Source organism: Xenopus laevis, chromosome 8L, assembly GCF_017654675.1.
Source record: "Xenopus laevis strain J_2021 chromosome 8L, Xenopus_laevis_v10.1, whole genome shotgun sequence".
NCBI classification, from domain to species: domain Eukaryota; kingdom Metazoa; phylum Chordata; class Amphibia; order Anura; family Pipidae; genus Xenopus; species Xenopus laevis.
Window position 1 is genome coordinate 18,181,549 of NC_054385.1, and position 72,089 is coordinate 18,253,637.

The window sequence follows — 72,089 nt, forward strand, 5'->3', positions numbered from 1 at the left end:
TATATGATACATCTGTAGTTTTACAAAAATGGCTAGATCAGAGTTTGAAAAAAAAAAAAAAACACTGCAGCAGGTGGTACTTAAAGGGCTAATAAGAGTAAAGAGTATATGTAGTCCAGTGTGAAACAAAAACTGTTACTATTTACTTTGTCGCTTATCCATACATACCATATGGAAAACTGGGCAAGCTTTAAAGTGAAGTGTGAAACATGATGCCAATGTGCAGATGATGAATCATGGGACTAAGAGGGCGTTTTCCCAATGGGGGTTTCCAGGGAGAATGTAAGCATCTTAACAAGAGGAAATTGGATAGTTTATTTCTTTAATAGATATCTGCTCATGAGGCTAAAGCATCAATAAGCCTTAGATCCTAGTTCAAGTGGAAATACTGAATTTAGGGAAAGTCCTTCTTATATTTTTAGTATCCAGTGGTCTTCAACTTGAGACTTTCTTGCTGTTACTGAGCAATAAACAAAGCACCACGCAACGATCAGGAAAACTTTAGCTCATGGGCAGAGGGATTAGTTGGTCTTAGCACCACAAAACATGATCACTTGTTTAACCACTACTCCTTCTCTGTTTCCGAAATCCTATATTGTTTCACTTCCACATGCTCTTCCATCTTTACACATAATCCTAAAGTCTATTATATCTCATCTCTGTTGTAGCCTTGCTAATAGCAACCCAATCCTTAAATGAGAGGCATGCACATTAGAAGGTGAAAATACATGATTGGGAATTATACTCACAGATATGTGGATTATATCATGTTGTTTCAAGTTATTTTAATATCATTTTATATTCTTTATTTAATACTAGTTTTTAATAAATATGCAAAACAAAAAATAAACTGCATGGTGAAAAACAAACAGATAGATAATAAAGACAAGATAGAGGATCTAGAATACTTGCAATATGATAAAACGCATGCGACGTGTCGGATGTTCTAAAGAAAACGGAAGAGAAGGATAAATCGCAGGTAAGAACTACATTGATCCGACTGTCGGAAGAAAATGCAGTGCTGCGTTTTCATCCAACAGCCGGATCAATGTAGTTCTTACCTGCAATTTCTCCTTCACTTCCGTTTTCTTTAGAACATCCGACACGTCGCATGCGTTTTATCGCATTGCAACGTGTAGGCTCCTCGCACACCATGAAGTGCTACCCTAAGTCTGCTAAAGATAATTGAAATAATTTCTGGGAGGAGGCTAGTGAAGGGAACATTGATTGTTGCAGACACAGTACAGAATTTTTATTGATTGTATTAAAAAAAGTAGTATAATATATAATATAGTTTTTTTTCTTTGAATTATAGTTCCACTTTAATGGGATTAATAGTGACTATAATTGTTTTGTTTGTACATGTTCAGGCCGACACGGTTCTCCTTATCTGCAGGGTTTTTTCCTCTCTATTCCAGCTTACATTATATTAGGCATGAATAATGTGCAAGCCACTTCAGTCCATGTTAATATACAGTGTGTCTTTTCTAGTTTAGAGTTCTCCTTTGCTGGATTTAACAAGTTTTCAAGAATTAAAAACTTCAATATGACCGTTGGCCAGCTTTATATGGGACTCTTCCATAACAGGGACTGGCCCTAAACTAAATATGTCCACATTGAGGTGGACGATATCAGGCTGATCCGATTGTGGGCCCGTTTGGACCAGTATGGAGGCAATATGGGCGGGGATTCTGGGACCGCATCAATGAACAGATTCAGCCGCAATCCGACAGGATTTGTTACCCTTGCCAGATCGACATCTGGCCAACTTTCGGCCAGATATCGATTGGGGACGTCCGTCGGATGGCCCCACACATGGGCCAATAAGCTGCCGACTCTGTCTGTCGGCAGCTTTTATCGGCCCATGTATGGGGGCCTTTACGCTAATTCACACACAAGTGGTACCTTGAATTTGGCTCTCATGACCCATTGTTTCTGCAATATTATTTGTTTCTGGTTTCTACCTTAATTAAAATTATGTTAAAGCTTGTCTTTTTTAAATAATAGATCTACTAAGAAGGTAAATATTTGCCAGGCATTTCTCCAAATTAGATTAACAAGACTAATATTAACAGTCAAGCCCATGCAAGTAATTTTTCTTCATGTAATATATTTGCCTTGCAGGGCTTTGAAAGAGGTAACAGGGTTAATGGAAAAAACATTTCTCTTAAAAGGAAAGGGTTGTCACATAATTTTCTTATATGTTCAGTATCTGTATAGGTTATGAGCAGATACAGGGGTTCCTTCAGTCTTGACCACTGACCATCGCTAATTGTCTATGCCTCAATTTGTGTATTGAGTTAGGAATTTCATATATTATCTTGGGATTATTGGGTTAATTCAGCCAAGATTTAGCTACTAGCTTGTTTGGTAACCTCACAAAATCTGTGATCTTCCTGTCCTCTTCAGAAAACGTTGCATATGAGATAGAGTGAGTAGGCTGTCAGTAGGCAATGCAGAATCTTTGAGTCGGAAAAGCCCTTTCAAATAGAGATGGAGATTTAGGAAGCATGATAAAACTATTTCTACTACGATTTCTTCCTGCAATTGTCACCTAAACATCAATGTTATGAGGTGGGCGAAGAGGGGATTTATAGTTTTATAGATATCATTCCTTGCAGTTGACTTGATTACGCAGACAAGAAAACTTGTTTCAAAGTGGCTTGTGGCCTCATGGTTGAATTGGCTTGTAGACCTGAGCCATTCAACAAACAATGCAGTTGGCCAGGTACCTTTGGTAGCCTTGAGCAATCAGTGCAATGATGATTATTGGCTTTATTGTTATCATACACTGTCTACCCAAGACAGACACTCCAGTAGCCAGGACAGTATCCAGGTTTAGACTTGGTCAGGAGTGATATGACTGCAAAGAAACTGGTGTTTGTGTAGGTATGTGCAATTTTTAGCATGTTTTTCTACATATTTTTGCCTAAAATACATTGTGTTCCCCCTCCCCCAAGAACAAACAAGGATTTGACGCAATTAGGTCCAATGTGTCTTGATGTGCATCTTGATGAATCAGACGCATTTCACCCCAGAGTGGGGTTGTATAATTTCTGGCTCTTGGTATTATAATGGTATTTGTGCATGATTTACTGGACATAAGTGTGATGAGCTTAGCGATACAGCCTGCAGAGGATACCCTGAAATCACAGCTATCCTGAGGGCATTAGCTTCAGGGATATCCATCTCCAAAATACTTGCTCACTAGTCACAAGAGTAGATAGGACAAAAGCACTGGTGTAAAGTGCAAAGAGCAACTTTAGATACACGTACCTTTAATGAAGGCCATCAACGTGTGCAACAATTCCATTTTCTATGTGAGCAACATGTTTCTCACCAACCCCTCTGATGTTGCTCCCAGTTGCCTCAAAGCAGGTGCTCAATTTTGTTTTCCTGGTTTGGATGCAAGCTTTAATTGCATAAAAACCATGTGCACTGCCAAATAGAGCCTCCAGTAGTCTGGCAGTCCTCGTAGGGGCTGCTAATCAGGAACACAGCTTATATTTGGCACCCCAGGAACTTTTTGCATGCTTACGTTGCTCTTTTAGATTTTATTGTGGCTCACAGGTACAAAAAGGTTTGTAACCCCGGTCTTATATGAACCCTACAATTTATTTAGAGTTAGATAAGGTTAGATAAATAATTGTTGGGGAAAAATACAGGTCTGGGTCTTATACACGTGCCATATATATCTACATTAATGCAGAATATCAAAAATAATCCTCTGTCAGCATCTCATTTTAAGTATTTCACCACTTCAGTGAAAGTCATTATCACATCTATCCCGTCCTGTCATAGAGACAACATTTTATATTTACTTTTGCCAAAAATATGTTGGGAAGCAATATGTTTCCTCTGCACAATCGATGACATCTGTGTCCTCTCTCAAGTTGTCACCAAATGGAGTAGCTGAACAAGGTTCTAATGCTTGGCGGATATGAATGCTGTGCTTATGGAAATCAGAATAAAAGTGTCAAATTTGGATTGACCTTAACTTAAAAAAATGGAACTGTGATAAAACAGGGATGAGTTAGGTTGTTCTCAGTTTTAAACAATATAAGATTCTCAGTTATAGTTTGTAATTCCAAATGCAACTCAAACTATTTGATGGAAGACAATATCAGTTTAATGTGTCCCACATATTGCAAAATTCTAAACCCATCCAATCAAATCATATCAATATTGAAACCAGCTTGATTAGTTCATTCCAATTCAAAGGCTGCTCATGCAATAGTAATTATTTCAAGCTAAGCGACACAAGGCAGCCAGAAGAATTCATTTACAAAAGTAAAGACTGGAATAACAATCTTCATTAGATTCTAGCATGTGAAGTTAGCACAATGTACTTGACTATGTCTGTTTCCAGTTACCGGGAGGTGACAAGGAGAGTCATTCGATAGGAATTAAGAACAGCAGGTTTATGTTAATTAGAGCCACATTCGCATATGGGAGAGGCTATTGAAACACGACTATTTAAAAGTCCACACCCTCTCAGTTTACAGATAAATAGGATACAGCTTCTGAAATTTAATGTTTTTGCTGATCACTTGCATGTGTTGGATAACTTGTGAGTTGAGGCAAGAACAAGCTTCAATGCATTGACATAGGCCTATGCTTTCTCTAACCAGTGATGCAATAGTCAAAGCTCAAAATAGAAAAATAAGATTAATAAATTGCCCCTTAAGCTCTAAATGCAAATATTGTATTAAGAGGGACACACCGCATACTTTGGTGACTGCATACTTCCAACGTATCTCCTGCTTGCAGAGTAAGACCGACCCACCAGGTTACCAATAGAAATCCTGGTGGGCACTATCACCCCAGGCTTGTTGGCAACAGCTAGTGGAGTTCATGGATGAGGAAGGGAGTGTGTGGTTTGCAGCAATGGGGTGGAGGGGGTATGTGTTGTGCCTTGACCAGGGTGTTAGAAGGCAGCAGTGCTGGCCAGGTAAGGGAGCCCTTGGGGTCAGGTACTTCAGTACCACAGTATGTCTGTTAATAAATAATAAAATAAGAGACTTACCAAATCTGGATAAAGTTCTGTCAAAACTTAAACCAATGAATTCCACTACCTGGAGTCTGTTAAAGGGGACATGGGGAGGCATATTTTTTTGGGGGGTGGAGAGGGGTGTCCCAATTTGCTTTTGGTGAATGGTGGTTAGAACATACTCGCCATTTTTAAACACAAATACAAATCAAAAATAATCCATAGGGGGATTTTTCAATATATTGCTCAGTTTAGCACAAATTTATATTTATTTATATTACTTTATAAATGACTTACTAATTGATGAGAGTAATGCTATAAAATGATACATGTCCCTTGTGTTTAAAAGTAAAGTCATGACTGTAAGGGGCAGATTTATCAAGGGTCGAAGTGAGTTCGAGGGAATTTTCGAAGTAAAAAAATTCAAAATTCAAAGTAATTTTTTGGATACTTTGACCATCGAATAGGATACTATGACTTCGAATTTACTTTCGACTTCGATTCAAAGTAACAATAGTTCGAATATTCGACCATTCCATAATCGAAGTTCTGTCTCTTTAAAAAAACTTCGACTTCAATACTTCGCCAAATTAAACCCGCAGAAGTGCTTTGTTAGCCTATGGGGACCTTCTACAGCATTTTTCTACGTTTTTGAAGTCAAAGTAAAAATCGTTTGATCGTACAATACAATCGTTCGATTCAAAGGATTTAATCATTCGATTGTTCAATTTTACTTCGACCGCAGAATAGCCAAATTCGATGAAAAAAAGTTCGAATTCAATATTCTAATTCAAAGTATTTTAATTCAATGGTCGAATTTAGAAGTATTTGTAATTTCGAAATTCGACCCTTGTTAAATCTGCCACTAGAATATGGAACACTGTCATTAATTGAAAAAAAATTAAAGCCAGATGTACTACCAGGATTTTACTTATTCCACTGGAAACATTATGTTCAGTATCGGTGTGTGTGCAGCCGTATCTAACTGTACCAAGACCAATGGCAAGAACATGTTCAGATCATCCTGGCAGGGCCCCAGGAATTTTGAGAAACATGTATGTACTGTAATTCGTGGATGTTGACTTCTTATCTCACTATTGAACGCTTTAGACAAACTTTCCAATAAATTAATTTAACCTACCCCGTGCAATTTATTTTTGCTACACCATTGGGGGCTCATTCTGGAGACCCTGCTTTTTTTTTCTAATTTAAATCATGGGACCACATAAAAACCATTTTGACATCTGCCGTAAAGATGCAAGTTGGATTCACACTAGAACTGAATACCTCTTTTGCATCTAAAAAAAATGAATCAAATACTGCTGAACACAAATTGATGCATAGTACCAGACATTGTTTGTTATTAATGAATTTATTGTGCAATTATTTTAAAATCTAAAGTCATTAAAGTCTTGCTAGCCATTAATGAGCCACCCGTTATGAAAATCCATGCATATTATATTTAAACAAAGCAATGCATTACATCTGGACAACAGTCGCCTCAATAAATTCTATTAATGGGAGGAGCCCACCAGCAATATAAAACAAAAAAGACTTTGTAGTAGGTTGTGCAATGAAAATAAAAACATCAGAGATTATGTGTCTGCTTGAGATGGTACAGGCTCCTTAAGGGGCATCATATAGTAGGACAGGGATAAAAACCATATTATATATGCATTTGCTGAAAAAAACATTTTGAAGATATTCACCTACATTTTGACCTTGAGGGATGAATTTGCAACTGGCATTAGCAGTTTACTCTCACTAATATTAAATACATTTTATGTTCTTACAATGTCAAGTGTCTCCCTCAGATTTGGTGAAATCTATTAATACTTATAATAAATTAATTTTGGCAGAGAGTTGGAGGATACAACAATTTAAGCTCATCCATTTAGGATATGAAAAAAATGTTTTCTAAAAGTACCTCTAATAGTCCTATATCGTTCTGTCCTAAATGTGACGAGACTAATGTGTCACTTTTCCATTATTTATGGTCCTGTACAAAAATTAGCATGTTTTGGAGGGAAGTTACTACATTTTTGAATTCTAGACTGAAGATAAAAATTAAACTACAGTATATCTGTTTTGCTTTACTGCATTTAGATATCAATATGCTTCAGTCTAATATCTCCCATGAGAGTAAATTAGTGACTTATTTTTTTCTAGCTGCTTCTAGGAAAGCTTTATAAGCTTATTATATATTAAGCTATATTAACTTCTGGCTACAAAAGGAACCCCCCTCATTATCAGACATCATATCTTATATGAATCAGCTTAGTTGGCAAGAAGCCTTAAAGGACAAGGAAAGTCTAAAATAGAATAAGGCTAGAAATGCTCTATTTTGTTTACTAAACATAAGCATGAACTTACTGCACCACAAAGCCTAACCAAACAAATGATTTATGCTTTCAAAGTTGGCCACAGGGGGCTGTCATCTTGTAACTTTGTTAAACATCTTGGCCTGACCCTGACCCTGCACATGCTCAGTGTGGTCTGGGCATGGTTAGGGATCGTCATAAACAAAGCTGCTTGAGTTCTGCATGGCTCGGAAGTAAGGCGGGAGCTCTCCCTGCTGTTCATAAGTATGATGGTTTCCCTGCTCAGCAGTTAGGGACCATCTGACAATTCCTATCCACAGCAGTAAATGAAGGGAGAATTTCACTGCATACAGTCAGGTTTCTTATAAAAACGGTACACATTTTTTAATTAAAAGTATATTGGAGAAAGGTTTCTTTTTCATTAAAGAAAGTAAAAATGGGATTTTATTTTTTTGCCTTTCCTTGTCCTTTAATAAAGGAAATATTTCCAAAGATTCTTTTAGGCTGGTTTGGTCTCCTTATTTTGAAATCTGTAACTCCAATACTAGCGTTAAAATAATGCACTTTCTTCAATAGTAAGATGACCTATCTGACATTCCAGATGTTTAATGGGCTTTTTCTTTCTTTTATTACATGTACATCCACTGGCTTAGTTAATTTTAGTTAATTTTAGTTAGTTTTTGTTATTTTTCATGAATGATATAGTTTTGATAATATCATGCCATTGTCTTGTATGCAACACATTTTCTTCATCTGCATAACATTTGTTGTCATTCTGATTTAATTTGTTTAATATGAAAATCTAATATTTTAAACACGAAATAAATTTTTGTAAGGCTTTTGCCCCATGTACATGTGCTATTCCCAAATGTTCCAGGGCTAAAATATATTAAAAAATATAATGTAATACGCAAGTCTATAAAGCTGCTGGGCAGGTGGCCATACACATCTTGGAGGGTAAAACAGTGCCCTCTAGGGACTACATTGCTATTGAAATTAGTGGAAAGCTTCCCAAAATGATATATTTTAAAATACACAATCATACAACAATAACATAATATATTTGCATTATTTATTTGCTTTTTTTTTATTCATAAATAGGTTATCTTCACGTGTATGCAAATGTAAACTGATGTGGAAGTTTCAAGGATTATCATGAGGATGAATAGTACTGCTGTTTGGTGCAGCATGGGTATACAAGGACAACATAATAATGTCTATCTACAGTCAAGAAATCCAATTTTAACTGTTTAGTACAAGGACTAATAAAAGGGAACCTAAACCCGCCGCTTTTCTCCTTATTTTCTTATAGGAATGGATTATATGACAATCTATCACACAATCAACAGAAGTATCGTCCTTTTGTTTCTTGGGTTACATCCAAGAATCCTATTGTTCTCTTACATCTGCCCAAGGCAATAAGGGTATCTGTATTCCAGGCTTTTATCCCACTCACAAAAAGTTACTTACTTGCAGTTTGTACATAATGAAGCCTTATGTCCGACTTGAGGGTAACATATGCAGAACCTATCTGTGTGGTCTTGTTGCAAGTGTTTGCAATCTTTGCACAGTATAAGTGATGTATGGACACGCTGACTCACACCATTTAACTACAATGAGACACACAACAATGTTTTTTTCCAGGAGGGCTTATTTTCTAATAAAATTAATAAAATTGATTCTACCTAGATTTTTTTCCCAGCATACCAGATGATTTGCAGGCAAGGGTGTACATATTGCATAGTGTACTGTTAGCACATTGGATGTTCTAAAAGCACTTCTCGAGTGTAAAGCCTTGAACATTTGTCTGTTAAGCTGGCCATACATTAAAAGATCTTCCCGTTTGGCGAGGTTACCATATGAGTGGGACATTCACCAATATGCCCACCTTGAGGTGGTCATTTCGGGCTGATCTGATCACATCAAAATGATGGAGATAAAGGCCACTGGAGTGAGGACCTAATCAATGGATCGATGTGGCCCTTTCTCTGAAGGGATTTTTAAGCCTGTCCTAAAGATATCTGCTCAATTATTGGCCAGATAACAGTCAGGAAGGCCCTTCAGAAAGCCCCATACAGGGGCCAAGAAGCTGCCAATTCAGTCTGTTGGCAGCATTTATCAGCTCATATAAGGCCACCTACTACCCCACCCACCAGTGTAGCCTGGAATCAGTTACTCCCATTGTGTAGGTGCTAATTGCAGAGTACAGCAGAACAACTGTCATAGTTTTGATTGCTTTCACAAAGGATGTGACTGTCGGTGCAAGACATTTGCAAACTAAATCAGACCAAAATTTCCCCAAGATGGAAATACGTCTCAGGAATGGCTGTGGTAGGTAAATTAGTTGGTTTGGCTCTTTGCAATGTACTCTCAGCCTTATTTCACAAAGTGTTCTGAAAAAATCATCAGCCCTATAACCTCATTGCCTGAGAACTTAAGTGTATTTTTATTAAAAATCATATTAATTTATTTAGTGGTTGTATTAATTAAACACTAGCGTTGTGGAACTTATATAAGTCTTTCCGTGGCGGTGGGTTTTGATGTTGCCGCATTTTGACAGTAAATACAAAGCACAGATTAAAAGGCAACTTGAAAATATAGAATATATGGAGCTGGCATGATACTTTTATATCAGTGACATAGATTGTATGTCCTGCTTAAAATATAGTCTGATCAGAACTATTGTTGATTCTTTCCAGTGAGTAACAACACCTGTAATAGTGAATAAGCAATATACAGTATATATATATATATATATATATATATATATATATATATATATATATATATATATATATATATATATATATATATATATATATATGCACTCACAACACTCTCTGCGGCATCTGCCTGGGTGCTGGTCTAATAATAGTATTACTTACAAATATCATACATTATATATATATATATATATATATATATATATATATATATATATATATAAAACAAAAAACACCGCACTCAACAGTTAAAGCATCTGATTTTAATAGACAAGCAACAGTTCCAAAAATTCCAATGTTTGGAACACATCATAGTGATCTTCCTTAGGGAAAAAAACAAGAATGTAAGCAGTGCAAACCCTTAAGAGAGATATACACACACACATATATATATATATATATATATATACACATACACAAACACACCCTTGAGCCCATGCCCTGGAATCCTCTATAAACATGGAACGCCAGGTTTTTTTCTTATATCCTTACATTCTACTACAGGAGGTACATTATTCTCAATATATGTTAAACAATTTTATGGAGATTAACATATTTTGATTCATCAATATGTTTTTATTTTTATGTCTACTTTAATACAAAAGTATCAGTCACAAAGATTAGATAAAGATTTGTACTTCATTTAACCTAATAAATCTGTCTATGCAGTATTCTTGTGTGGTGCAAGAATTGGGACAAGCATGCATCAGGTTTTTGCTCATATTAGAAATACACTTTTCATGTAAATTGTGTTTCTATCGTGTAATTTTCTTCCTCAACAACACAAACAGCACAAAGAGATTTTGTGCTATATTGTCCTGTGTCCTAAATTGTGTTCTATATGGCTCCATGAACTGACACAGCCATGGAAATTGCCCCAGGAGACGATCTGTCAGCTCTTCTTCAGATGCGGCTTTGGATCGGTTTACTGTTCAGGGATGGGTTATTGGGGGATAAGGATTAAATGTGTCGGAACCACAGCATCATATATATTTGTGACTAAAATAATTATAAAATTACTTTTGGGACACAAGTGGTATAACCACACTAAAAACTTTTGCAAGGGCTTGCCCTGCAGATACAAGTCTCGTGTGCTAGTGTGTTTTTTGCTCCATAACTTGTATGGAGGCAGTGGCTGTCAAGATCTCAGAAAGCTTGGCGACAAAGGGAATCTTGTGTGTGACAAACATTAGTATAAAGCACCAACATTACATATTTCTAAGGTCAACAACACATGAACATGATTTAGGGAGTTTTGCCTACCACGTCTCTTAGTGGCACACCCACAAGGCTCCACACAAAATCATCCGTTGAGATATGAGATTTCCAGTTCAACGTGCACTACCAGGGCGAGGGCCTGGTAAAAAAAAAACACACACAAGTTGAGTGTTTTTTATGGGTCCTTACTGCAGCTGCGTGGTATGCGCCCACCTTTGGCCACTACTATTGCTAACTTACACTGCTCTGACCATTTGGCAGGTTTAAAAAAATGTGACCTAACCATAATAAAGGTATAGAAAACATAATCAATTACCATCCTGAATAGTTACGTCTAGGTCACACTCTTTTTCCTCCTTTTTCTCTTTGCTCTGTAGATAAGTCGTCAGCAAACTGATGGTGGTGCTTGGGCACTGTGCTTTCACAACAAAGTTTTTGTGGAAATGACTTTTGCGCAACAGTACAACTGTTTTGCATTTACTTTTGCTTAACAAACTCAATAAAAATGTAATTAAGACAAAAATGTACTGGTTACTGTGGGCGTCCTCTCGTAATCTTAAATGGCATCCATTCAGTAGCAAGAGAGCCTTCCACGCCTGAGGAAACTATAGCCACAAAAATGGTAGTAAATTCAGTCTAAAAGAATCTAGATTACAGAATAAAGTCCTAACTAGAAGTTTTTGCCCCCCCCAGCAAACTATTATTAGAACCCAGGACCGCCATCAGAAATTGCAGGGCCCCATACGACATCATTTCCTGGGTCCCCTGGGCTGCACCCACCGCAAGCCCCACCTACAGGTCCACCCCCCACCCCACAGATCCGCCCCCCACCACACAGTAAAATAACAAAAAAAATATTGGTGGCTAGGGTTCCCACATGTTAATAAAAAAATATTGGTGGTCAGGGCCCCCCATAAAAAAACATTTGTGTCCAGGGCCCCCCCCATTAAAAAATATTGGTGCCTAGGACCCCAAATGAGAAAAAAAAAATTGGTGGCCAGGGCCCCCTCCCCCACATTATGAGAAAATTGGTGGCCAGGGCCCCTTAAACGTCCATGCCTTCCCAAAGTAAACAGCTCTCAGAAAGATGGGGGGCCGGCTAATCAAGTAAGTGTGGCGTGGCCAGGCCCCCTACAACTCTCCCCCCTGTCCCCCCCTGATGGCTGCCCTGTTAGGACCTCAAGTCTCATAAATTTTGAAAGAATATATACATATATATTTATATATATATAATTGGATATCAATCAGGAGCCTCATTGCAGTCTGCATCTGAGTTTTGGCCACCATTATGGTTGCTGTTTAGTTGGCCAAAAATTGTACTTGATGCAAATGTTGAGGCATACACTAAGGGGCAGATTTACACAGGGTCAAATATCGATATTCGACTGCCGAATATAAATCCTTCGACTTCGAATATCGAAGTCGAAGGATTTAGCACTATTCATACGATCTAACTCTTAGAAGGATTTTAATTCATCGATCGAAGGATTTTCCTTCGATCATGGGCTAACATTGGCCTCGGTAGGTTTTAGGTGGCGAACTAGGGGGCCGAAGTATTTTTTAAAGAAACAGTACTTCGACTATCGAATGGTCGAATAGTCGAACGATTTTTAGTTCCAATCATTCGATTCGAAGTCAAAGTCGTAGTCGAAGGTCAAAGTAGCCATATTCGACCATTCGAAATTCGAAGTATTTTTTCTACTATTCCTTCACTCGAGCTAAGTAAATGGGCCCCTAAAGGTCAGTATTAGATATATATAATTTTTTTTTTTTTTTTTATAGAAAATGTGGCAAGCCTAGCCCCAGCAGTTTTCATTTCTGTTATTGCATATTTTTAGATTTTATTGTTATTCACAGCTGCCAAATGGACCCAATTTCTTGATGACCCGTCTTGTCTAATTAGCTACTGGCCGGGACCCTCCGACACTCCAGTTTGGCGTGACCAATCAAAGCAGGGTAAACAAATGGTATTAATGTATATATATGGGAACAGAATAACTTTTGTGATTTGTACTTGATGAATGATGACTTACTGCATATTACCAATAGGAAGACTTTGTACTTTGTACTATTCCAGACAGGACTTGTCATATATTGTATATTATGTGCATGTAAAACATTTACCTACTCATATTTGCAAATCCAATACACTCAAAAGTGAATGAGGGAGCTGAAGAAAAATGTCATTTGTTTTCTACCATGCAACATTCCCATTGTTAACATTCCTAAATCCCTTTTAAAGGGGTTGTTCGTCTTTGAGTTAACATTTAATTCTCAGACAATTTGCAATTAATTTACGCTTTTTTATTATTTGTGGTTTTTGAGTTATTTATCCTTTTATTCAGCAGCTCTCCAGTTTACAATTTTGGCAATATTGTTGCTAGGGTCCAAATTACCCTAGTAACCATGCTTTGATTTGAATAAACGATTGGACTATGAATAGGAGATGGCCTGAATAGATAGAGGAGTAATAAAAAGTAGCAATAACAATACATATGTAGCCTTAGGGTCTGGCCACACAAGCAGATTCAGGGAGATTAGTTGCCAGGCTAATCTGCCTTCCGCAGACTAAAATTAAAATCGCCTGGGGGCAGGCACTCGGAACGCTTTGTTTTTCATAGTCGACTCAAGTTTCCTCGTGAGGCAGTTACGGCCAACTTCGGAAAACAAAACGCTCCGAGTGCCTGCCCCCAGGCGATTTTCATTTTAGCCGGTGGAAGGCAGATTGAGGAGATTAATTGCCTTGAAGAAGAGGAGATTTGTCACCTGACGACTAATCTGCCCAAATCTACCTGTGTGGCCAGACCCTTACAGAGGTTCCGCCTAAATATTGGGAAGGGGTTTTTTACAGTGAGAGCTGTGAAGATGTGGAATTCTCTCCCTGAATCAGTTGTACGGGCTGATACATTAGATAGCTTTAAGAAGGGGTTGGATGGCTTTTTAGCAAGTAAGGGAATACAGGGTTATGGGAAATAGCTCATAGTCCAAGTTGATCCAGGGACTAGTCCGATTGCCATTTTGGAGTCAGGGAATTTTCAAGGAATTTTTCCCCCTCTAATGCAAATTGGAGAGGCTTCAGATGCCTTCCTCTGGATCAACTGGCAGATAGATAGTTAATAAAAAAAAAAAAAGGTTGAACTAGATGGACATGTGTCTTTTTTCAACCTTACTTACTATGTTACTATGTTACTATGTTCCTTGTTTTTTAGGTGGGGTCAGTTGTCCCCCTTTTGAAAGCTGGAAAGAGTCAGAAGCAAAATGCAAATAATTCAAAAACTATAAAAAAAGAAAAAATGAAGGCCAATTGAAAAGTTGCTTAGAATTAGCCACTCTATAGCATACCAAAGGTTAATATAAAAGTGAACCACCCATTTCAGTGTATCAGCATGGGTGATCGGGTTCATTGAAATGTGCGGGAGATGCACATTTATTATTATTACCCTTGAATTTAATATTACTGATGTTATGGACCAATTTATAGAGAACATTTATCATTTACAGTAGTCCTTTCCCCAGCAGAAATGATATATTAAGGTCTTGAACTTTGGCCAGTTTCGTCAGGAGCTAGTTACCCTGCCTCTATGTTTTGAGTGTGACAGAAAAATAGGGATGAACCAAATCCAGGATTCGGTTCGGTATTCGGCCATTTTCAGCAGGATTTGTGCCTGGCCGAACCAAATCCTTTTCGTCACAAAACAAGGAAGTAAAACATTTTTTAGCCATGCACTTCATGGAGAAACCCACACAAGTATAGGGAAAATGAACTCAGTACAGATTGTGCCCTTATCAGAATTGAAATCTAGCAAGACTTGCGCTAACTTTTCAGCCAGAGTTAGGAGTTCTAGTTGAGAACCATAAGGGCTGCATGGCAGGCAAAAATAAAATTGATGTGATAATGTTGTTATTTTGTCCTACTTTACCCCACTGTCTAATAGTATGTAAATTATTTTTTCTCACCGTTTCTATATCCACTGATGACACACAAAAAGAGCACTGAACAATGCACATTCCCTGACCCCCTGCTGTCATAGTAATTCTTTCTTTGCAAATGCATACATCTACACAAATGAGCTTTCTAGTTGCCAGTTCCTGTTTATGAAATTGCTAAGGAGAAATGACTACATGCACACCCAGATGTCTTGTACTGTATGCTTGGTGCTCAGTATTTTGGGAGATGCCACTCCTTCCACCATTAAGAAGAAAGCCAATCCAAGGAGGACTAGCCCCATACTTTTTATTATGTTTGTGGTTTTGGTATTTTAAAAAAAAAAAGCGTTAAGGTCTAGTCCTGTTTGGATTGTTTTTTGTGCAAGTAGCCTTTCTTCTTAATGATGGAGGGAGTGCCATCTCCCAAATAACTGAGCACCAAGCACAAATTATAAGAGGCATGGATGTGTACATGGTCATTTTTACTTATCTGGCTACCGGCCATACATATGGAGGTATGCTCATTTGGCAGGGTCGTCAAACAAGCGGATCTCTCCCTGATATTCCCACCTTGAGGTGGCCGATATCGGGCTGATTTGATTGTGGGCCCTAGGGCCCAACGATCGGATCACAACGAGGTGAAAACGGGAGGTCAGATCGAGGACTACATCAAGGAACCAATGCAGTTCTCGATCCAACAGGATTTTGAAACCTGTCAGATGGACAAATGGTCGACTTTTGGTCAGATATCGATTGGGGAAGTCTGTTGGGGGGGCCCCTGTCGGCAGCTTATATCTGCCCATGTATGGGGGCCTATTCTATGAATACCTGATGAAGGGTCATGCCCCTGAAATGTTGTTTAGTTTTGGATTAATAAATCAGGGTCTTATTATCGACTTTATGTGCCAGTAGTCTTTCTTCTAAATAAAATACTAAGCCACCATACCCCAATCAAGGTTAACCCCATACAGCTCTAACTATTAACATATGTTTAAATTTCTAACAGGTAGGTTCCTCTTTGTCTACATCAGGGGTCCCTAACCTTTTTGAACCGTGAGCCAAATTCAAATGTAAAAAGAGTTGGGGAGCAACACAAACATGAAAAAGTCCCTTTGGGTGCCAAATAAGAGCTATGATCGGCTATTTGGTAGCCCCTATATGGAGTGGCAGCCTAAAAGAGGCTCTACTTTGCACTATACTTAGTCTTTATGCAATTAAAACTTGCTTTCAAGCTTGGAATTAGAAAATAATCACCTGCTTTGAGGATCCTGAGAGCAACATCCAAGGGGTTGGAGAGCAACATGTTGCTCACGAGCTACTGTTTGGGGATCACTGGTCTACATTATATCCTGACCCATCATTTGATCCTACTGGCTTTTAGTGAGAGATCTCCAAGACCAAATGGCGCTGATGAGCTGCCTGTACAGTGGTACATTTTATGTCTAATACTTTGCTTTTCCTTCTTTTCAATTACCACTGCATGTACCCATCAAAAGACAGCTCTGGCTGCCATAGTATTAGAGTAAGATGAATGTTTCTCATGGGGAGGAATCATGATGTGATCATGAAATGTAGTTTTGTAATGGCAATTAGATCAGCATAAAGCACAATGCATTAATATGATAGTGTTTTTAGAATACATTTGTTTTGCTGTTGATAGAGGGGTGTCCACTCAAGTTAAATATAGTTTGAATTTTTTTTTTTTGTTTGCTTCAGTTCATGAGCTATTGTGGCTGCTACCTGTCATACTTGTGTACATTGGAAGAAGAGATTTGAACATAGAGCATAAAGAAAGGTCAGGATCTTTGCAGCCACAGAATAGACATATCTGGCGAAGGTTAAATTACTGCAAAACAGCCATAAAAGCTCAGTGTGCAAATCACACGTTGGTGTAATTGAAACAAAAGCTGCACTTATTTGTGTCTATTCCATGTTTGTGTGTTTGAATCAAAATATATCCCACCAGTAAACATTACAAATATGTATTTAATATTCAGAGTCTACAACTGTTCAATAAGCAAAGCTCGACTATTTCTGTATTTCCTTCCTCCAAGTGATGAATATCTGCTGCTTTTTTATTCTCAGTAGGACACCATTGTATTTACACACCAGCTCTTTGTCAACCTTTGCTGAAACTTTTGAGCAGCAATTGAGCTTATTGTTTCCAGTTCTATCCCCCCCTGTTCATTCTTGGACAAGTTATAAAAGAAGCAAGTGACATCTGTTTCCCTGTTAATAGGAGTTGGTCTAAAACCCTGCTTTGGTTTTTACAAACAAACAGATCATATCAAATATTTAATTCTTCATTGTGCTTCTCAGTCAGTCTGGATATAGAGGGATGGAAACTAACTTATTGCCAACAAGCCCGGGCCCTGCAGCTACTGGAAGCAAGGACTGAACCACAGATGGATCTGAAGATGCAGATGCACGGTGAGCAGTCACTTCAAGCGGCCCATCTATGTAACCAATACTTTTAAGTATTTTCTTTAAGCTTCCTACAGATTTCAGATTTATATTCAAGTAGGATATGTGCTAAATAATTATCTACATATGGAGGCCCTAAGAAATTGCATCGACTTGGGTAAAGTGATTTGAGATATTGCACAGTTCCATTATTGAACCAATGTTCCAGCAGCATGCTAATACAGTGCAGCATACATACGTAGCACTATATAACTAAAAATACATACATACACAACTTTTGTGTGACCGTGCTGGTTCAATTTCTACTATACCACTTGGGGAATCCTTTGGGAAACTTGGGACTTCCATCTGAACAACCTTGTTCTACAATATGCTTTACACAATACAAATATGCTTCAATATATCGATTTCTTCTAGATATAGAATAAATTAGTGAAGGGCGAATTTGCCCCTTTTCGCTTCACCGAAAAATTGCTAATTTCCTGCAAAATATGCGAAACTGCGAAAAATCGTGAAATCGAAAAGTTTTCAAAAAAAACGTGAAATTTGAACGTTTTCATGGAAATTCAGACATTTTCACTCAAACAACGTGAAACGAAGGTTTTCACAAAAAAATCGTGAAAGTTGAAGGATTTCACAAAAAAAATCTTGAAATTTGAAGGTTTTTACAAAAGAAATGTGAATTTTCACTGGCGAATTTTCGCGGGAGATTCACAAATTTATTCGCTGGCGGCGAATTTGCGGCAAATTCGTGCCAGGTGAATTTATTCGCCTATCACTAATAGAATTTATTTTATTATATCTGTGACATAACAGAATGTTAGGCACCCCGAGTGATCGTATTTACTTACCTGACACCCCGGGCTGGTGCTCCTAGCAGCAGAAAACTGTACCGGCCCGCGATTATTACAGCAAGCACCATGGAGTGATCCTCTTCCTGCTTTTTCACTCTTCCCGGGGCAGACGTATGCGCAGTGGAATGAAATATTCGACTTTTTCGTTAAAGTTCGGCTTTTCGCTCTACTGCGCATGCACACCCGCACCTGAGAGAAGAAGCAGGAACAAGACCCTGGACCATTGCAGTTTTCTGCAGATAGGAGCACCGGCCTGGGGTGTCAGGTAAGTAAATACAATCACTTGGGTTTGCCTTACATTTGGCACCCCCAAGTGGCAAATGACTTTCCTTCTCCTTTAATTTAAAATGTGCTGTCGTCCCCTGCCAGCACTATAAATCAGTGTAGACCCAATGGGAAAGAAGCCCAATTCTTGTAGTCTTTAAGGTGTTTTTAATGTGACAGGGAAATTGGATTATTGCTGCATTATACGGGAATAATAATAATAATAATTCCAAACTCCAAAAGATGCAGCTGAAATTCAGTTTATTTCTGTTACAGAGTTTCATTGCTGGTCACACAATTACACTTGCCCATTCTACCTGCTGAAAATTGGAAATACAACACTACAACAAGACCATGGCAAGAGTCTGAGAACAATGGGGGCTTATACCTACACCTAAATTCAGCACACAAATAGGATTATAATCCTTGATAAATCTGCCCCCAAGTGTCTTGAGCTTTATTAATAACTGTTAAAGGCAAAATGTTACCTTTCCGTTAGAAAAAAATTTCTTTAGTTTAAAAGAAATAAACAACCATAAATCAGATTGCGGTCTGCATTGTTTGTAACAATATTAGGAAGTGATACATATTTGCTGGAGCAATAGAAATAAGTGAGGATATGTAGAAAGCTGCCTCATAAGGAATAGTTTTACTTTGTGTCTTACAGAGCAGAGTTGTAAGATCAGCAGAAACGCTCAAGATTCATCGGTTAATTCTGTTCCAAATACCCCACAATGAATAAAAACAGTAATGAAACTGAAGCACTTTAAGTGATCATTTCCCTCCCAGAAGTGTTGCAAAGTATTTCTGTGGGATGCACTCGAAATTCCGAAAGGTCGGAGTCAAAAAATAATAAATTAGCTGTACTTGTGCTTGCAGAGTACTGTGTAGAATAGTACACAAACAAATATGAGGTACTTGCATAGAACAATCACAGCCTCACCCAAATAAATAAAGCATGTTTTATTACTGTACAGTGCCGAGCAGGCCCGGACTGGTGTGTTCTGGCAAATGCCAGAGGGGCTGCTGTATGGTTCTATAGAAAGTTACCATAAAGTGGGCTGGTAGTGGGCTGTTTGCGCTGGTAGGGGGCTGTTTGGGCCTCTGTGTGCTTAAAATGGCAGGGCCTATTTTGACTCCCAGTCCAGGCCTGGTGCTGAGTACTCGAGTAATGCTACATTTAAATAAAAATATACATACATGTATCCAAATCCTGTGCACTATAGATTTTAGGGTAGCCCCCAACTCATTAAATGAACAACTTTGTAGCACTGTGGATTGATTTAAAAAGGTGGATGTCTGTGTCACAGCTCATAGAAAAGTATAAAGAGAAATGTTATCTATTTTCTACAAATAAGACTGGTAGTAGTAAAACAATGCTTCCGTAAAATGAAAGTAAAGAGAGTCATGCTTGAATCCACCAATTAGAGCAAGTGTAAGTTGCCAGTAACTCACAGCATGAGTCTGTTGGTTTAAAGGGGACCCATTAAAAAAATATTAAAAATCCTATTTTATATAACAATTATTTGAATGTGGTTTTCTTCCGTCTGGGAATTCATAATTATAGCAAGCAGGCAGGAGCCATTTTGTGGACACTGTTATTAAGGCAAGTCTTGTGTCATCTCGGAATCTTGTTTGTGCACCAGAATGGGGGACCTGATGTCCATCCCCATGCCCTGGCTACACAATTAAATGGTGAAGAGAACGGGGGAATGTGGGGAGAGCAGTGACATCTAGGAAGTGATGAATGGAAAGTGAAAGTCATTGTCTGCCCCGCCTCTATGCCTAAGGTATAGAGGAGGGGGAGACGATATTTGATTGACAGCTGATATTTTTAAATGAGCTATGGAACAGCTTTAATAAAAAAAAAATTGAGAAATTGGATTTCATGTTTAATTTGAAAAGGACTTTTATTATACATATAGATTCTATATATTTTGTCCTAGGCAAAATTCAAGCCATTTTTTAAGCCTATAAACTCAAAAATGTGAGGTTTTTTCATGATTATATTCAATCAAGTTTTTTGCATTTTTGCATAAATAAGCAAACATTCAAGTTTTTTTTAAATCGGGAATTTAGTAGAAGTAGTAGAAGTAGAGAGAAACTCACAAACATCATACATTTGATTTTTGTGTCTGGGTGACGGGTCCACTTTAAGCGAAGAAAATGTTAGGCTGAGAATCTCACAAATAAATTACATGTTTGGAATCCGTTATCCGGAAACTCTTTATGCAGAAAGCACAGAATTACTGAAAGGTTGTCTCCCATAGATTCCATTTTATCCAAATAATCCAAATTGTTACAAATGGTTACCTTTTTTTCTGTTATAAATAAAACAGTAGCTTGTATTTAATCAAAGCTAAGATATAATTAATCCTTATTGGAAGCAAAACAAGCCTATTGGGTTTATTTAATGTTTACATGATTTTATAGTAGACCAGGTATGAAGATACAAATTACAAAAAGATCCGTTATCCAGAAAACCCTAGGCCCCAAGCGTTCTCGATAACAGTTCAATGCCTGTAATAATTATATTTAAAAATTACATTATAACAAGTTTTTGTATTTTAACATCCACTATATTTTTTTTGTCATTTATGTTAAGGGACCCGGCCCCTGACTATAGTTAACCCAGCCCTCTGCACGGCGTACGGTATATTCGCTGGCGTATTTTCATCAAGGAGATAGACTCTGGCGCAACTTCACACTCTAACGCTAGGTGAATTTACGGTCTGGCGAAAGAGCGTTACTACGCAAATTCACTATGTTTTTGATTTTACTGACCGTCACCTCTATCACCAGGCTTGCCTTTGCCACCTCAGACCAGGCAAAGTGCAAAAGAGTAGATAGGAGTTCCTTAAAAAATAGTTGAAAATTTTTCTAAGTCCCAAGAAACTCTGGCATTTTTTCCTATTTAAAGGGTGATAGACTGAAAAAGATTGTAAATTATTTTTTGGGGGTATCCTCCTTCCCCCCCTACATTTGCTAACATATGGCACCTAAACTATACAGTGGGCTCATATGTAGGGCATTATAACAACTTTATATAATTTTAATAAGGTTCCCTGTGTAGTGCAATGTATTTGCTGCAGCATATACGGCCACGACGTATGCAAATTAGCCAACGCTAGCGTAACTTCGAACCACTGAGCGTAATTTCGTTGGCATAGTTTTCGCCAGCGTTCAGTACCCTGTGCGCAACTTCGGATCTTTGTGAATTAGCATTGTCCAGGCGAATTTACGCCTTGCAAAGTTTTGCGATGTGCGTGAAGCCATCGCTGGCGAATTTTCACCTGTTAAGTGAATTTGCCCCATAGATGTATAGTTGTGTGTTAGGTTTTTATTGTGTTACCACTTAATAGGTTTTTGTTTAATATATGTATACATTTTACTTAAATGGAAGACTAGCAAATAGACGTGGTGTATGAATGGGCCAGATCAGGAAGTCACTCCAGACTGTATTTCCTGTGTCAAGGATGGGTATGAAATCAAAATAAGCTCTTCCTCTTACATTATATCCCAGTGGAAAAATCACCTCACCTAGTCTAGTTCAGTTTCCTCTAACTCTTAACATCAATTCACACTTTGCTTAGACTAAAAATAAGCTCAAATCTAGCCTCCACAAGAAAAACAGAAGTGTTATACAATGCAGAAGCACAATGGCATTGTGGGATTACGAGAGAATATAGAATCCTTCTATTCAAATCTCAAACCCTATCCTACTTATTTTCCAGTCTGCAATTCAAGCCACAGTCTGGTTGCTAGGTTGATTGGGACCCTATCAACAACACAATGGATTAAAACTGTAAGCTGGAAAGCTGTAGAAAGGTTACGGATTCAAAAACCACAACAATGAAGACTAATGAAAAACTGAATACTACTGTTCATGTCCTACATTATATTAGAACTTGATATATGAATATCCCCTTTGCCAAGTCAGGAAAACAAAAGATGGCCCTCACAAGTGAACATCACCAAGTCTCATGTTCTCTAGCAGTTCTAGCAATGATTAAGTGTCCAGTCCAGTGTTTCATTCCCTACACAGTAGACAGTATTAACCTGCATTAATTAGTATGGGGAAAATCAATATTTAGTAGTGTACACTACTGGAAGTATTGTTTCCTTTCAGCCATATTCACATTGTCCTTTTTCGTATCCCTGTTACATTTGTGACAGGACACAATAACGCCAGACTCCAAGAAGAGGCCACATGGGTACAAACAATTTTCACCGCAAAAACTAAAAGGTAGCATAGGATTGCCACCAATGTACAGTTGTCAGCTCTCTGTTTGGTCAGATTTGGTCACTGACATAAAAATCTGAAACCAAAATGGCGAGTGCAATGTATGGGGACCAATCCGCAGGCAGTTTCCAAGAGGTGGTTGAATTAGGCACATACAGTATGTGGGGTTAAGAGTATGTTGCAGTTATCAGAGCTTAGGGGATTGTCAGTAAACTTGCTCATGAACGCCAGCATGGTTGAGAAAAGTTTAAATTGAAGCCACATTTGCATGAATTTTTATTGTATTTTACCCTACCATCCAATTCAGATAGGTCACCATCATCCCCAATTCATATCTCCACTTTTATGCCATCCCCTTCGCCACCAGTAGATATACCATCTCAACTCTTCTTAAATTCTTATGCCATTTCTTCTGCAAACAGATGTGACGTCTCTCCTGTCAACCATTGCCATCTCTTTCTCTCCTCCCATGTCATACCATGCCATTATTCCATCTCTCCCAACTGATATAGCATTTCTCCTTTCACCAACTGGACTAATGGTGTAAAAATTTGGTAAGAAGAATCATCTACAGTTGATTTAATACCTCTCACGCTTGTAATTCCTATGCTATCCTTCCCTAGGTACATTTGATCAAGTGCTTGCTGCACATTTAGGACCAACTTTTGCACTGATCAGCAGTCAGTGATCTAGACCTGGAAGGATTTGGACTAAGCTTCAGGAGCTAAAATCAACTGTGGGAAGTCACAAAGAATAAATCTTTAGAGAGTAAAACTTGACTTCTGACACAATCCCCTTCATCAAGTCTGACTTCATCAAAATCTTTGGCATTTGGTTTGGTGGTGAGAGTATTGCCCTGAAATGCTGGGAAGAGAAGATGGCAAAGATTTTGTCAGAAGACTGGACTTTGGAGTCTCAGAGGTCTCACCATCGAAGGCAAAACACTGCTGTGGAATGAAATCCCTTCTATTCTGCAGTGTATGGCCAGGGCATGCGGTCAGTTATGTCCAAAAGGTGGGAAAGTTGTCCCGCAAAGGTTGTCAATTATTTACAAGGAGTACCACAGATATGGAAAAGGTGTTCTTGACATCATCATGAGGTGTCTGCAACTGCATTCACTAAAAATTGCCAAGCAAAGACAATGACTCTGGTGGCAGCTCTAAGTCCTGCTTTTTTCTGATCCTACTCTATTGCATTGGATGCCGCCAGGTCTTCCTAAGAGTGTAGCAAAGCTAAAGGTTCTGGACGATCATCTCACCATAGATACTGGATGGAAGAACACAACTTGGAAGGCAGAACAGACAACTCAGCATGGAACAGGCCGGCCGGGCCAGCACAAGCAGAGTAGAATTAGGCCAGAATCAGGATTGGAGAGTGTAGAATAATCAGACAGGCTGGAATCAGGATTGGAGAGCGTAGAATAAACAGGCAGGCAATGGTCAGATAGGAGAGTTCAGAATAAAGAGCCAGGCAAGGGTCAGGATACAGAATTCAGAATAGTCAGGCAAAGCAAGGGTCAATACACAGAAGATCAGGCAGGTTTACACAAAGAATAGCACCAGGAACAAACTAATAGAACCTAACAATGGGCAATGTGTTTAACTACAAAGCCCCTTTAAATAGTTTGAATTTCGTGCCGTTGCGCGATGACGTCATCACGCCGGCACATAAACCAGGAAGCGTGTGGCCGTGCGCACCATAGGAACACTGGCTCTGAAGGAGAAAGGACGCATGTGGCGGGCGTCCCCACCAAAGGGATGGCGTGCGCCCCCGCAAGCCAGAGAGTGGACCACTAGACCACCAGGTTAACTATTCGTTGTTACAGGCAGATTACTATGAGAATCAATAAGGCACATGCAGTATCGGACTGGCCCACCGGTATACCAGGAAAACTACCGGTGGTCCCATGGGTCAGTGGGCCTTTTGCTTCTAACCATTTGGCCTATTTCATGGTCATTCCCTATTTCTTCATGAGAACAAAGAGGCTTAATAATGGAAGAGTAGAGTATAGTATGTAGAGAAAAGAGACTAGGAGAATAAAGAGGTTGAGTGAGGAGGTATAGTAGTTTGGAAAGTGGGCCCTCAGCCTAAGGTTTTCTGGTGAGCTCCTGGCATCCCAGTTTGACACTGGGCACATGCCAGGGCAGGTATCAGTCAGCAAAAGTACGGGCTCCAATACAGGTTAGTGGAGGTGCTGAAAAGCAAAGGTAAGGAATCAGACAGAAGTCAGTGTAGGGAAAACAAGAAAAGATATGGAATTAGGCAGAGGAAGTACAAACAAGAACAGGTCAGGAGTGCAAACAAAAAGCAGAAAAGAATTATGCAGAGGGCAATGCAGGTACAAACAAGAATTTGGTAAGGAATCAAACATAGGTCATTGCAGGTACAAACAGGAACATAAGAAATGTGTAGGGGGTTAGTGCAGGTGCAAAAAAAAAAAAAAAAAGGTAATCAGACATGTATAATGCCATCATCAGTGCCAGTAGCTTTCCTCCAGAAAATTTTAACAAAAGGGTATCCTTTGTATGGTATCTTAGATGTTTTTCATATCATTTTTATTGAACATTGTAAGCACAGGGTGCCCTCTAGTGAGACAAACTGAAACACAATCTGTAATACTGTACATTGCACTAAGAAAATACCAAAAAAACATAGGTACAATATCAGTATATAAGTGACCATCTGTTAATACTAAACAAAGTCATGCATATATGTATGTATTGTGATAAACATCACCCTTATTGGGTAGAAAATGCTTTAAGACAACTAAATAGAGTTACTAACAGAAAACTGCCCAGTATTAATTACACTAATAAAGAAAATAAGTTATTTTACAGGAACTATTGGATGATAGTGTCTCTTTAATGGGGCCGCGCATGAGCAGAAGATATTGACAAATCTATTTGAAGTATCTGTGTGGCCTCAAAACTCATTTGCCATCCTGGTTAGAATTTAAAGACTTTCTCAAGACCTATGACGACCATCATTGCGCAAACATTCTCGTAATGAGATGAATACTTACATAATTGTGTTTAGCGGCTTCTCTGCATGTGGTCCTTGATATGATGCATGGAAGTCAGGCTATGTGATGTAATATGAAGACGTATTCTCTGTACACATGTGACTACCAGATCCCAATATCTGTCAGATCACCTTTTACACACACTCTAAACTATTACGTCCAAAGCTGATGGAATGCCTTTAATCCCATTGCTTTTGCAGTTACCAACAGGCAGACTACAGGCATCCCACAAGGAAGCAGCTCCTTTTTAAACGCAACTATAAAATCTAAAGCTTTCTCTGTAAATGACTTCAGCACATGCTGCTTTGATTCTGCAGGTCATATTTTCTACAAGGCCATGTTTAGAAGGGTTTAGTTATTGCACAGTATAATATACTGTACATTACAATATTATGTAATCTTCCAAATACTGAAGTTGCTTTTATGCTCCGTTTTGCAGAATTAAATCCAGCTGCACATATGTCCCTTTAAGGCAAATATATAAACAGCCTCCCAACATTTAACCTAAACCTAAGAACTATAAACTAAAATGGAAGTTTCGAAAGGGTCATGTATTTACACTGCATGGTGTTGTTGCACAATTGGAAGTATGCACCAATGCTATACATTGCCATATAGAAGACTAAAGCTGGCCATAAACACAAATATCCGATCATACGAATCCTCGATTTGTACGATTTTCGGACCGTGTGTGGAGAGTCCCAACATTTTTCGTCCCATGGAGATCGGTCGTTTGGTCGATCGGGCAGGTTAAAAGATTTCTGTCGGCTGCCGATAATATCTCTGCATGTATTGCCGATCGGATGATTTTCAGTGGGAGACTGTCACTAGCTTTGGTCAGACATAAACTTTCGTACGATTGCTGTCAGGGGCAGAACATCGGCTGATCTGTTCTTTTACTACTTTATTTGATCTGAAAGGTTAGTGGCAGGTCTGGAGATGGGGAAGTCCAATTACTCAAGGATTCGAACGATCGGATCTTCGAACGATTAGGGTTGTGGCCCTGGCGTGTCGTGGCCCCTTCACCCACACTCTCTTGCAAACCAGTTCAGGCAAACAACCAAGTCTAGCTAAGGGATAAATGAATAGCGACTAGTAAAATCTCACCTTTAATCACTGCTATTAAAAACAAAAGATACACTGGGCCGTGCCCACACAACAAACCAAACTAAGTGTATACAGACTCACTGCTGTTAACAAGTGTAAGCAGTGCAAGGCTGTAGCCTTAAAACAAGCATTTAAAAATAGCAAATAGGTGGTAGGTGAGGGTTTTCAGTAACCGCTATGTCTTGCGGTTTTCCAAAGTAAATATGCACAATTTATACTGATTGAAATAATCAGTTTCCCCTCCCTTCTTTAACGCCGTCCCCCCGTGCCGAATTCTACCCGTCTACGTCGGGAACTGATGGGAGCTAAGTCCCCCACCGTCCACCTATGCAGCCCTATGCGTTTCTCCGTCTACACGGCTTCTTCAGGGGCATAGGTGATGGTCGTGTGGACACCATTAAATAGCCTTCCCTTAGCGTCCCTCGTGGAGGCGCTGTTTGTACCCGGTCGCGACGCAGTATGGTGGTCCAGTTCCGGTTAGTGACGAATGTGTATGCCCAAAGTAGCGCATAGTCCCCGATGTGCATGTGCAGCTTCCGTTTGCCTTTTCTAAAATGGAAAAATATGCCAGCCACTTATATCCTTAATGGGACTGCACTAGGCCATTATGAAAAAGGACTTTGGAGTACTTGTAGCAAGCAATACCAGTCAGCAGCATCAAGGACAAATAAGGTCTTGAGCTGTATAAAAAGGGACATAGAATCACAGGAAGAGGACATCATTTTCCACTGTAAAGAGCACTGGTAAAGCCCCATCTAGAATATGAACTTAAAGAATGTGTGTCTCTTTTCAACCTAAGTTAATATTTTACTTTGATTTTTAGAGCTGTTTTTTGAGGAAAATTAGGATCATTGGGAATTTTGTCAGGCAAGAGGGCAGTTGTGGTTCACATGTATTAACACTTGTTAAACTGCTCCAATTGGTTATCAGGACAAGATGACTGGTAACAAATGTGGGCCTTATCCTGGGGTAGAAACCTAAACTCTATTAATCAATAATTTTTAGGACTTTGTTTTATCAAAATTTCTCTTAGCTGAAACAACCCAATGTGCTCATGTGGAATATACTTTGTCGGCCATCTACAGACCAATACGTAGAAAATGGATGGAGACAGACCAGGAGACGTGGAGCTATGCTGCAAATTATCCTTTTATTAGAAACTACATGTTTCAAGCAGAGTTGCCCTTTATCTATTTTCTACGTATTGACTACATTGTTGTACCTAGGACAGGGTACAGGAGCAGATATCCAGGATAAAAGTTGAGTCAGGAATAGATACGGCAACCTGTTGAAACAAGTGAATTAGATATTTACAGACCAAACCTTTGGTCCCGAGTCTAGCAGTGAAGGTGAACCCTGACTGCAACGCCCTCATCCATACATAATTTCACTTTAGACATCATAGATGGCATCTAGGGGAAGAAACTCCTTGTTTTTCTTTCAATGAGAGATTCTAGAAGGATCTCTTCTTGATGTTTTTGAAGGCCTTAGTGAGGTTGGACATTGATGTGGATCTGCTGCTCCAGAAGCCAATAGGGGCAACATTTACCCCCCTTCAGCTGATGCCATTCCACAGGGATGTTAGGTTTGTGTGCAGCTGCCCACCGATTAAAAAAATGCCTCTGATAAATAGTTTGTGTACAGAAGTTACTTCCAGGTACATTAAGTTAAAAACTTGATGAAGAGTCATGGGTGAGATTTTAGAAGGAATGTCTGGATGCATATAATGTAGTTTAGTTTGTCCTGGCCCTAGTGCATCCCATAATATTTACAAAAGTGACACCAGGTGGCCACCACAAAGGGTATTTGGTATAGTCAAGGTGGCCATAATGGTAAATGACAGCTTTACATTCATTATGTCAAATTATTCTTACATGAGAGTTACACTTGTTAGTACTTTACCAGCTGGCATAGAATTCATTCATGCCAAATAATGATTAAGAAAACATATATTTAATATCTATTGGGGGGGGTAATCTATTAAGTGCAGGGTACAAAGTACAAAAAAATCAGTGACAACCTTAGTGTTATATCTGCTATTGTGATTGTCCATCCCATTGTAACCGTTTTATATACATTTAGAAGAGAGAGAAAATTCACAGCAACCGGAATTCTTTTTACACTCTGTGCGCCTCATAAATTATCTTTGTATATTTAGCTTCCATGTCACGGCACTTACTACATGTTTAATCTGGTATATACTCTGTCCGCAGCTGCAATGTGAGAGAATTTTGTTCAGTACTGACCTCTGCTGGAGCCTGGAAAAGTATACATTTCATGGCCATTTAACTTTCAAGGATATTAAACGGAACACTGTCAATTTTATTTTTGCATACTTTGTTGTATGCAGGCATTTAAATATATTTTCAAATTCAATTCTGGTTTTATATTTGCAGCATGCAATAGTGACAGTATAATTGTAAATAAAAAGAAGTAAATTAGATAAAGGGAAAAATCAACGTAAATTAAACATTTAAGTTACTTTAAGTCTACCAAAAAACTATTTAAGCAATAAACAATATAAATCACAGTGATTGTGCATGCGAGTCCTTTTTATTGCGATCTGAACATAAATTTGAAGGGAGCAGGTCTGGGCCGGCAGCGCCCCCAAGAGGCAGGGCCCACCAGCTTTTTTACCGTTGTCCCGCTGGCCTAGTCCAACCCTGTTTCACTGTAATGGACAGCGGTGAGCGCTAACCAGTGTCGGACTGGGACACCAGGGGCCCACCAAAAAAACTTAGACCGGGGGCCCGCCTAGGACTAGGGGTCCACTCTCACTTCTGTTTTCATCCTCTCCTCACTCAACCTCTATTCTCCTAGTCTCTTTTCTTTACATACTATGATCTATTATTCCATCTATTAAGCCTTTTTTTCTTATAGAAATAAGGAAGGACCATGAAATAGTCTTAATGTTTTGCAGCACGAGGGCCCACTGACACCTGGGCCCACCGGGACTTTTCCTGGTATCCTAAACTTCACTCTTCGATAAATATACCCCATAGATTTTTTTTATAATAAGATACAGGTATGGGACCGGTTATCCGGATAACGGATCTTTCTGCAATTTGGATTCTCACACCTTAAGTCTACTAGAAAATGATGTAAACATTAAATAAATCCAATAGGCTGGTTTTGCTTCCAATAAGGATTAATTATATATCTTAGTTTGGACCAACCATACAGAGAAAAAGGAAATCATTTTAAAAAAATTTGGACTATATGGATAAAATGGAGTCTATGAGAGATGGCCTTTTCCGTACTTTCCGTAACTTCTGGATAACGGGTTTCCGGATCCCATACCTGTATCTCGATAATTTCCAGTTCAGTGCACCAGACACACATACTGGGAAGAGATGTGCAGCAGGTATTAGTCTGACTACAATCATACAGAAATTCATTGCATGGCTAAACAGTGAATATGTTATTTTGCTTTGGCTTGGTGGAAGCCTCTGCATTTAAGGGGTTACTAACGCTGGTTAAGGGTTGACACAGCCTTTCAGTGTGCTGGAATGTAAATAACAGCTATTCATGATTTAGCATTTAGGCGGGTTGTAGCTGTAGCAACGGGCTGGCTTTCTGTATACACAGGGAGACACTGCTAAATTGCATTGCCTGACACCAGTGCATGTTATGAGCATGAGTTCTAATAAAGACGGCGTCTCCCTATTTCCCACTCCGTAAAGATGTGGAAGAATCCATCAGAATATTTCGCCACAGCAACCGTGAAGTATTTTGAGAGACACAAAGGAGAGGTTAGTCCAATTCACTAAAACTCTGATTTATACTTCTGCTCATTTATCCTCTGAGACAAATTAGACTTTCTTCAAAAAGTAGCAGCCTTTTAATGTCCGTTATGTCATCCTTATTAATAACGGACAGCAAGTTTTACCTGTTGGGCTAGTAAAATACCAGCAAGGTGGGAAATCTAGAGCCATTCAGGCACAAGGTGCAAAAAGGCTGCAAAACGCAATATTAATTGTACTTGGCTCCTTGCCCCCTTGGTTTTGTATGCATTAGTGTTAAATAAGTTCAGAAATAAAAACACTGGGTGGTGTCTGTTTGTTAGGAACCCATCAGCAGGCCCGGACTCGCAATCTGTAAAATCTGGTAAATACCATAGGGGCTGTTGTAAAATGCCATAGACAGTCACTATTTATTGGGCTGATGGTGCTATTTAGGCCTTTGTCTCAGTGTACGGTACCTAAAATGCCTGGGCCCTATTTAGAATCTTAGTCCTGACCTTTGGGAACGGATAATGCTCGCCTTTTCCCCAGGCTGGCTCACCTATAATTTAAAAAAAAAAAAAAAAAAAAAAAAAAAATACTACCGGTATGGGATCCATTATCCAGAAACCCAGTACCCAGAAAGCTCCAAATTAAAGAAAAGCCTTCTCCCATAGGCTCCATTTTATCCAAATAATCAAAATGATTTTCTCTGTAATAATAAAACAGTAGCTTGTACTTGATCCCAACTAAGATATAATTAATCCTCATTGGAAGCAAACCCAGCCTATTGGGTTTATTTAACCCTAAACATGATTTTCTAGTAGACTTAATGAAGATCCAAATAACAGAAAGATCCGTTATCCAGAACAATCCAGGTCTAAAGCATTCTGAATAACGGGTCCCATATCTGTATCTAGAATATGAAGTATTTGCTCTAAAGCAAATACTAAAGGGATCTAAATACCTTTAGGGGTGGTTCACCTTTCAGTTAATTTTTTAGTATGTTTTAGAATGGCCAATTCTAAGCAACATTTCATGTGGTCTTCATTATTTTTTTTTTTTATAGTTTTTAAATTATTTGCCTTTTTCTTATGATTCTTTCCAGCTTTCAAATGGGGGTCACTGACCCCATCTAAAAACAAATGCTCTGTAAGGCTACAAATGTATTGCTACTTTTTATTACTCATCTTTATATTCAGGTCCTCTCCTATTCAAATCAATGCATGGTTGCTAGTGCAATTTGGACCCTAGCAACCAGATTGCTGAAATAGCAAACTAGACAGATGCCAAATAAAAAGCTAAATACATCAAAAACCACAAATAAAAAATGAAAACCAATTGCAAATTGTCTAAGACTAGGACTCTCTACATCATACTAAGGGCTCTTACAAAGTAGTGTTTTTACCTGCGCTCCCCTGCATTCAAGTTTCTTGCGTTCAGCCGCAGGGGAGCGCAGGAGTAGACGCACTGAATTCTTTTCAATGTGGCTGTACTCACACAGACACATGTAAGTGCCGAACACAGGTTGGGTTGCAGCATGTTGCATTTTACCTGCGTTCGGTGCTTACATGCGTCTGTGTGACTACAGCCACATTGAAAATAATTCAGTGCGTCTACTCCTGCAGCTGAACGCATGAAACCGGAACGCAGGGGAGCGCAGGTAAAAACGCTTGTCCGTAAGAGCCACAACAGTTAATTTAAAGCTGAAGTCGCATACCTTAGTCTTAAAATTTATTTAAAATTAAATAAACCCAATAGGATTGTTTTGCCCCTAATAAGGATTAACTATATCTTATTTTGGACAAGGTGCCGTTTCTTTATTACAGGGGAAAAAAAGGAAATGCATTTTAAAAACCTGAATTATTTGGGGGAAGACTGGTTAAGGGATTCCCTACCTGTTGTTACTATTGTGGTAATGACCAGCATTCTTTATATCTTACTATAGTGAAATGTGTTTGGCTCAGAGCACACCCCCATGTGCCATATATGTTTTATAATAATATAATATCTCCAGTGAAAGCGCATAAAGCAGCCCGAATATTTGAACAAGTTGTTAAGACCAAAGTACCCCCTTTATTGTACAACACCATTAGAAATACATGTTATGAACTAATAACTACAAGTTTGTAAAGGTTTGGATGCAATGTCATTATTAATGTGTATACTGTAGATACTGGTTCAGCAAAATGTATTAATAAACGTATCCAGTGGTTACTTTTTTTTGGTCTCTTTATAGACTTTTGCCTAGCACGTTTGTACCCTCAGCTACAACAACTGAGGGTGTGTTTGTGTTACAACACAAACAACAAACTGATAAAAACGACTTGTGTTCAAACAGGCTCCTTGCAATTCCCTTGTACTGATTCTGTGCACCTGCCCAGCTTGTGAGCTCAGCAATCTCTCAGTCCTTTCTCACCACAATATTCATGAATGATAAAAAATAAAAAACCCTGTAATCTTGAGTTATGGGAGTAACTTATTTAGAAAATTCAGCCTAAAGGGATCATTAAAATCAGCAGCAAAAAAAATAAAATAAATAAAAGTACAGATTTTGAGTATGGATGAAATTTAAGTCCTACAACTTGACATTGGGGATTTCAGGCCACATGAAAACAAGTTCTACAGATTTCAAACCCAGAGAAATTTTGAATTTGCATTTACAGTGTTAAACAGTGGCAGCGGAGACTCTAAAGCCAGTATTGAGAAGGCAATATGATTCCTAAATACACAAATATATATCAATAGATTTAGCAGTATCATATCCGTTATCTAATACAGTGGTTCTCTGGAATATTTTGCTATTCCTGTGGTTCTCACTTGGTGGCTGCATGACTAGTTTATAGACATGATGTATAGCTTTATGCATTTAAATTATATCTATTTTATATACGATAGCTACAATCCACAGAGAATAAAGTGAATCACATTTTATAAATAAAACCCAGCTGCACACAACTGAACTGTACCCATACAGTCAGAAGTACCCCAAAGCATTAGTATTACTGTAATCAGGATCAGACCCTTGTCACTCTAGGCTGTAACTAAACACATAATTTGAATGCCAGACTAGGACCATTCACAGCAGTAAAATAAAATAATAGGTTCAACCAATCACTGTACCTTTGTTGTACAAACAGTAAGCTCTTTTCCAGGTATTTCATACTGCAATTCCCCTCACTCTTGGCTCTCTCTCTCTCTCTCTCTCTCTCTCTCTAGCAGATTTCTATATACTAATTATTACCCAGGTGAGCATTAACCCTCTCAGAACAAATGCACATGACATGGACCTGAGATAAAGAGGTCTCTTTTTAAACTCTACTCCAGTTCATTGTGCTACAAAATATAAAAGACTTTGGCGTTGTGCTTTAGGTCCTTCCTTCACGTCACAGGTTGCTGTTGAACTACACATTTTGCAGCTGCACCTCCTTTTCTTGCAACAGATATTAGCAGTTGTGCTGGCAAACTCCCTGGCACTTATCATCAAAAATGAAAAACACAAGGTTGTTTTTTAAATGCCCACTCCGTGAACTACACCACCTGTGCCAGGACCAGGAGTAAGCTCCCAGGAGAATGTTTAGTGACACATTCATAACAAGCAAGAGTTGGGACAATATTCTTAGTAGTCCTATATGGCCACCTGCATAGAGGGTGGCTTTTATTTATTAATAAAACAAAATAAAACATTTCCCCCCAACCAGAATGCAGACACACCCCCCTTTAATACCACCCACATAGTGCATCTATATCCTGCATTGCTAGTTAGTAATTCATTTAGTTGCACGCTGCACAGCTGCACATAAATCAGTTCAGTCCGCAGCATGCATCAAAATAAATCTCTAATTAAATATGTAGGATGTGGATTCAAATATATTAAAAAGGTGTGGTGGCATCCTGCCCTGGTTGGGAAAAAACTATTTTTGGATCATAGGTGCTGGTTAAGGCAGCTACCCTTTTGAAAAAAAAAAACAAAATAAAAGTTGTGCACTATTTAACAACTCAAGATGAGTTTACCCCATTTGTCCTGCTGTGGGGAAGGGGCATAGCTGAAGAAAATATTGGGATTTATTACAGTGTATTACAGGGAGTATTCGAGTTTTAGTCTAATTACAGTTTAGTCCAAACCCCATGAACTATCAGTAATAGCACCTGGTCTCTGCACTCCCATTTAGTGATGGGTGAATAAATTCGCCTGGCATGAATTTGGGCCAATTTCCAAGTTTTGGCGCCGGCGAATAAATTCACGAATCTCCCACGAAAATTCGCAGGCGTCAATTTCAGTTTTTTTTTTTGCGAAAACGTTAAAATTGCCCGATTTTTCGTGAAAAAGTTCGAATTGCCTGATTTTTAAGTGAATACGTTCCAATTGCCAAATTGCTCTATTCCTTTAGTGAAAATGTTCGAATGGCTTGATTTTTCTGTGAAAACGTTCTAATTGCTTGATTTTTTGTGAAAACGTTCAAATTTTGCCAGAAATTCGCTAATTTTTCGGCAAAGTGAAACGGCAGAAATTCACCCATCACTACTCCCATTCTGTGTAAGGGCTCTAAGGGCTCTTACACACAGCCCGTTTTTGCATGCGTTCCCCTGGTCTGCGTTTTCTTCCGTTCAGCCGCAGGGGATCGCAGGAGTAGACACACTCCATTATTTTCAAGGGGGCTGTACTCACACAGACGCATGTATGCGCTGAACGCAGGTGAAATGCAATATGATGCATCCAACCTACATTTGCCGCTTACATGCGTCTGTGTGAGTACAGCCCCCTTGACAATAATTGAGTGTGTCTACTCCTGGGCTCCCCTGCAGCTGAATGGAAGAAAGCGCAACACAGGGGATCACAGGAAAAACCGCCCGTGTGTAAGAGCCCTTAGAGTCTTACTGTCTGCTACTAACTCTGCCAGACAGCTCATAACAATGTGGTACTAGTACAGGTATGGGACGTGTTATCCAGAATGCTTGGGATCTGTTATCCAAAATTCTTGGGACCTGGGGGTTTTTGGACACTGGCGTAACTACTTATGCATCATAGTCCCCCTCCCCGACCCATCTTTTACCTTTAAAATAGCATCGCAGTGCTGGCCCGAGAGGTGTGGCACAAATGGGTCGGGAGGGGGCCAGTGGAAGAGGACTGTTTGCACCAGGTACCCTAAGTAGATTTTTTGGTGGGGGGGGAGGCTGACGCTAACAAGTTACACCACTGTTTCCGGATAAAGGATCTTTTGGTAATCTGGATTGTCATACCGTATATCTACATTAAATAAACCCAAAAGGCTGGTTTTGCTTCTAAGGATTAATTATATCTTAGTTGGGATCAAGTACAAGCTACTGTTTTATTATTACAGGGAAAATCATTTTTAAAAAATTGTATTATTTGGATAAAATGGAGTCTATGGGAGATGGTCATTCCGTAATTCTGAGCTTTCTGGATAACTGGTTTCTGAATAATGGATCCCATACCTGTGCCACAGTATGCATAGATTGTCACCCTTTCCTTCACTTCTTGGTCTGACACTGAAAAGAATCAACATGCTTTAATTCTTTTGGTTTTGTATTAAAGCAGGCTTACTGCTTTTTCCCTTTTTTAAGGTCAATTCCTGTGCCCTGTCTCCAGACTGCCAACTTGTCCTCACATGTTCTGACGACAGCCGCATCCATCTGTGGGAAGCAAAAAGTGGGACCCTCAAGCAAAAAGTGACCGGTCATACAGGTGAGATAACTGTGGCTACCCTAAACCCTTGTGCATTTGTAACTTTATTTCCGAACCAACAACATCATATTGGTTTGGAAGACAAATAACTGAATAATTTATGTGTGCCTTATAGTAGATAACGTGAGCCGTAATGTTCAGAGCTGTGCCGGGGAAGCCATTATTTGAGCTCTCAGAGGCATCCTGTAATATCCAGACAAATGAGAAACAGAATGGTAGTGGTATGATGGGCTAGGTTACATAGTAGCTAAAGTTGAAAAGTCGCCTGGTGTTAGAGTGCAAATCACCACTAGCGTCTATCTTCTTTGCTAGTGAAGTGATGCCTGCGCTCATTAGTAAATCAACTAAGTCCTTGAAAGCGGTAACGCTGGTGAATCGTCGCCAGCGTTAGTCACATCACCCTTTAGTAAAGCTGCCCCATTGTGTCTAAAGGTGGCCATAGACGCAAAGATACGCTCGTTTGGAGACATCGCCAAACGAACCGATCTTTCCCTGATATGCCACTAACGGGCAATGCCTATATCGGGGGTAATCTGAATGTTCGGCCCTATGGCCGAACGATCGGATTACGATGAGAGCGCAATGGGCTCTTGCGGGATGGTCGGGACAAAATCAAACCAAATGACCGATCTCCGCCGGACGCAAAATGTCGGGACTCTCCACACACGGTCCGAAAATCGTACGAATCCTCGATTCATATGATAGGATCTTTGCGTCTATGGCCACCTTTATTAGGTTGAAGGGACCTAATAGAATGGACATAATACGTTTTTTACCTGTAGATAGGGGAACAAAGACTTCAATTTTAAAAAATGTTTTTTATTTTACATTTTACTATGGCAGGACCAGTAAAATCGTGCTGCTTCTCCCCTGATGGATTGCTGTTTGCTAGTTCTTCCCATGACTGCACGGTACGGATATGGAAAGTGGATACTGTAGATTGCCTCCATGTGCTTAGAGGTAATTTTACAGCAAAATAAACTTGACATCACATGTGAACTGATGCTGACCAGAAAATTAAACTACAGTACAGTATAGGATAAACCAGAAGTTAAGCTTTTGCAACCACGAGGCACACTGAAATATGGACATTTTGTCAAGCTATGCAATTAAGCACCTATACCTACAATTGTGAGACAAGGCAATGATGAATCCTTATTGGAAGCAAAACCAGCCTATTGGGTTTATTTAACATGATTTTAAAGTAGAGTTAAGGCAAGATGCTCTAAATTACAGGGGAAAACCCCAGGTCCCAAGAATTCTGGTTAACAGGTCCCATACCAGTATATATATTACAGATTTACACAGATTTAAAAACTACCACCTTAAGGTGGCCATACACGGAGAGATCTGCTCGTTTGGTGATGTCGCCAAATGAGCGGATCTCTCTCCGATATGCCCACCTTGAGGTGGGCAATATCAGGCTAATCCAATAGTGGGCCCTAGGGCCCAACGATCGGATCCTAACGAACGGGAACGGGTGATCGGATCATGGGACCGCATCAACGAACAGATGCGGCCGCAATCCGACGGAATTTTTAGTCCCATCTGATCGAGATCTGTCCGAAAGTCGGCCAGATCTCGATCGGGGAAGCCCGTCGGGGGCCCCCGTAGACGGGCCAATAAGCTGCCGACTCCGTCTGTCGGCAGCTTTTATTGGCCCGTGTATGGCCACCATTACACTGAACTATTAAGTGGTGGTTCACCTTTAGGTTAACTTTTAGTATGTGATAGAATGGCTAATTCTGAGCAACTTTTCAACTGGCCTTCATTTTTCTTCTTTTTTTACAGTTTTTGAATAATTGTTATTATGATATTATTATTATTATAATTGTTATTCTGATTCTTTCCAGCTTTCAAGTATGGGTCACTGACCCCATCTAAAAACAAATGCTCTGTAAGGCTACAAATGTATTGTTATCACTATTTTTTATTACTCATCTTTCTATTCAGGCCTCTCCTATTCATATAACTGCATGGTTGCTAGGGTCATTTGGACTCTAGCAACCGGACTGCTGAAACTGCACACTGGACAATAACTCAAAAACCACAAAAAATTAAAATCAATTGGAAATTGTCTCAAAATATCACATACTACGTTAATTTAAAGGCGAACAACCTCAACATCAATTATCAATTCGGCCATTAGTACCCCGGGTCGGTTTGATTTTTTTTATAGAAGATATGGGGACCTTCCCCATAGGCTAAGATTGGCCTCATTAGGTTTTAGGTGGGTACCTAGGGGGTCGAATTATTTTTTAAAGAGACAGTACTTCGACTATCGAATGGTCAAATAGTCGAACGATTTTTAGTTCGAATCGAAGTCGAAGGTCGAAGTAGCCCATTCGATGGTCGAAGTAGCCATTCGAAATTCGAAGTTTTTTTCCTCTATTCCTTCACTCGAGCTATGTAAATGGGGCCCCATATAAACCCCATTGGCTGGTTTTGCTTCCAATAAGGATTTATTATATCTTAGTTGGGATCAAGTACAAAGTACTGTAAAGAGAAAAAGGAAATAATTTTTAAAAATTTGGATTATTTGATTATAATGGAGTCTATAGGAGACAGCCTTTCTGTAATACGTAACTTTCTGGATAACGGGTTTCCGGATAACGGATCCCTTACCTGTACCATTTTTTTCCATTGATCCTCAATAAAATGTGCCACAGGTGGATTATTGACATCATAGACCCTAAAGACCTCAATAGATCATGACCTGCTGTAACTCATTGTACAACAATAAGTCCCTGAAGATTTATTTGTACTTTTTATTTTTGACAACAGATCATTTGAAGAGTGTCGAGACTGTTTGCTTCAGCCCTGACTCCAGATATCTATTGTCTGGAGGATGGGACCACACTGCCATTCTGTGGGAAGTACAGGTAATATCTTTGGAGGGATCCAAGTAGCTCTCCTCCTTTGTTTTGCTTTGTTTAATAATGATGGTGGCAAAGAAATCCACATTCATTCAGTTCTGAAAATGTAAGTTAATATTGTAGAGTTAAAAAACTGAAAACCTATCAATTCTGAGACAATTTGCAATTGGTTTTCATGTTTTATTATTTGTGGTCTAAGTTATTTCGCTTTTTATTCAACAGCTCTCCAGTTTGCAATTTCTGCAATGTGGTTCCTAGCGAAAGCAATATAAATAGGAGTGGGTTTGAATAGAAAGATAAGTCATAAAAAGTAGCAATAACAATACAATGGTAGCATTAAAGAGCATTTGTTTCTCAGATCGGTGACCCCAATTTGAAAGCTGGAAACAAGCAAATAATTAAAACAAATATATAAAAAGGGGAAAATGAAGGCCAATGGAAAAGTTGCTAAAAATTAGCCATTCTATAACATACTAAAATTTCACTTAAAGGAAAACTATACCCCCCAAACAATGTAGGTCTCTATTAAAAGATACTGATTAAAACAGCTCATGTGTAAAACCCTGCTTCATGTAAATGAACCATTATCATAATAATATACTTTTCTAGTAGTATGTGCCATTGGGTAATCATAAATAGAAAATTGCCATTTTAAAAAATAAGGGCCGCCCCCTGAGATCATAAGATTCACTGTGCACACATACAAACCACATGTAAGGTCACATGAGCCAATTAACAGACAGAGTTCTGCCTTTTGCTTCCTCACTTCTTCCTGTTACAGTTAGTGTTGTAGTATTTCTGGTCAGGTGATCTCTGAGGCAGCACAGATAGAGTCACGAAATGGTGGTTCAAGGCAAGAGATGTAAAAGGGCAATATTTATGTAAATATATATTCCAGTTTGGTAAGATTCTTTAATATGTCATTCAATTTGATATAAACTATCTGTTGCTTAAGCATTCATTTTGGGGGTATAGTTTTCCTTTAAAGGTGAACCACCCCATTAATATATTAAATTCCAAAATGAAGAAATTATAGTAAATGTCTTAATATTTAAAAATATCACCTACAAACCTTTTCATTGAAGGCAGAGACCCGTAAAAAAAAACGTAGGGGGTTATGTATTGAGGTCCGAATTTATCTCAGTATTTCTAATATCAAACTTGGAGCAACTCCGAATTCCCAAATGGACCTCATTTATAAAGAAAAAAGCCTGAAAAAATAGGGTTGTGCAAACTTCTGAGCTTTCCCTGAAAACTCCGAATTGTTCAGCGTTTTCTGCAAAAACGAAGATATTTTCGGAGTTTTTTGCACAGAAACCACTAAATCATCAGGACCTTGAGAGCTTTTAGATGCCATTGTTTTAGATTCAGAGTTATTAATTAGACCATCGTACTTTAATAAATCTCCAAAAAAATTCTTAATTTGTTTTTTGCTCTGAAAACTACAAATTATTTGAGGTTCGGATATTCAGAGCTTGATAAATAACCCCCTAAAAGTGGTGGATTTTTAAAAGGAAAAATGGCAGCAAATTGGAAGGGCTAATGCCTGAGGCTGTCTTGCCCTGGAAAATGTGTCTCAGTTTTGTATCCCCATAGAAGGATAATATTTTAATGCAATCACCCAATTTACAGTCTGGATATTTGACTGGTTTCTCACAAAAAAAACCACACTACGATCCTGATATTGATCTTCTGTAGGTTGTCTTCTTATATAACCAATTATATTGTATTCAACAGAATGGTCAAAAACTAAAAGTTTACCAGGGCCATCGTGATGCCATTCAGTGCAGCGCCTTCTCACTAAATGGATCATATATAGTAAGTCATTTATGCTAAAATAATATGTATGTATATTCTCAATATGTTTTTAGTTCAGCATTTGGAAATTATCTGGCAACATCAACGTGCTTCCGCTTGAAGACAGTAAGGGCATCAGGCTGCTCTGATGTTCTTCTGCTTAGGAAAGATGTGAGAAAGGTTTCTAATTTATTTCCTCAGAGCAGCCTCTTTCTTTCTCCTGACAACTTCCTTGACTACTTGGTGGTCAGAAAATGACCAGCAGGTGGCGCTGTTGTAACAAAATTCATTCATATTAACAGCTCATGTGTCAAGACCGCCGGGAGCGCGAGGAGTCGCGTCCGCTCCCAGCGGCGAAGAATTCAAGATGGCGGCGCCCAGTCAACCCACGTGGGTTCCGGCGCCGTGGCGTCAGCGCGGCGCGACGGTCGCAGGCGCGCTGACGCTGGCGCAAGGGCGCCAAATTCAAACATAAAAGGACGCCTGAGACGCCAAGATGGCGCCCGAAAATAGGATTCTGTTCCCTGAGAGTTTCCTGGGTTCCCTTGCTGTTTTCCCTACTTATATCTGCCTGATTCCTTGTTGTGACCCCTTGCCTGGACCTGGACTTCGCTGATACTCTGCCTGCTATTGACCCCCTGCCTGGACTTTGGACTTTGATTATATTCTGCCTGCCTTGTGACCTGTAGCCTGAACCCGATTACCCTTTCTGCTTAATCCCTGGATACCACGATCCTGATCCCTCCTGAGGGGCTTCCTCCTAGATCCGGACTACTCCCCAGAGGGGGCTCCCGGCTCCCTGACATTATTTTCGGGCCATGGATCCTTCTGAGGAAGCCACACCTCATGTCGGACGAGCGCTCCGCGGACTGGCATCCCGCATGGAGGACTACGAAAACCAGCAGGTTCGCATTGGGCAAGCACTCGATGTCCTGCTAGCTCAAGTGCCTTCTGAGCCTTCCAATGCTCCACCTACTGGAGATCCCCCATGGCGGCAGCCCCTACGAACGCAAGCTACCCGACAGGTGAGCCTCGCATTCCACCTCCCCCTCGCTTCAGTGGGGACCCACAAGCCTGCAGGGGGTTTGCCACTCAATGCCAAATTCAATTTGAGTTCCAACCCACACAGTTTCCAAGTGAGCGTTCCAAGGTGGGGTATGTGATGTCTCGATTGGAAGGCAAGCCACTGGAGTGGGCAAAGACTTTCTCCAAGCTTTTCGTTTAATCTTTGATGCTCCAGGTCGGGTTACGAACGCCCCTGCCCGTCTCTTGCAGCTCCGGCAGGGAAGCCGCAGTGTCAATGACTATGCTATAGACTTCCGAACACTGATGGCGGAGACTGCCTGGTGTGATGACGCTTACAAGGCTGTATACTACCAAGGCCTATCCATCCGCATCAAAGATGATCTCGTCTCCAGAGAGACTCCTGACACCCTGGAAGGGCTGATCGCTCTATCCATTAAAGTGGACACTCGTCTCAGAGAGCACCAGGTGGAGAGAGAGCGCAGCAGACGATTTTCTCCCTTGTTGGCCCCTCGCTTTCAAAGGCCGATTCTGCAAACACCCGCTGTTCCTGTGACTCATGTGTCAACGTCCCCCTTGGAGGAACCTATGCAAGTAGGAAAGACTCGCCTCTCCGAGCAGGAAAGACTCCGAAGACGTATGGCAGGTCTCGGTTTATACTGTGGTGGGCATTCCCATTTTGCCAACGCCTGTCCTGCCAAAGCCAAGAGTTTTGTACCCCGAGGTATATCTCAGGTTTCTCATGTAGGGGGCATCACTCGAGGTCCTCAGGAGAAGTATCAAGAAAGTTCACGCAGACTTCTTCTTCCTTTGCAGATTCACCTGGCAAGTAAGTCTATCTTCGAAAGGGCCTTCCTCGACTCCGGAGCGGATGGCAATTTCATGGATGCCTTTTTTGCCGAACGCATGAGGATTCCCCTGCTTCCCTTATCTTCACCCCTGCGAATTACCGCCATAGATGACAAACCCCTGGAGTTTGAATTCGTCACAAAGTTCACGGCGGAACTATCTGTACAAGTTGGGGCGCTGCATCAAGAAAAACTTTCATTCTTCATCATCCCCTGTCCTTCTACTCCAGTAATATTGGGTCTTCCGTGGTTACGTCTGCATAACCCCACCATAGACTGGTCCACTGGGCAGATCTCTCGTTGGAGTTTATTTTGCCTGCAACATTGCCTTCCGTCAAAACCCCTCGAGAAGGTGAATGTCTCCTCTGCGGAATTAAAGACTTTGCCCTCCACTTACAAGGGATTTTCCGATGTGTTTTGTAAAAAGTCGGCAGAGTTCCTTCCCCCACATCGCTCCTACGATTGTCCGGTTGAACTCCTGCCAGGAGCTATGCCCCCCAGAGGGCGCACCTACCCTCTCTCTCCTGCAGAGACTACCGCTATGAAGGAGTACATCCAAGAAAATCTCCAGCGGGGTTTATCCGCCCTTCTACCTCTCCTGCAGGGGCTGGGTTCTTCTTTGTGGAGAAGAAGGACGGAGGCCTTCGGCCTTGTATAGACTATCGGGGTCTGAATAAGATCACCGTGAAGAACAGGTACCCCCTGCCCCTGATTGCCGAGCTCTTTGACCAGCTGAAAGGGGCAAAGATTTTCTCCAAGTTGGATCTCCGGGGGGCCTACAACCTCATTCGCATCCGGGAGGGTGACGAATGGAAGACGGCATTCAACACTCGGGATGGGCACTATGAATATCTCGTTATGCCCTTCGGCCTATGCAATGCCCCTGCCGTCTTCCAGGAGTTTGTTAATGATGTGTTCCGAGATCTCCTAGGAAGGTTCGTAGTCGTATACTTGGACGACATCCTGATCTTTTCCAAGGACCTTGAAAGTCATCGCTCCCAGGTGAAGGAGGTACTCTCTCGTCTGAGGAAGAACTCTCTCTTCGCCAAGTTGGAGAAGTGTGTCTTCGAGGTATCCAAGATCCCCTTCCTAGGATACATTATCTCTCCAGAGGGATTTGAGATGGACCCCGTGAAGGTGTCGGCCATCCAGGAGTGGCCTCTCCCACTGAGTACCAAGGCAATCCAGAGGTTCATCGGATTTGCTAATTATTATCGACAGTTCATCCGGGGTTCTCTTCCCGCATTGCACCTATCCTGGCCCTCATCCGGAAAGGGGGTAAACCCAGCCTGTGGCCTCAATCCGCCATAGAAGCCTTTCAGTCCTTGAAAGAGGCCTTCACGTCCGCTCCTGTTCTCCGACATCCCAATCCTGCACTACCCTTCTGCATCGAAGTCGATGCTTCTGAAGTCGGAGCCGGAGCTATCCTGTCTCAGAGACACTCCACTGATGGAAAATTGCACCCCTGTGCGTTTTTCTCCAAGAAGTTCTCATCCACAGAGCAGAACTATGATGTCGGAAATCGAGAACTCTTAGCAGTCAAGCTTGCCCTTGAAGAATGGCGTCACCTCCTGGAGGGCTCTGAAATTCCTGTCCAGATTTTCACAGATCACAAGAATCTGGAGTTTATACAGTCCCTCAAGAGGCTAAATCCCAGACAAGCCAGGTGGGCCCTTTTCTTTTCCCGTTTTAACTTTGTTTTGACTTATCGCCCAGGTTCCAAGAATCTGAAAGCCGATGCCTTGTCTCGTAGCTTCACTCCGGTGGATCGTGACCCTGAGAGGCAGGAGCCAATCATTCCACCAGTCAAGATCATTGCCTCTCTGTATCCCCAATTTTGCCGACCAGATTCTGGCTGGGCAGTCCTCGGCTCCTCAAGATACTCCGATTGGCATGGCCTTCGTCCCTCCAGAACTTCGCCTGGCCATCCTGCAACAAACCCACTGCTCCAGACAAGCTGGACATCCTGGTCCGGCCAAGACCCTTGAACTCTTGAGGCGCCTAGTCTGGTGGCCTGATATCCGCAAGGATGTAAAGGACTTTGTGGCTGCTTGTAATGTCTGTGCCACTTCTAAGCCTAGCCATTCCCGCCCCAGCGGGTTGTTACAGCCATTGCCGGTTCCCTCTCGTCCGTGGACGCACCTCTCTATGGACTTTATTGTCGAACTTCCTCCCTCCGGTGGGAATACTGTGATCTGGGTTGTCATTGACCGCTTCAGCAAAATGGCCCATTTCATCCCTTTGAAGAAGTTACCCTCTGCGGTGGAATTATCCCAACTCTTTATTAAGTACATCTTCCGCCTGCATGGTTTCCCGGTGGAGATCGTCTCCGACAGAGGCACCCAGTTTACCGCCAAGTTCTGGCGTTCTCTATGTAAAGACTTGGGAATAACACTTAAATTTTCATCTGCCTACCACCCGCAGACGAATGGGGCAGCTGAACGTGTGAACCAAGCCTTAGAATAGTTCCTGAGGAACCACGTGTCTCTTTGCCAGGACGATTGGTCTGACCTCCTCCCGTGGGCAGAGTTTGCTCATAATAATGCATGTCATTCCTCCACAGGAAGGTCTCCATTTATGGTGGTGTATGGACAGCACCCTCAAGCCTTTCCTCAGGACTTCGTGTTGTCGGACGTCCCGGCTGCAGATGATCTGACAGCCCATATGCTTGCTATTTGGGCTGCAACCAAGTCTAATCTGGAGAAGTGTGCTCTAGTCCACAAGACTTTCGCGGATCGCCGTAGAAGGCCCTCTCCTCCCTACAAGGTGGGTGATAATGTCTGGCTCTCTTCCAGGAATATTCGCTTGAAGGTGCCATCTCCCAAGTTGGGTCCGAAGTTCCTGGGTCCGTTCCCCATCTTGGAGATAATTAACCCTGTAGCCATCAGACTTCAACTCCCACCAGAGATGAGAATCCCCAACGTGTTCCACGTCTCCCTGGTGAAGCCCACCGTCTCCAACCGTTTCTCTGGTGTCCAATCTCCTCCTCCTGCTGTCTCTGTGGAGGGTCAACAAGAATTCGAGGTGGAGAGAATCCTTGATTCCAGAATCTCCAGAGGGTCCCTTCAGTACCTCATCCATTGGAAGGGCTTTGGCCCCGAAGAATGCTCTTGGGAGGGACATCGTGATGTGCATGCTCCTCGTTTGGTAAGAGACTTCCACTCCAAGTTTCCCCAGAAACCAAGTCCCGGTGGTCCTGAGGCCCCCCGTGAGGGGGGGGTACTGTCAAGACCGCCGGGAGCGCGAGGAGTCGCGTCCGCTCCCGGCGGCGAAGAATTCAAGATGGCGGCGCCCAGTCAACCCACGTGGGTTCCGACGCCGGCGCTGTGGCGTCAGCGCGGCGCGACGGTCGCAGGCGCGCTGACGCTGGCGCAAGGGCGCCAAATTCAAACATAAAAGGACGCCTGAGACGCCAAGATGGCGCCCGAAAATAGGATTCTGTTCCCTGAGAGTTTCCTGGGTTCCCTTGCTGTTTTCCCTACTTATATCTGCCTGATTCCTTGTTGTGACCCCTTGCCTGGACCTGGACTTCGCTGATACTCTGCCTGCTATTGACCCCCTGCCTGGACTTTGGACTTTGATTATATTCTGCCTGCCTTGTGACCTGTAGCCTGAACCCGATTACCCTTTCTGCTTAATCCCTGGATACCACGATCCTGATCCCTCCTGAGGGGCTTCCTCCTAGATCCGGACTACTCCCCAGAGGGGGCTCCCGGCTCCCTGACATCATGTATCCCTTAATATTTTGTAATAAAAACAAAATAAATAATGAATGTAAATTGCAAAAGTGCCTAGAACTGCATTATTATAAGTGGTTGGGCAATTTTATTTAGATGTGGTAATGTAAATGCAAATGATCTTTCACTGGCAGGGGGACAGTGAGACTGTGGAATTCTCTGGCAGGTAATGTTATGGCAGGTTTTCTTTATGCCTTTAAGAGGTTCCTGGATGTCTTCTTGGACAGTTACATATCCAGAGCTATAGTTTGGGTTGTGTATGTGTGTATATTTGTTTATGTAAACAGGTCCAATATTTTTATGGGACACTGCAAACAAAAATATTGTTAGTTCTTTTCTCTCCCAATTTGCAGGCCACGGGATCCTGGGACTATACGGTCAGAGTCTGGATACTGCAGAATAAAGGAACAGACAAGATATTGGAAGGACATAAGAGTAATGTCAGCTGTGTTTCCTTCTCTGTATCTGGCATGCTGGTGAGAGACTAAGTCTGGTGTGATTGCATCATGATACAGGTACGGGATCCGTTATCCGGAAACCCGTTATACAGAAAGCTCCGAATTACGGAATGCCCGTCTCCCATAGACTCCATTTTATCCAAATAATCCAAATTTTTAAAAATGATTTCCTTTTTCCTATGTCTTATAAAAACGGTACCTTGTACTTGATCCAAACAAAGATATAATTAATCCTTATTGGATGCAAAATCAGCCTACTGGGTTTATTTAAAGGATAAGCAAACTTTTACAATAAGTCAATGTAAAATTGATGAGGGGGGCTATTCTAAGCACTTTTGCGATTTACATTCATTGTTTATTTTCTTTTTATTTCAAGATATTAAGGGATACATGTACTGTTAACGTCAACAAATTTTGTTCCAACAGCACCACCTGCTGACCAGTCTGACCACATAGTAGTCAAGGAAGTTATCAGGGTAAAGAAAGAGGCTGTTCTGATGTTCTTCTGCTTAAGTAAAAAAAATTAGAAACCTTTCTCACATCTTTCCTAAGCAGAAGAACACCAGAGCAGCCTCTTTCTTTCTCCTGACAACTTCCTTGACTACTTGTGGTCAGACTGGTCAGAAACTGACCAGCAGGTGGTGCTGTTGGAACAAAATTCATTGATGTTAACAGTACATGTATCCATTAATATCTTGGAATAAAAAGAAAATAAACAATAAATGTAAATGACAAAAGTGCTTAGAATAGCAACCTCATCAATTTTACATTCACTTATTTTAAAGGCTTAATTATTCTTTAATGTTTACATGATTTTCTAGCAGACAAAGTATGATGAGCCAAATAACGGAATGATCCATTATCCGGAAAACCCCAGGTCCCAAGCATTCTAGATAACAGGTCCCATACCTGTAAAAGCATAATATTAAGCCTTGAAATCAGAATGATCGATCATGGTGGAAATATCACATTTGAAAGGCTGCACTTTCTTCATTCATCCATAAATGTTAATTTGTGTCAGAGAGTGGGAAGAACAATGTGGGATTTAATGCTACTTTTTCTTGAATTACATAACTTGCAATAATCGTGCAAGATCCTTAACCACGAAACGCCATAAATGGTTTGAAGCCGTGAAAATGCACTTGAAATTGAAGGATACGAGGATCATGTTTGCCAGTGTGGGAAATGGACAGATTTTGGCTGTTTGTCTGGAATACAAACTCTATATTTTTGGAGCCTTGAAGACTGCAAAATAATTTCTGTACCTCCCCAGAGCAGGACAGAGGGTACCTGGGAACAGGCACTTACTGAGCTCTCTGCTGAAAAATATTCCAACCAATTTTTTTAAAAATATTTATGTATAAAAGGATTATCCCAATTTGAAGCCAAGAAAAAATATATGCTAGAACTTTTGCATTCACAAGAGTTATATAGAGAATTATATTACAAATGCAAGTTTGGGAAGAGACAGGCAAGCTATGTTTTTAACTGATGAGAATATTGATTGTTTATTTAGGCCTCTGGTTCCTGGGATAAAACAGTTCGTGTTTGGAACCCACGTAATGGCTCTCTCATCTTCTTAATGACTGGGCATTCTGGATGGGTGAAAAACATGACCTTCTCCCGTGATGGTATTCTCCTGGCGTCCACTGGATATGATAAGAAGGTAATGCACTCTTCACATGGGAATAGCATGGATAATAACTGTCACGTTTGACTGTCTATTTCCCATCCTGGCAGGGGTGCTTCGCCAATGAGGCGAGTTGAGGCTGTCGCCTCAGGCGGCAGCGCCCCACTAGGTACCAGGGGCAGCAAAAATGCTGCTCCTGGTACTTTAAGAGCGAATTTCCGGGGGAAGGGGGGCAGAAGCAACTGCTGCTGCCTCAGATGGCAGAGGGGCCAGGATAACCCCTGCATCCTGGTTAGTTTTCAAACACACAGTTTCTCTCTTTATGTAGGATTTTAAATTCCTTGAAACTGTTACAAACATCAGATTTGTGATCAGTCCCTCCAGGTCCTTCCTCTTTACTCCCAGAGGTGTCCAACAAGATACAATTATTCACTTTAAATCTCTAAATGAATTGGCCTTAGGCTGGACCCCCTCATTCAGTGTTATTTCCTTATATAGATGTATAGGATTCGTTATCCGGAAACCCGTTATCCAGAAAGCTCTGAATAACAGAAAGGCCTTTTCCCATAGACGCCATCATATTTATTTTTTAATGAGTTTCTTTTCTATGTAATAATAAAACAGTAGCTTGTACTTGAACCCATCTAAGATATAATTAATCCTTATTGGAAGCTAAAACCAGCCTATTGGGTTTATTTAATGTTTATATGATTTTATAGTAGACTTAAGGTATGAAAACTCATTACAGACAGATCCATTATCCGGAAACCCATTATCCAGAAAGCCCAGAATTACAGAAAGGCATTTTCCCACAGACTGCATTTCATAATTTATTTAATGACTTCCTTTTTCTCTGTAATAATAAAACATTATCTTGTACTTGATCCCAACTAAGATATAATTAATCCTTATTGGAAGAAAAAACAGCCTTTTGGATTTATTTAATGTTTACATGATTTTCTAGTAGACTTAAGGTATGAAGACTTAAATTACAGACAGATACGTTATCCGGAAACCCGAGCATTCTGGTTAATAGGTCTCATACCTGTTTATCTAAATTTACAGGGACCTTCCACACCATTTTTTCATGATGGAACAATGTATTTTTAAGCAATTCTTCAATTAGTGATGTGTGACAAATTATCAACTTGCACCCGACCCTAATTCGCCTCCCCTTATATTCCAACACCTGCCCCCATCTCTGACATCACAGAGGGGGCAAGCACGCGTCTATAAATAGACGCCGCAGGAAGTGGCGCATACTTAAATCATGCAGGTTTAATCTGTATAGTATAGTTAGGACCACTATATATTTAGAACTGTACAGCAGCCCTATGGAATGGGTAGATCACACAGACCCAGGTTACAGACAGATTACTTTTATTTTCATGTCCTGCTAAATCCTATGTAAATACTTTTAAATGGCCACCGGTTTATTTCAGGTGAGGCTCTGGGACTGTGAAAATGGGAGATGTGTCAAGGTACTGAAGGTAAGATCATTTCTTTTTCCTTTGCTGGCTCAAAAATATTTTATACCTTTGAAGCCTTTTATTGGATGGGTGTATTATTTCTGTGTATGCTCTTTCCATTGTAGGGGATGATGGAGGTGGTACATGCATGTGCATTCTCACCAGATGGTACCCTGTTTTTAACTGGAGCCATTGGACTTTACCCAGCCTGCTGAACCACAACGATATTGAAAAGATCCACTTGGAACTAAATATTAAAGAATACACTCAATGCATCATGTGTAAGGGCTGCAGTTTGCCTTTGAAGTTCAGACAAAAATGGATTGAGATCCAAACTCTGCCAGTCTGACATTAGGATTCTTGTTTTTAAGTTATTCTTGTGTAGTTCTGTGCTTGGGGTCTTAGTCACTGTAAAACAAATCTTTCCCCCAAAGCTCAAGTTTCTCAGACTGCATTAGGGTTTCTTTCGGGGTTTTACTGTATTTTACTGCAAAAAAGATGGTTGAAAAAAAGACTTGCCTTTAGTAGTTGATCCAGAGCAGTGATCCCCAACCAGTAGCTCGTGAGCAACATGTTGCTCCCCAACCCCATGAATGTTGCTTCCAGAGCAGGTACTTATTTTTGAAATCCAGGCTTGGAGGCAAGTTTTAGTTGCAGAGAAACCAGGTGTACTGGCAAACAGAAACTCCTGTAGGCTTCCAGCCACATAAGAGCTACCACTAGCCAATCACAACCTTTATTTGGCACCACCAGGAACAGTTTTCATGCGCGTGTTGATCAACTCTTTTTACATTTGATTGTTGCTCACGGGTGAAAAAGGTTGGGGACCCCTGATCCAGAGGAAGGTAAAAAAAAAAAAAAAAACCCCCGTTATATTTACACTTTCTAAATAGGCATCCAACTTTTTCTTGCAACAAATGTATGTGCCAGTATGAGAGAAAGTAAGAACGTAAACTTTTCAGTATTTAAAAAGGAAAAAGTTTTTTGATTAAAATGGAACAGTCTTTTAATTTCTTGCTGCAAGGGAATCAGGGAGTTTGTATCACTTATATATTATACATAGTTATCTCCTCATCAGTGCCTCTTTTTCAGTGAAAAAAACAGCTTGGCCAGTTGACAAAATGATTTGTACATTTACAAACTTTTTCCATTAATATCGCTGTTCTGGGTGATCACCATTGCCCCCAAACTTACAGCCCTTTCTATTTGCAACAGGAACTGAGCCTCTTCACTTACAAGAGTGGGTCTGTAGTTTACCCCTACAATTAACTTGCCTCTTACCATACTCTTTGAAAAATGTCAATTCATAAGGCTTCAGCCCTCTCATTATCATTCAGGAATGGGTTGTCTTTTTAGTGAGAAAATACAGGGGTACTGAAATTATTCCTTAAATAGTAATCCAGGGATTGGTTCTATTGCCTTCCCCACACTTGGAGAGGGGGAAGGTTGCCTCTCATTAAAGGAACAGTAACAAATATGTTTGGCCTACACAGCACAGTGTATAGTGTACACAGGAATTCCAGTTGCTAGTTGCCTTTTTGCCCTGCTTCTACGGGGCAACTTGTAAGTAAAATTCTACTGAAAGCTTTAAATCCAAGGGGGAGAAGGCTTTACCTATTATAGCTGTTTTGGGGGTGAATCAAGTGTTAAAATATTTCTACGAGAACGAGCTATATATAGACTTCATTTTGATGTACTAATTGCTTAATAACACAAAATTATAAATATATAATCATGGCAGGGGTCAAATGGCTACTAGTAGGTCCTAAGGAGCACACAGAAAGTGACAGTCACGGAGTTGGGGCACAAAAAGTAAAAAAAAAAAAAAAAAAGAATTTTGACCTAAGTTTAAAACTTTGGGGAAATTGACCTTGCCACCATCACATTACTTTGAAAAACCTGGTCTCTAACCATGCCATTAGTTCACACCACAAGGCCCATTATAAGAAACGGGAATTCTTTAGCCAAACCAAACTTTATTTAGAACATGACAATTAAGCCTTGACAGCAAATTTGCGTACAGAGTAGAGACGATCCTTCCTTTGCTGTTTCTTTGTCCTCAGACCCTCTTCATGTTTGTTTAGCCGGCGCCTAAGGGCCCTGGTCTTTTTTGGTCTCAGATCCAAAGGCTTGTACTTCTTACCCTATAGAGAAAAGGATAACAGAACATGGGTTTCGTTTTTTTTTTTTTTATTATAAACTCACTTTTTAAAAGGAACAGTCTTAATGGTTGCTATGGGTTACTGAACATGGGCAACATTAGTGCCTTTTATTAAATATGGGGGCTCAACAAGGTGTAGCTACCAGGCTGCAGCTCATCCCTCACACACAAGTGGGACAGCAGAATACAACCCAGAAGGACTTACTGTAGCAAGAGCCGATTCACACTGCAGCCACAAAAAGAAAGCAGTGCTGGGTGATTGTCTTGCACAAATCATGTCCAAGTTAAAGGCAATCCAAAGCCATTTCAATAGCAGAAGCCATAAAGGTTTCATACGCTACCTACTAAATTTACTGCCAAGGGCTTTGGGCAAAAATAGTCACTGATAACTATAGATATAAAGCTGCTCAGACCCAATTGCATTTTAACATTTAAAATTAAACTATGGCACATATATTGTTTGACAGTTCATTGAAAACTATATTTTAGCAGCGCACACAATTTCATCACTGGCAAAATAATGTCCTTTAAGGAACATAAAGGTTATATGTTGGAACTGAAACTATTTCCACACTGCAGAATTACCTAACTTTTGTTTTTTTCTTTTAAGTCATTAAATGAATACATTTTTAAAACAAATTGTATTGGGGAGTTCTCAGTTTGCCACAAGCTAATGGCTGAACCCCAACATGGTGCCAGTCATTGTCAATAATAAAATCTGCCTGATACAGCTGGCATAGGTGAATTTATGCCCCAAATTCACCTGTATCTGTGGTCCCAGATTTTACTGCCAGCAAAGAAAATGCCATCTATCACTAACATACCAATGACCCAGGGTCTGACACTAGTGTATGAGATTACTGTCCAAGACACATTTAAGACAAACGGACAATACTTGACTTTTTAAAAAATTTATAAGAAAAGAAATTGTGGAACTCACTTTGTAAAATTTCCTCAGGTTTTCCTTCTGTGTCTGGTTGATCACAGTCAGAACTCTGGCAATGGATTTGCGCACAACTCGACTGTTGGAAAACGGATACAAGAATATATATATTTTAACACAATTACACATGGATGTGCTTCCAGATCAAGGCCAATGTTAATCAAAGGGCATTTGCCATATTTACTATTTTTAATATAAATGCCGTTGATGTACAACATTCAGCAGTCCAATAGTTAAACTACAACCCTCAGCATCCTGCTAAGTAGTAAAGCCAATTGATGTTTCTGGGAGCTGTCATCCAACAGTTACAGGATGAACAGGAAGAAATTCTGAACTTCTCTCTTCTCAAACACCGATCCTGGGCTCATGGAAAAAAAAGTTAGCCTTTGCCCAATTTTAGAGCAGTGGGCGACGGGGAGATTTGTTGCCTGCGATTATTTATGATCGAACATGGGTGTTGAATCTCCTCAAAATGCCTCTCCGTTTGATATATGGACCAAAATCTCTTAAATCAACCAGATTTTCCGAGAGGCAACTTTATGTTAGTCATGTTGCCAGTGATTTCAATTTCAAACGAAGAGCCATTTTCAGGAGAAATCGTGGGCGACGAATCTCCCAGTCGGCCACTGATCTTAAAAAGTCATGAATTTTATTTTAAAAACAAGACTTAAAGGACAGGGAACGCTAAACTAAAGAAGTAGGTAGAAATGTTGTACATGATGTTTTGTGCTTCTGTACCAGCCCAAGGCAAACACAGCCCTTTAGCAGTAATGATCGTGTCTCCAAAGATGCCCCAGTAGCTCCCCATCTTCTTTTCTGCTGATTCACTGCACATGCTCTGTACTGCTGTCACTTACTGAGCTTAGGGACCCACTCACAATATACAGTACACAGAATAGAAATGTCACAATATAAGGCTGATAAGGAATTAATAGATAATTACAGCACAGAAACCAGTGCAATTAGCATCAGCCCTGTAGCAACTGCTTATTTTACAGATAAACCTCATTTTCTGCTTGATAGTTTGCAAAGACCCCTAAGCTTAGCTTCTCAACAGCTGCTCAGAGCCCACTGAGCATGCAAGTGTCACAGACACTTTCCAAGATGGTGACCCTCTGTGACAAGTTTGAAGTCCTGGATCATTGCTGCTATTGAATGAAACTTTAGGCTGAAACTTTAGGCTGAAACTTTAGGCTGGTGCTATAAGTTCAGTATATAAAACATGGCATTTTTAGCCCTATTCATTTTTAGGGTTTAGTTCTCTTTAGAGTTTAGTTCACAGATGCTGGGAGGAGTTGTTCAGTAAAGCACAGCTGATGTACCACCCTATCATACTTTATTAAAGGTGGAAATTGAAACGGTTAATGGGCAATACTCACATCTTTGACAGCTTTGAAGCAGCACCTCCAGTCACTTTAGCGACTCTGAGCTGTGACAGTTCCACTTTGAGGTCATCCAGCTGCTTCAGCAGCTCTTCCTTCTTCTTACCGCGCAAGTCTCGGGCCTTGATCTTCGCCTAAATAGGGATAAAACGAGAGGGATAAAGAAAGGCAATAACGTTTTAAATAATAGATTGACATGGAAACGTAAGAGGTGGTCTTATTTCCATTTACTGGGAAATTGTTACTTCTGCATAATATTGCCGGTGGGACTAAATGGAAGCCCATACAGGTTTCAGACATATTCAAGACTAGCCGGTATTTTTTAAATGGGGGTCACTGACCCATCTAAAAAAAAAAAAACAAATGCTCTCTTAGGCTACAAATGTAGTTATTGCTTTTTATTATGCATTTTATTTAGGGATGCACCGAAACCACTTTTTTGGATTCGGCCGAACCCCCAAATCCTTCATGAAAGAATTGGCCGAATACCGAACCCTAATTTGCATATGCAAATCAGTGAGGGCTAAAATAAATTTTATTTCCTTGTTTTGTGATGAAAAATGATTAAGGATTCGGATTTGGTTCGGCTAAGCACAAGGATTTGGTCGAATATGAATCCTGCTGAAAATAGCCGAATCCTGGATTCAGAGAATCCCTAATTCTATTACTCAAAAAAAAAAATAAAACCATTTGCAAATTCTCAGAATATCACTCTCTACATCATACTAAAAAGTTAACTCAAAGGTAACCCATTTTGGGTCAGGCCACACTGGGTGTTTTGGGGAGATTTGGTCGCCTGTCGACTAATCGCCTCGTTTTTGCAGCGACCAGTCTCCCCAAACGTCTTCCCTCACTCTGCGCCGGCTAAAATGAAAAAAAAAAACGCCGGCACTAATCACATGCGGTGGTTCGTTTTCCGAAGTTGCCCGAACACCGACGCAGAGTGAGGGAAGGTGTTTGGGCAGATCGGTCGCCGCAAAAACGAGGCGATTAGTCGCCAGACGAACATATCTCCCCAAAACGCCCTGTGTGGCCTGACCCTTGACACAAAACACAAACATACTAAAGACAATGGGGGTCGTTTATCAACACTGGGCAAATTTGCCCATGGGCAGTAACCCTTGGCAACCAATCAAATTGCTGCACTCATTGTTCTACATGCTGCTGGCTTCAAAAAGCTAATCACTGATTGGTTGATATAGGTAATTGCCCATGGGCAAATTTGCCCCGTGTTGATAAATGAGCCCCAGCGATCCACATGGGACTAAAGCAGACAGCTAAAGCACTTTTTGAGTTGTTCACCTTTGAGTTAACTTAGAATGATGTAGAGTGATATTGTGAGACAACATGCAATTGGTTTTCATATTTTTTTTTTAAATGTAGTGGAGTTATTTTGTTCAGCAGCTCTCCAGTATGTAATTTTGGCAGTAAGGTTGCTAGGCCCAAGTTACCCTAGCAACCATGTATCAATTTGAATAAAAGACTGGAATATGAATAAAAGAGGGACAGAATAGAAAGAGTAATAAAAAGTAGCAATACCAATAAATGAATAGCCTTACAGTGCATTTTTTATATGGGGAACATCCCCCTCATTTTAAAGCTGGAAAGTCAGCAATAAAAGATGAAGACCAATTGAAACGTTGCTAGGAAGAGGCCATTCTATAACAGAATAAAAAGTCACCTTAAAGGCACAAGCAGCCATGTTTTCATGTATTCACTGAAAATTGAACAAATCCCTATAAAACTTTAACACTACCAATGGAAGCCAATACTATACGTTGGCCAATTAAGCCATTTATAGGAATATTCTATGGTTCTTCACTCCAGTCAAACGACTGCAAGCACCTTCAGCCTTTACAGGAAGCCATGAAACAGTTCCGTATAGGAACACTGCCGGCACCCAACAAACCGGTTATATTTGTCTCATTAACACCCATCCGATCTAAATAAAACACTGGGTGAACACCACAGCCCGTGCTGCACCTCGGTAGGCAAATATAGATACACTTTAATGGACCCAAACAGTATGATGGCACCAGATCCTATCGAGCCAGCTCAGCTTCACTCACCATTATCTCTGATGGCTGCCAGAGGAAAGGGAGGGAACAGGACGCCTCAGAGCTCTTCCGGGTGACGGACGAATCCAAAGGAGGCTGTTTGGTAGGGGAATGGACTGCCTACCCTTTACAAGTGTCATAATGGAACATGCTGAAGTGACGTTTCTACCTAGCAAATCCCGCGATATCGGGTCGTAGTGATTGAGAACTAGTTTAGAAAATGGCAACAGATCTTTATGTATCCTCACAGTAACCAGAATCATACTGTCAGTGGTCTAATTTTCAAAACCAGCCCAAAACTTTCAAAAGAAGCCCAAAATAACACTCCCAACTGTCCCTTTTTCGGGGGGACAGTCCCTCTTTTGACAGCTCAACCCGCAGTCCCTCATTTGTACTGGAAAGTCCCTCTTTTCTCTGCACTGAACAGCCAGAAAAAGTTTCTCACTTAATTGGCTTTTAGCAGAGAGCCCAGAACAGGTTACAGGTGCAAATAAGATACTTTGTAACAATTTTGAGACACAAAAACACAGTTTAGATAAGGAGAAATATTTTCAAACTTTCATAACCTGCCAAATTTTGTAAAACAAACATGGTAATTAGGGGGTGTGGTCACATAAAGGGGTGTGGTCAAAAATTGCTGCACTGCGCGTGGAAAAATTTTTTTGTCCCTCTTTTTACTTCCAAAATGTTGGGAGGTATGCAAAATGTCCAGTGAAAAAAACATCTTAATAAAAATGAATATACATTAAAATACACCTTTTTCAAATGTTCACTGATTTGCAAATTTTTCCATGAAGTAAAATAGATTTTCACGTCACCAGGGGTCAAGTACAGAGAGGGCCCAGGAGGTATAGAGGCAACTTCAGGCGATTTATTTTAGTCATTTCGCCATTAATTTAACTTAATTAAACATTAATAAATTATTTAATTGAAGTCATTTACTGTGTGAGATATATGAGAATCTTTTGTAAAGGTTTCAGTTTATTATGCTAATCGCATGCACCGCCTGGTTTAAAACAGGCTATGTAACCTTCTAATTAACATATACTGCCCTTTAGCAGTAAAGATCTGTGTCTCCAAAGATGCCCCAGTAGCTCCCCATCTTCTTTTCTGCTGATTCACTGCACATGCTCTGTTTTGCTGTCACTTACTGAGCTTAGGGACCCACTCACAATATACAGTACACATAGAATAGAAATGTCACAATATAAGGCTACTTCAAAAGTAGCCCAAAATAGCACAATATGTGCAGTGAAAAAAAAAAGTCTAAAAAAATAATAAATGAATATATGTGAAAATACACCTTTTCCAAATTTTCACTAATTTGCAAATTTTTCCATGAAGTGAAATAGGACAAATTTGCACGTCACCAGGGGTCAATTACAGAGGGGGCCCAGGAGGTATAGGGGCCCCAGAAGGCCCTAATTACAATAGATATTGGTAAAACAGGTCAACCGCTAGAAAGTTGGGTGGCCAGCAGATTTTTGCTCCAAAATTGTCTGAAACCGAGGAAAGTCACCATAAAATGTGAGAATGCTTGAGAGGGACGGGAGACTGGAGTACAGAGCCCAAAATCTAGTAACACCCGTCTTCTACACAAATCAGTCCCATTCCATGTTGGTGATTGTAGTCTTACATTGCAGTAGGCAATTTTTTAAACAAAAACTACATTACCCAACATGCATTGGGAGACACAGGTTTGGCACATTAGGGCAAGAAAAATTTTTGGCTGGTTTCCAAAGTACAAACCAGCCAAAGGCCCAAAAAGTAGCCCAAATCAGTACCTTGGCTAGTTTGTACTTTCAAAACCCGCCTAGGCTTTAAATTAGTAGCCCAATTTGGCTGGAAACCCACCAACCTGGCAACGCTGCTGTCAGTAACTGTAACCATGTTACCTTTACAGGAATATGTTATGTGAGCATTATATATTGTTGTAGGCTAATCATTTACCTTACCCTTTTGACCTGTATAATTAAAGTGAAGAAGAGGTCCAGAGTTATTGAAATTTATAAGGAGGGGCACGGTTTTAGAAAATTAAAATATCTTTGTATTTTAATGTGTTTTTTTTTCCAGCAAGACTCCGTTCACACACAAAATTCAGTAAGAATTGGAATACTTTAGTGTGTTGTAGAATGCCCAGTTCTAAGCAACTTTTCAGTTGGTCTTCATTAGTTATTTTCTGTATTTTTTAGTTTTTGTTTGCTATCATGACTTTTTAAAGCTTTCAAATGGGGGTCATTGACCCCATCTAAATTAAATGCTCAAGCTACATATTGTTATTGCTACTTTTTATTACTCATCTTTATATTCAGGCCTCTCTTACGGTGGCCATACATGGCCATAGCAGATAAAGCTGCCGATATCGGTCCTTTAGACCAATTCGGCAATTTATCTGCCCGTGTATGGGGGCTTCCGACGGGTCCTCCCGATCGATATGTGGACACGGTATCGTTGGAGCCCATTGCTCCTTGTTGTAATCTGGTTGTTCGGCCCTAGGGCCGAATGTTCAGATTACCCCGATATAGCCCTGCCGTTGGTGGGCATATCAGTGAAAGATCTCTTCATGTATGGCCAGCTTTATTCATATTCCAGTCTCTTATTCAATTCAGTGCATGGTTGCTTAGGGTCATTTGCACCCTAGCTAGCAGATTGCTGAAACTGCAAACTGGAGAGCTGCTGAATAAAAAGCTAGATAACTGAAAAACCATAAAAAATGAAAACCAATTGCAAATTAGTTTTCAGAATATCATTCTCTACATCATAGTGAAGGTTAACTCAAAGGTAAACACCCCGTTTAAAGAGGTTGTTTTAGTATGATGTAGAGAGAGAGATCATTTGTAATTGGTTTTAATTTTTTATTATTTGTGGTTTTTGAATTATTTAGCTTTTTATCCAGCAACCCTATTAACAACCATGCACTGATTTGCATGAGACTGGAATATAAATAGTAGATGGTCTGAATAGAAAGATAAGTAATAAAAAGTAGCAATAACAATAAATGTGTAGCCTTATAGATGGGGTCAGTGATGCCTATTTGAAAGCTGGAAAGAGTCAAAAGAAGAAGGCAATTAACTATAAAAAAAAATAATAATAATAGAGACCAATTGAGAAGCTGCTTGGAATTAGCCATTTTATAACATACTAAAAGATAATGTAAAGGTGAACCACCCCTTTGATGTGGACACTATATAAGTAATTTAAAGGAAAACTATACCCCCCAAACAATGTAGGTCTCTATTAAAAGATACTGAGTAAAACAGCGCATGTGTAAAACCCTGCTTCATGTAAATGAACCATTATCATAATAATATACTTTTTTAGTAGTATGTGCCATTGGGTAATCATAAATAGAAAATTGCCATTTTAAAAAATAAGGGCCGCCCCCTGAGATCATACGATTCACTGTGCACACATACAAACCACATGTAAGGTCACATGAGCCAATTAACAGACAGAGTTCTGCCTTTTGCTTCCTCACTTCTTCCTGTTACAGTTAGTGTTGTAGCATTTCTGGTCAGGTGATCTCTGAGACAGCACAGATAGAGTCACGAAATGGTGGTTCAAGGCAAGAGATGTAAAAGGGCAATATTTATGTAAATATATATTCCAGTTTGGTAAGATTCTTTTATATGTCATTCAATTTGATATAAACTATCTGTTGCTTAAGTATTCATTTTGGGGGTATAGTTTTCCTTTAAGGCAGTTTGATGAACAGATCCAGGAGAACACTACCTGCCTCAGTGTGTAATCATCTGTAAAGTTTGGTGTTGATGTAATAACAGTTTGAGCTTAGCCCCTTGGTTTAATGCTTCAATACTACAACCACATTCTTGATAATTCTCTACTTGCTATATGGTGTTGCACCCTTTTCAAATTAATGTGGGGAGTCCACTACACTACATATCCTCTCAAACCTGAAATATAATTTGCCAGTCTTAAAATCTTGCTAAATTGGAAAAACTGCTGTGAGTAAATAATGACCCCCCAATCTTGGCAGGACTTCTTGCCCCCCCCCAAAAAAAAGTGGGATACTTTTAAAGGAATGAATGGAGATACAAAAATAGACTTTTTTCCTCACTGTTAAGAAACTCAGTTGCTAAGCACCAAAAATATGTGTGTGCTCAGTTACAATGAATGTGTGGGGGGAAGAGTTGGCCTTTATTCATGCTTTAGCAGCACAATGCTTTTGTGCAATCATTTACACCATAAGGGTTATAGTTATGAGTGTTTTTGTTCTGCTGAACTACAATTCTTTTTTTCATTCTGTTCTATGGGCCTGTGCACATGGGAGAGGACACTGAATATAGAAAGGAAACACAAGCAAAAATGCCCATGGGTGTTTATTTACATAACCTAAATGTACTAACTTGCATTGAGTTTAACCTACATTTTTTTTCTCACCATCTGACCCTGTGTCATTGACAGGAGGCAGATCATTTGACCATTCACCAGCAACTGGTTGTCACTGTTGGTCATAACTTGTATTTGTGCATGAACTACAATTGGTTGTGTCGCTGTTGTCATAACTTGTATTTGTGCATGAACTACAATTGGTTGTGTCGCTGTTGTCATAACTTGTATTTGTGCATGAACTACAACTGATTGTGTTGCTGTTGTCATAACTTGTATTTGTGCATGAACACATAGCTTAGAAAGAGCATTGACTTGAATCACAAAGGCTGTGGAAAACCCACAACAGTAAACACAAATGGTTGGCAGTCAGGGTCAGTTACTCTAATGCAGGTGGTCCCAACCTTTTTTTACTTATGAGCCGCATTCAAATGTAAAAAGAGTTGAAGAGCAACACAAGCATGAAACAAGTTCCTGGGGTGTGAAGTAATGGCTCTGACTTGCTATTTGATAGCCGCTATGTGAATTGGTAGCTATAGTCAGACTGGAGCCATAGAGGCCCACCGGGGCTACAAAACAAGGGCCCTCTTTGCAGTCCCCAGGGGCCCTCTCTCCACCTTAAAACTCACGTCGCACGTATGCATGAACATAACAAGCATAAGATGCGCCACACGCATGCTGCGGCAGCGGATGTTGTTATGGGGCAGCCGGCCTGGACCAGCAGGGGCCAAGAGGGCCGGGGCCCACAGGGTTTTTCCGGTGTCCCGTCTGCACAGTCCGACCCTGTTGGTAGCCTATAGGAAACTCTGTTTGGCAGTATACCTGGTTTTCACATAACCAAAACTTGCCTCCAAGTCTGGAATTCAAAAATAAAAACCTACTTTGAGACCACTAGAAGCAACATCCAGAGGGTCAGTAAGCAACATGTTGCTCACAAGTCACAGGTTGGGGATCACTGCTCAAATATATTGTTGGCCCTTGAACTCCAAGGTATCCACTCCATCGATCCACACAAATCCCGATACACCCAACCCCTACTCTTTCTTGGCAGGCCGGGCCCCCTAATTCAACAGGGCCTATGACATAAATCCTACATTTCAGCCCTTAAAGGCAATCTTGATGACAGTCGTTCAGGTGTGGAGATTTGTGTTGTTCACAAGGCAAAGTGATTGGACATAATTCCATTAATTTGGTTTTTTTGTATCAACGAACAGCTGAAGTCTGCCATTAGCCTCATTCCTCCTCATACCTGACAGAACTAGGTTGGGTTTCATTCAAGATGATACATCATTACCTAAGCAAGCATGCTCTATTTTCATACACAATTGTAAATAAGTACTAAACCCACTCTGCTCTGAGTATAAATGTGCTGACTTCGTGGTCACAGTGTTTTGGGGGACAAGTCTGCTCTTGCACAGCTCCAGAGTTGTTTAGCAACAAGCACCAACTATGTCGGCTTCTTGCATTTCACGTGGTCACCTTCCCCCTGCGGCCTAATCAAACTCGCAGCACACAAGCTGCCCCTATTGAAAGGAACACACATTTGACAACTAATCCGCAGCCCCGCTTTTATCTGTGAACGGCAGCTCTCCTACAACCCGCTGAGACCACTGAGAAGCAAAGTAAAATCTTAATCTCCCGCTTTCAGGTTTAATGTATACCACGTGACTATGACGCCGTGCGTCATGTGCGACTGGCGTCACGGGAGGACGGATCGCCACTAGGAAGTAGCCGCAGCCGTCACCGGAAGCGGAGGGAGCCGGGTGGACGGGAACCGTGAGTCCGTAACAGCGACCAAACCACCCCTTTCCCTCTTAGCCGCCACCTCCCTCCCTTGTCATCCCCTCCCTGATCAGCTGCCTCAGGACCTGGCCTTAGAGTATCGCCTCGGCACCCGCTTTCACTGGCACCCGCCCCCTTTCCCTCCTCTCTCAGCCCCCAGTTCATGTCACACTGCTCCATTGAGAAGGTTCACTGAGCCTCGTCCTCGCCTGCTGCTAGCCGCCAGTTCCTATCAGGGTGTCACACCCCCTTCCTCTGGGTGACTACAGGCGGCGGGCGAGCCTAACATGGCCAAGAACACGCTGTCTTCGCGTTTCCGCAAGGTGGACATAGACGAGTACGACGAGAACAAATTTGTTGACGATCAGCTGCAGGAGGAACCGGCCGAGCCTCAAGGGCCTGACGAGGCCGAGGTGGACAGTCTGATCAGACAATATCCTTTTACTACACACCTAGGCCCTTTTTAATGTCACAATTTATTGGAATCCCTTACCTGTATCTCTCTTGTCAGTGGCCCTGCGAGTTTGCGGCCAGGGCTAGTGGAATAGGGGCCAGGGCGAGTGGAATACAGGGCAAGTGGAATAGGGGCAAGGGGAATGGGGCCACGGCTAGTGGAATACAGGGCAAGTGGAATAGGGGCAAGGGGAATGGGGCCAGGGCTAGTGGAATACAGGGCAAGGGGAAAAGAGGCCAGGGCGAGTGGAATACAGGTAAGGTTGCCATCTGGCCTTTATTTTACCGGCCTGGCCAGTAAAAATGATGCTTGATGCCAATATTATTAATAGGAGAAAATGGCAAGAATATAGAAAGGCCGGTACTGTTTTTCCTGGAAAATGTGGCAACCCTAAATACAGGGCGAGGGGAATAGGGGCCTGGGCGAGGGGAAAAGGGGTCCTGGCGAATGGAATACAGGTAAGGTTGCCACCTGGCAGGTAAAAATTATGCTTGATGCCAATGTTATTAATAGGAAAAAATGGCAAGAATATAGGAATAGGAACCCGGGCTTGGGGAATAGGGGCACGGGGGTGGGGGAGTGCTATAGGGGGCCCAGGTATTTATTCACTGATAAACATTTTAAAATTTTTTTTGAGGGGATGGGGCTTCATATGATTTTGCAGTGGGTCTAAGGGACTTGTAGCTGTGCCACTGCCTCCAGCAGTTGTTCTGCACATTTGCCAGTGTCACTCCACATGTCTCCTTTGTCCTGGGAGTGTTAGGTAACAGCTGGGGCCATGTAGATAATATAAAATAAATATGAAAGCCATTATATCAATGGGGTACAACCGAACAAGAGGCTGGATGTGCTTGGTAAATCGCAGGCCCAGACTGGCAATCTGTGGGTTCTTTCAAATGCCAGAGGGGCTGCTATAAGATGCCATAGAAAGTAACTAGTGAGCTAGTGGGGAGCTGATTGGGCCTCTCTGTACTTGGAATGCCAGGGCCTATTGTGACTCCCAGTCCAGACCTGGTAAGTGGTCGTGGGTGCTGAGGGCTGGCGTCTCTGTGTGGTAGGTAGGACTGGACTTGCTGACCTGAGCTGGGCCCTTGTAAAGTAATGATCATGTTGCTGGCTTATTGATACTGTGCTTACATTCCTTACCAGTCATCGTGCCTGCGGCCGTGCTCTGGGGTTAAGCAATCAGAATGCAAGGTTACAGCTCTTGGGCTTGTGTTTGTTAGAAGAGAAAGATCTAGCAGTCGGTCATTTCAGCCTCACTCTTAGGTAAGACTGTAGTGGTGGTTAGGGTGTTTGTTATATACTTTAAGCACACACAGAGCAAATTTCAACAGAAATTTAAATACAAGGTAGCAGGTGTTGCATGGATTTATATAAGTCGCTTAAATATATTTCTTTGAAAGTCCAGCTGTGTCGTTATAGGGTAACAAGCATGTCGTGTATCTGATAAGTACTCTTCCCAAAATCCAATACTAGTCTTCTAGCCCACATGGTGTAGTAGAAAATGAATGGCTTGTTAATGTTACTTTAGGCAGAAGTTACCACTTTCAAATAATACAGTTGGCGGATTGGGTTCTCTTCACCAAACAAAATGAAGTTGTTTAAAGTAATTAAAATGTGCCGATGCCCTGTAAAACTGGTGTATTTGCCTCAGAAACACTGCTATAGGTTTTAGAAGTAATCTGCTGTGCAAACAACCATTCAGTCTGAAAAAGGAGAAAAAGCGCAGGATACATAGCAGATAAGCTCTGTGACATACAGAGAATGTATGCTGTGTATAGAATACAAAATGTAGAAGGTTTAGAATCCTGTGTAAAAACTGAACCCATTGTATTCTATTCCAGTGTAAGAACTGAACTCATTGTATTCTGTAGCTCATCTGTTCTCTTCTTGTTCACCTTCCAAACACTTTTCTAGTTGAATTTGTTTCCAAAATCGAAGTTTAAAGTTGAATGTTCCTGTTAGTCCTGCAGCGGGTCTGGTACCCGCAAAAACCTGTGGATTGCGGGTAGAAGTTCCGGGTGCGGTTATAGATGTTGGTCGGCCGCGGGTCTTCTCAATAGTGATTTTTACTCCTTTTTTCTGATCACGGTTTACAATGACAGCACTGATGGTCAGCGGGTCCGGGTTGCGGATAAGGTACTTGCGGGTAAGAATGCGGGTCTGTGTTGCGGATTACAGGTTGCAGATTGCGGGTACGGGTTGGGTATGGGTTCCAAAAAATGGACCCGCGCAGGACTCTAGTTCCTGTCTCTGGCATTTGTCTGACAGCTCATTAATTCAGTAACATTTCTCAGCAGCATCTCTGGAGTATTAGCAACTATTGTATCAATTCTAACAGCTGCCTGTAATGAAACCTAGGGATTCTGCTCAGCAGGGACAAAGATATTTTAGAACAGTTAAGAGAGTCGGCGACTCCCCCCTGCCAGCACTGTTTTAGAAAGGTGAAAAGATTTACACTTCAATATTAGAAGAACAGTCACATGTAGAAAATAGAAGGTAATTGGAAAAAGTCTTTATTACTGGTGAACTATCTGAAACCAACTGAACTGAAAAAAGGAGAACGACCCCTTTAAATGGAAACCCCAATGGCTACCGAGCAGTTTATTTATATATTTTCACTTTGGTTGTTACTAGTCAAATGTAGTATATGTAGTCATCTACAGCCGTGCACCTCCTTCGCTCCTTGTAAGAATCAAGTCCATTCTGTGCATGTGCCCATGCTGTTTTCCTGCTTCAAAGTTCACCTTTGCTCGTGCTGCACAAGCCTGTTTGATTTTATGCCGTGTGTTAAATTTGTTTAAAATGTGCCCCTGTAAGGTTTATGGCTCGCAGGATATATTTTGCTCCGGTGTTTTTCACTTCGTAGGTAGAAACACCCAGACTCATTGGCGTAGCCTGTTTATTAGTATTGATAGAATCTGCCTGTCAACAGCTGTAAAATTCAGATGGAGAATATTTACCATGTGCCTAAGGGGTTATTGTAAAACAAAGCCAGGAACTGTACCATTTTAGGTCTGCCTTGGAGTAATTAATTGCGAGAAATAATAGATCAGGCTGAAATGATATGAAAGGAAACAAAATGACATTTATGCGAGGAGGAAAGGTACGTTTTCCCCAGCCGTATAGACATTGCTGTGCTCGCTTCTGGCGTGGGAGTGACTCAGGTCTCTCACCCACCACACCCTAGTTATGCTTCACTTGCCTACGTTGTAAAAGCCTGCCTTGTTCCTGTGAGAACACTACCTACTTTGAGACTTTATGCAGCGCTTACACAAGTACCTAAATTGAGGTAATTGGCACTTTTCAACCTACAGGCTTGCATCTGTATTTACCAGCACTTTGTCGTTCTTCACCTTCATAATTTATTTGTATAGTGCCAGCAGGTTACGCAACACCGTACAAACTGGGATCTTACAAGTTAACAAACAAGAGAACTGGTAGGATTGGATGATGTTCATCAACATGAATTTCTTATACAATGTACAGCAATGTACAGTTTGCATTTGTTATTAAGTCATTTATGGGTTTTGTTTTTGTTAGGGTTGTCTTCCCTGTTAACTTTGTGTTCTGCAGCTCTCTGCTTTAGAATTGAAATTGTCTGGTTGCTAGGCTCACTAAACCCAGCAACCATACATTTTCCTAAAACGGACCTCTCCAGAGGCCAGACATGAGGACTTCCAACCCCTGAGGGCTACTATGCTTTTTATTAACAGGTAAAGACAAACTGAGCATAATTAAAGGGGTGGTTCATCTTTAATGTAAGTTTTAGTACAGGTATGGATCCATTATCCAGAAACCCGTTGTCCAGAAAGCTCCGAATTATGGAAAGGCCGTCTTCCATAGACACCATTTTATGCAAATAATCCAAATTCTTAAAACTGATTTCCTTTTTCTTTGTAATGATAAAACCGTAGCTTGTACTTGATCCCAACTAAGATATAATTAATCCTTATTAGAAGCAAAACCAGCCTATTGGGTTTATTTCACGTTTACATGATTTTCTAATAGACTTAGGGTCTGGCCGCACGGGCAGATTCGGGGAGATTAGTCGCCAGGCGACAAATCTCCTCTTCTTCGCGGCGACTAATCTCCACAATCTACCTTCGGCTGTAATGTAAATCGCCTGGGGGCAGGCACACGGAGCGCTTCATTTCCCAAGTCGCCCGTAATTGCCTCACGAGGAAACTTCGGGCGACATGGGAAAATGAATCGATCCGTGTGCCTGCTGGAAAACCAAAGGGCCTGTAATATATACATTTACACTTCTTGTTGTCTGACTCTGATACTAAATAAGGATCATCTGTTGGTGAAAAAATATTATATACACATTTATTATTTTCTGTAACATTGCAAAGAGCACTTGTCTGATCACTGATCACAGTTCGCCATTTTTCGTTGCTGACACTGTTTCAGCTGTGCACCAGCAGAGGGGGAATGATTGTTATGTGTATTAGTTCCCTCTGCCATATACATACCTGTGGTGCTGCAGGATCAAACGGTTGTTTGAAATTCCCAAATTTAGAAATACATTAGCCTCTGCTCTAAATATAGAGTTGGTGACTAGGCCCACAGTTTTGAGATCTGTTCCTGTGAACAGTGCTGCAGTATGTACTTAGTTTAGCAATTGCTCAAAGCAGTGCTTAGAGATGGCTTTAACTCTTTCATTCCCAGAGAAGCTGCATAACCCCTTTCCTAATATACAGTATTTAAAAAGGATAATTGCAGAAACCCAGTTCAGGCATACTGGAGTCTGGTTCTCCAGGATCTTCCGTTCATTTCTACTAGTGCTGCTCTGGTGCTTGCATCTGATTTTGATGTTTCTGGTTTCACCTGGGGATGCACCGAATCCAGGATTCCGAACCGATTCCGAATCATTATATGCATATGCAAATTAGGGGCAGGAAGGGAAATCCCTTAACTTTTTATCACAAAACAAGAAAGTAAAAATATATTTTTTTCACTTTTTCCCTTCTTATACAAAAGCGTGAACTAGGCCGAATCCCAAAGCGTGAACTAGGCCGAATCCCAAAGCGTGAACTAGGCCGAATCCCAAAGCGTGAACTAGGCCGAATCCCAAAGCGTGAACTAGGCCGAATCCCAAAGCGTGAACTAGGCCGAATCCCAAAGCGTGAACTAGGCCGAATCCCAAAGCGTGAACTAGGCCGAATCCCAAAGCGTGAACTAGGCCGAATCCCAAAGAGTGAACTAGGCCGAATCTCAAAGCGTGAACTAGGCCGAATCCCAAAGCGTGAACTAGGCCGAATCCCAAAGAGTGAACTAGGCCGAATCTCAAAGCGTGATTCGGCCTAGTTCACTTGGGCCGAATCCCTAGTTTGTCCACACACTTGTACCTCCAATTCTTTCCATCCTTAATGAACGCCTGCAATTTTTTTTGTCTGTTAACACGTTAAGTAGAGTGAGGGGAAGCCTTGTGGTTACTTCTTACATACACAATATATATGTGCACACCCTATAAATATATATATTGCTTTATTTTGAACACGTACCAAAAAATATATTATTTTTAAAATGCATGCAGGGTGCTTATATTGTGGCAACTACATGTTTTGGCATTCTGAACATATTGGGTATTGGAAAACCCCTGGTATTTATAATTAGGATATTCTTATCTTTATATTAAAGGACATGTGGGAGAAAAGAGTTGAAGGTGGGGGTAAATTTGCATCTTGCTGGAAACCAAATTGAAGGAAAGCCAGAAGTCTGCCCCTTGCGATATAATCCTTAGAAAGTGCTTGTGTTTATTTACACTAGTGTCCGTTTAATACACTTCTGTGCATAGAACATGTCCACATTTGAACTAACTACTGAACTACAACGTGGAGACTCGTATACATCACATTGTGTGTTAGAAATATTTAAATGTGTGTGGTATCAATAGAAGGAAATGCAGTAGCAGGAAGAGCGGTTTGTGAGTAGTAGTCTATACAAAGGTGAAACTGCAGATCTGAGAGGCAGATAAGAAGCCGGAGCCTGCTCTGCTCTTTAACCATTTTGGTCTCAAGTTTTTTTTTTTTGCCAGTGCAGCTGCTTCAAGAGAGAATTCTGCAATTTCACGTTGATTCAGGTCATTTTCTTATTTGCTGGTCCCACGGGTTTGTTTCGGGGTCAGGCGATTACTACTGAGGTGTGATTTCAGTGGTTTAGTTACCTGTCTGCTGAAATGGAAATGACTCGGGTGAAAAAACACTGTAACTGTTCATGTGCCTTCAGATGAAGTTTTTTTTTTTTTCTATCATGGATGCCAGTCTCAAGTCCAGAGAGTTAATTGTATAGTCCCTTCATATATTTATACATAGTAGGGATGCACCGAATCCACTATTTTGGATTCAGCCGAACCCCTGAAACCTTCGTGAAAGATTTGGCTGAATACCGAAGCGAATACTAATTTGCATATGCAAATTAGGGATGGGAAGGGGAAAACATTTTTTACTTCCTTGTTTTGTGACAAAATATCCCTCCCCACCCCTAATTCGCATATGCAAATTAGGTTTCAGATTCCGTTCGGAAGGGCAGAAGGATTCGGCCGAATCCTGCTGAAAAAGGCCGAATCCAGAACCGATTCGGTGCATCCCTAATACATAGCGATCATATCCCTCTACTGAAGAAGTGTAAACAATCCCAACTTGGCCAGCTTGTCTTTCTAACTGACATTTTCCATGCTAAGAGACAATTGCTCTGCTTTGTGTGTTGCTTTTGTGTACTGGAGACCAGAACAAGACTGCACAGAAGTAGAGGATAAACTACTGCTTGTAAGTGCTAAATACTTTCTTTGAAATTGGTGATACAGTTTAATGTAACACAATGTTACCCTGAATGTGTATCATGCAGTATATTTCAGCCTTGCTATGCCTTTAACTTTTAATAGCCTGTGACTCCCCCCTTCATTTGCAAAATGAACGTGAGCTTTCCCATAAGGAATTTATTTTCCCTTTTTTGTTTTTTTTTATAGATCACATTGCTAATTTTATATAATTTGAAATGGCTTAAACACATCAGGGATCCAGCCTACATGCTTTTCATCTACAAAATAGAAAATTGAAAGACATGCAATTAAAAGGCAGCGCAGAGATATATCAAGCGTGACTTTATGCTTTTCTAAAGAATCCTTTTTTTTTTTTTTTGTGTAAGGCATATTTCTATCAGGAAATGGGTTCATCAAAAAAATGAAGCAATGGATTTCTAAATGTTTGTGTGATTATGGCAATGCTGGCCTGTATAGAGGTTTGTGACTTCAGTTGTGTGTTGGTTGCATATTGGTTGGTTGTATTTGGGAGAACCCCGCTCAGATTTGGGCAGATTAGTTGCCCGGTGACAAATCTCCTCTTCTTCGGGGCGACTAATCTTTCTGAACTGCCGACGGGATGACACTCGGAGCCCGAAATTTCCTCGTGAGGCAACTTCGGAAAACTAAGCGCCCCCGAGTGCCATCCCTTCGGAGATTTACATTCTAGCCGGCGGGAGGCAGTTTGGGGAGATTAGTCACCCTGAAGAAGAGGAGTTTTGTCGCCAGGGGGCTAATCTCCCCGAATCGGAGAAATTGATATGTAAACAGGTATGAGACCCACTATCCAGAAAACTCCAAAATACGGGAAGGCCATTTCCATAGACTCCATTTTAATCAAATAATTAAAATGGAGAAATAAATTTCCTTTGTCTCTGTAATAATAAAACAGTACCTTGTACTTGATCCCAACTTGATCCTTACTGGAGGCAAAACAATCCTATTAATTCATGTTCAAATGATGGTGATCCAGATTACAGAAATACCCCTTAACCGGCAAACCCCAGGCCCTGGGCATTCTGGATAACAGTAGCAATACCTTTAGGTAAAGTTAAATTTGCTTTTTCTCTGATACTCCTGAAACCATGAATAATACATTTGCAGTACATTTTGCGTCTCCTTTATTAATGTAAGTCCTAAAAGCTCAGCAGCCAAAAAAAAATAAAAATTAATGGCTAAGGTAGCTGCGATTTTAAAATAATAAATACCCTTTAAAAATGGAGAAAATCACGTTCTTCATATTTTATAGGCATCTTCCAAACTAATTGTGTGTATATTAATCTTTCAGAACGAGCCTTTATTAATGAAATTGTGGGATAACTTCCCAGGCACATATGGGAGCAGATGGAGAGCATCAGTAGAGCATAGGAAAGTACTAATCATGAGTTCTTAGCTGCTTGTTCCGTGCAGCACTGAGCACTAAACACCAGCAAGGGTTTGGCAACAGGACATGTTTGTGACTGTGACAGCCTTCAGCAGGGTGGTGATGTACCTTTATTTCCACTTAAGTGATGGTACAACTTGATGGACAAGTAGGAAATTTATTTATTTTTAAAACATGTGGATTGTTTATTTTTTATTAAACATCCACTTCAGGGATATAACCCATGCATGGTGGTGTTTGAGAAATAAGCAAGACTATAGACTAAAGTTATTAATTCTCTAGTTGGAGGGGAAATACCCCTTAAAAAGGTAGGGTTTATCACTGCAAAAAAAGAAAAAAGAAAAAAAAAAATATATATATATATATATATATTTGCCCATCTAGACTCCATTTTATCCAAAAATTCAA

The 72,089-nt window shown here is 40.6% G+C and overlaps 3 protein-coding genes across 5 annotated transcripts in view; 2 read left to right on the plus strand and 1 right to left on the minus strand.

Annotated features, from left to right (window-relative positions):
• Positions 1-30,626: 30,626 nt before the first annotated feature.
• Positions 30,627-51,952, plus strand: wdr38.L (WD repeat domain 38 L homeolog). 2 transcript variants are annotated; one of them, XM_018229567.2, is made up of 9 exons: positions 30,628-30,845; positions 36,402-36,522; positions 37,366-37,482; positions 39,307-39,404; positions 41,136-41,216; positions 47,157-47,279; positions 48,778-48,927; positions 50,334-50,381; positions 50,486-51,952. In XM_018229567.2, exons 1-9 carry the CDS (start codon positions 30,777-30,779, stop codon positions 50,573-50,575), a joined length of 897 nt encoding a protein of 298 aa, XP_018085056.1. In that variant the 5' UTR covers positions 30,628-30,776; the 3' UTR covers positions 50,576-51,952. The 2 variants fall into 2 exon arrangements, with proteins under 2 accessions (XP_041428435.1, XP_018085056.1); XM_041572501.1 differs by having other exon boundaries at positions 30,627-30,845; positions 50,334-51,952.
• A 364-nt stretch (positions 51,953-52,316) lies between these two features.
• rpl35.L (ribosomal protein L35 L homeolog) lies at positions 52,317-56,946 on the minus strand. Of its 2 annotated transcripts, none has more exons than XM_018229204.1 (4): positions 56,528-56,672; positions 54,844-54,980; positions 53,462-53,543; positions 52,317-52,504 (listed from the first exon to the last, which is right to left on the minus strand). In XM_018229204.1, exons 1-4 carry the CDS (start codon positions 56,546-56,548, stop codon positions 52,355-52,357), a joined length of 390 nt encoding a protein of 129 aa, XP_018084693.1. In that variant the 5' UTR covers positions 56,549-56,672; the 3' UTR covers positions 52,317-52,354.
• A 6,070-nt stretch (positions 56,947-63,016) lies between these two features.
• arpc5l.L (actin related protein 2/3 complex subunit 5-like L homeolog) overlaps positions 63,017-72,089 on the plus strand; it is a 17,690-nt gene continuing 8,617 nt past the window's right edge. The window contains 1 exon segment of the mRNA NM_001093233.1: positions 63,017-63,468. Within this exon segment, the coding sequence (NP_001086702.1) occupies positions 63,323-63,468 (146 nt within the window). The 5' untranslated portion in view covers positions 63,017-63,322.

Coding starts and splice junctions, on each gene's coding strand:
- wdr38.L (XM_041572501.1), top strand. CDS start 30,777: ATGTGGAAGAATCCATCAGAATATTTCGCCACAGCAACCGTGAAGTAT. Junction 37,483..39,306: donor TTGCCTCCATGTGCTTAGAG/GTAATTTTACAG, acceptor TTTTGACAACAG/ATCATTTGAAGAGTGTCGAG. Junction 47,280..48,777: donor TCTCTGTATCTGGCATGCTG/GTGAGAGACTAA, acceptor TTGTTTATTTAG/GCCTCTGGTTCCTGGGATAA.
- rpl35.L (XM_018229204.1), bottom strand. CDS start 56,548: ATGGCTGCTTGTGCCTTTAAG. Junction 54,981..56,527: donor TGGCTGCTTGTGCCTTTAAG/GTGACTTTTTAT, acceptor ATCCCTATTTAG/GCGAAGATCAAGGCCCGAGA. Junction 52,505..53,461: donor ACCTGAGGAAATTTTACAAA/GTGAGTTCCACA, acceptor TTTTCTCTATAG/GGTAAGAAGTACAAGCCTTT.